The following is a 60,948-nucleotide window of genomic DNA, read 5'->3' as shown; positions in this document are numbered from 1 at the left end:
CTGATTTCTGAGTATTAATTTTATATCCTGCCACTTTGCTGAATTCATTTATCAGGTCCAATAGTTTTCTGACTGAGACTTTAGGGTTTTCTATATACAATATCATATCATCTACAAATAATGGTAGTTTTACTTCTTCTTTTCCAACTTGAATGCCTTTTATTTCTTCTTATTGTCTGATTGCTGTGGCTAGGACTTCCAGGACTATGTTGAATAAGAGTGGTGAAAGGGGGCCCCCGTCCCTTGTTCCTTATCTTAAGGGGTTGCTTTTAATTTTTGCCCATTGAGTATGATGTTGGCTGTGGGTTTCTCATAGATGGCTTTTATCATGTTGAGGTATGTTCCCTGTATTCCCACTTTGCTGAGAGTTTTGATCATGAACGGATGCTGGATTTTATCAAATGCTTTTTCTGCATCTATTGAAATTATCATGTGGTTTTTCTCCTTCCTTTTGTTTATGTGATGAATCACATTGATTGATTTGCGGATATTGTACCAACCTTGCCTCCCCAGAATAAATCCCACTTGATCATGGTGTATGATTTTTTCCATATATTGTTGGATCCGGTTTGCTAATACTTTGTTGAGGATTTTAGCATCTATATTCATCAGGGATATTGGCCTATAATTTTCTTTCTTTGTGTTATCTTTGCTTGGTTTTAGAATCAGTATTATGCTCGCCTCATAAAAGGAGCTTGGAAGTCTTCCTTGCTCTTGAATTTTTTGAAATAGCTTGAGAAGGATAGGAGTTAGTTCTTCTTTGAATATTTGGTAGAATTCACTTGTGAAGCCATCAGGCCCAGGAATTTTCTTTGTTGGCAGTTTTTTGATGACTGTTTCGATCTCATTTAGTGTAATTGGTTTGTTAAGTTTTCTGATTCTTCCAGATTGATTTTTGGAAGATTGTATGTTTCAAGGAATTTGTCCATTTCATCTAAGTTGTCTATTTTTTTGGCATACAGTTCTTTATAGTATTTTCTTACAATATTTTGTATTTCTGTTGTGTCAGTTATTTCTCCACTCTCATTTCTAATTTTATTTGAGTTCTCTCTCTTTTTTTCTTGGTAAGTCTAGTTAAAGGTTCATTGATCTTGTTTACCTTTTCAAAGAATCAGCTCCTAGTTTCATTGATCCTCTGTATTGTTTCTTTAGCATCTATGTCATTTATTTCTGCTCTGATCTTTATTATTTCCTTCCTTCTACTACATCTGGGCCTTACTTGCTGTTCTTTTTCTAGTTCTTTTAGATGCAGGGTTAAGTTGTTTATTTGAGCTTTTTCTAGTTTCTTAAAGTGTACTTGTAGTGCTATGAACTTCCCTCTCAGTACTGCTTTTGCTGTGTCCCATAAATTTTGGGTTGTTGTATGCTCATTGTCATTCATTTCTAGGAATTTTTTTATTTCTTCTTTGATCTCATTCTTAATCCATTCGTTATTTAACAACCTGCTATTTAGTTTCCATGTGTTTAAGAATTTTAGAGCTTTTCTGTTGTGGTTCATTTCTAGTTTCATGCCATTGTGATCAGAGAAAGTGCTTGATATGATTTCAATCTTCTTAAATTTGTTGAGACCACTTTTGTGCCCTAACATGTGGTCTATCCTAGAGAATGTACCATAAGCACTTGAAAAGAATGTAAATTCTGCTGCTTTAGGGTGAAAGGTTCTGAAGATATCTATTAAATCGAGTTGACCTAGTGTGTCCTTTAAGTCTGCTGTTTCTTTGTTAATTTTCTTTCTTGAGGATCTATCTAGTAATGTTAGTTGGGTATTGAAATCCCCTACTATTATAGTATTGCTGTTGATCTCACTCTTTATATCCATCAAAGTCTGTTTAATATATTTAGGTGCTCCCATATTAGGTGTGTAGATATTTATAATAGTTATATTTTCCTGTTGGATTGCTCCCTTTGTCATTATTCAGTGGCCTTCTTTATCTCTTACTATATTCTTTGTTTTAAAGTCAATTTTGTCTGATATAAGTATTGCTACTCCAGCTTTTTTTCATTTCCGTTTGCATGAAATATTTTTTCCATCCTTTTACCTTCAGTCTATGTGCATCTTTTTTTTTAAGGTGTGTCTCTTGTAGACAGCATATGTACAGGTCCTGTTTTCTTATCCATGCAGCTACCCTATGTCTTTTGATTGGATCATTTAATCCATTTACATTTAAGGTTATTATTGATATGTAGTTGTTTATTACCATTTTATTCTTTAAAGCTGTATTCCTCTTTTGCTATGTTCTTTTCCACTTTGATCTGTTTATACCATGCCCCTTAACATTTCCTGCAGCATTGGTTTGGTTGTAATAAATTCCTTGAGTTTTTTATGTCTGGGAAGCTTTTTATTTCTCCTTTGATTTTAAATGATAGCCTTGCTGGATAAAGTAGTCTTGGTTGTAGGTTCTTGTTCTGCATTACTTTGAATATTTCTTGCCATTCCCTTCTGGCCTCAAGTGTTTCTGTTGAGAAGTCTGATGTCATCCTTATGGGGGCTGCTTTGTATGTGATAGTCTTTTTTTCTCTAGCCGCTTTTAATATTTTCTCTTTATCACTTAGCTTTGGTATTTTAATTATGACGTGTCTTGGTGTAGGTTTCTTTGGGTTTCTCTTTAATGGAGTTCTCTGTGCTTCTTGAACTTGTGAGAGTTTCTCCTGCATTAATTTAGGGAAGTTTTTAGCTAAGATATGATTGAACAAAGTCTCTATCCCTTTTTCTTTTTCTTCTTCTTCAGGAACCCCTATGATGCGGATGTTATTTCTCTTCATGTTATCACAGAGCTCTCTAAGAGTTTCCTCAGACTTTTTGAGTCTCTTTTCTTTTTTCTTCTCTGCTTTCTTGCCTTCATTCAAGTTATCCTCAAACTCACTGATTCGATCCTCAGCTCTATCCATTCTGTTTTTAATTCCTTCCATTGTGGTCTTCATTTCTGATATTATGTTTGTCATCTCCGACTGATTCTTTTTTAATATTTCAATATCCTTTTTTATACTTGCTATTTCTTTATTTAGGTGTTCGTAATGACCATCCATTGTTGTTCTAAGGTCCCTAAGCATCCTTACAATCATTATTTTGAACTCCGCATCCGGAAGTTTGGTTATTTCCATATCACTCAGTTCAACTCCTGAAGGTTTCTCTTGTGGTTTCATTTGGATTGCACTTCTTTGTCTTTTCATATCTGTGTTTGGGTGTTTTGCTTGTAGAGCTGGTTGAGTCTAGGCTTGGTGTTGTCTGCCCCCAATTTTCAATTGTGTTATTTCTAGGTCTTCTTGGGTTGGCATCAGCTATTATTTGTAATCCACTTTCAGTTTTGGGCTGCTATGAATTGTTGATTTGTTTGTTTTCTTAACAGGTGATAGTCTTGTTTACTGATCTCAGCAGGGGGCTTCCTTGAAACTGTATCTAGGAATGCGATGGTGTAACCTGAGACTCTGAAGGCCTGGTCCACCAACTAACCTCTCTGGGGGCAGGGTGTTTTCTCAGCTTCAGTAGGGGGAGGTGTATCTCAGATCTCCATGAAGACCTGAGTTACTGCCCCTCCTCCCCACTTCTGTACTCAGCTGTGTCTTGTTGCGCTGATTGGAGCTGGAGAGATGTCTAGAGATCTGTGATCTGGAAGCAGTTCAGTTCTGTTTTGTCAAAGGATCAGTCCCTCCCCCAGCTATGGCTGCCTCCACTACTGGAAGAGTCAGCTTTTTTAGGTCATCCCCTGCATTCCTCTGCTCCTTACCATCTGTCCTTCTCTCTTCCCTTTCCACTTGGAATATAAGCCAGTCCTTTCAACACACCTCACTCCCTGGTCGCCAGGCAAGTGGCTGTGAGCAGTATTTTCTGCTCTTTTTTCCTGGAGTGAGAGCCCCTCTGGTCTCTCAGCCTCACCCTCCCCTCCGTTCCTGTAAGCAGGGGAGATTCAGGCACTCCCTACCAGGTTTGTTGTGGCTTCTTCTTTGCTCCTTGGTTTTTGAGAGCTGTTCTTGAAGTCCAGAGTTGGTTTTTCATGCTGATTGTTCCTAAGTTGATTTGTATTCCAGTTTGGTGGTGAGAGTTGGGAGTCTGTGCATCTGCCTACTCCGCTGCCATCTTCAGGTCTCGATATTTCCTGGTTTTAAGAAGTTATCTTCTTCCTTTTTCTTTCTTTTCTCTCTTTTTGGCCGGTGGCACTGTACCCCAGGTTCTGCCCCTGTAACACTCATAGGCAGAGATTTGCTGTTGTGTTGCTATGGTGATGATATAAACTAGGCCTCAGTACTGTTGGTAGGTGGGGCTTGTTAGCGTTTGCAGGCTCCGACAATGGGAGAGTCCGTTTTCCTGGAGCCTGTCCCCAAATCTCTCCTTCCTGAACCAGCAGCCTGTGGACTAGCTGTGAAGTTGCCCTAGCCACTGCCTGGAGAGCAAGAGGCTCTAAGAGCTGCCAAATTGCCCCTCTATCCCCACTCAATGCAGGGGATTCTGGGTAAGGCTTTGCCAGCCAGAGCCACCAACGTAATCAGGTAGGGCTGGGAGCCCATTGCCTTTCAGGTGTCTTTCTATGAGCCTGTGGGCATGTCTAATATGCCTCAGCACTCCGCAGGTCTGCTCTCCAGAGGCTGTCTGCAAGCTGCCTGCACACCCTTCCCCCCACCACTTCCGCAGTTCTCTTCCCCAGGAGTGTGCTTTGTTAGTCTGTATGGCTGGCGGAGGTGCCGTGCCCAGAAAGGTCCGGGTGTAGGGAAGCCGGCTTTCGTGCACTTCCCACGTGCTGTTGTTTCGGGAAACGGGATTATTCAGAAACTCTGGTCACAGCCCAAACAGAGGGTCGCTACTGACAGTCTCTGACCCAGCCCCTCCATCCAGCAACGCGGGCACCCACGCCCGAAGCCCAGGTGGATCCACTCGCACACTGCCCACACTCGCTGACTGGGATACCAGGAGTAAACAAGGTAACTGCTTACCCACCTCTGCCGGGGTCTGCCACTGGTGTTAGCTCTGCGAGGGCTGAGCTGCGGACACACTCTCTCCTCAGCTTGAACGTCTCTGCCCTAGCCCAGCTTTTTCCACGCCCCCAGCCCTCTCTTCCTCTCAGTTCCAAGTGAAAGCAGCCCTTGCTCAGGTCAGTGAGGAAAGTGGAGTACTCTGTTCTTTATTTCCTTCAGAGTGGATATATTCAGCCACCTTTCCACCCAATCGTACCTTTGTTTGATGTATGTGTATTTCAGATGCTCCTGAGATTGTTTTTCTGTCTCTACTTGTTGAATTTGTTGAAGTTTCAGGGAGAGGTATCAGGAGCACTCCTCATGGCACCATTTCTCTGATGTCAATTCCTCAAATATATTTTCAAAGCAGCCCAAATTAATTCCAACTTTACCATAACCTAAGAACTCTTAATTATGACTTATAAATTAAATCCAAGAGTAAAACTCAACAGCAGAGCTCCTTTTCAGACAATCTTTGTAGGGAGAACTTCTAGTTGCTTATAAGGTGAATTATTGAGGTTCGAGAATAAGCTAGAATCTTTAGTTCTTTGTCAGAAATGAAACTGGGGGTGATAGAAAGAAGCTGAAACAAACAGAAGAAAAGTGGGAGAGTAGGGGAGACCCAACTATTGATGGAATAGTTAAGACTGACAAATACTAACTGGTCATCATGATGATTCACACTTGTGTATGTGAGATGGATTGACAGATGTATATCATTTGATGAACCAAGTTTTCAGCATGGTTAGCCAAGACAAACTTTTGCCATTATTTACTTAAAACTGAAAATAAAATTGACAAGTCATTTCATTCAAGAATTGAAGAGTTAACAAGTGCCAATATGAAAATGTTAGTTTTTTTCCCCTAAAGCAGGCAAGAGTTTTTAACTTGCCTGTGGTACATCTTACATGTCCCTGTTTTCTTCAAACTATATTTGATTGCCTCCCCCCCCTTTTTTTTTATGTTTCTGAAGTTAGAAGCAGGGAGGCAGAGACAAGATCCCGCATGTGCCAGACCAGGATCCACCCTCATGCCCATCAGGGGGTGAGGCTCCATTGTGCTGGGAACCATTCTAGTGCCTGAGGCAGAGGCCATAGAGCCATCCTCAGCGCCCAGGCCAACTTTGCTCCAATGGACCCTTGGCTGTGGGAAGGGAAGAGAGAGATAGGAAGGAGAGGGGGAAGGGTGGAGAAGCAGATGGGTGCTTGTCCTGTGTGCCCTGATGGAAATCGAAACTGGGACTTTCATATGCCAGGTCGATGGTCTACCACTGAGCCAACCAGCCAGGGCCTGCCTCCCTTTCTTAAACAAGACTCAATTTTTTGCATGTCTTCACATCCAAATCTCAGTGTCCCATTCTATTTTGGAGTGAACACTAGAGGCTTACTGAGATCATCTTGACAGAAATGTCTCCAGGCAAGATAATCTCTACAATATTTACTAAAATAAGAAATCCAACCCACTCTGAAAGTACACTTCCCCTATAATAAATATTTAAGGGACAGTCTGTTTCCTAAAAATCTCTACGTTGTGAACTCATAACTTGTGGACATTATTTAATAAAAGGTGTATTATTTTAATTAAACCTGTCATCAGCGTTATGAATATTTGTAGTAAGCTCTAGAAGGGAAAGCATTATTTTGTTCCTTGCAGCATCTCCAATGTCCAGAATAGTATTTGGCACACAGTAGATGTCAATAAATATCTACTGAATGATGTTATGCATATTGTTTCCACAGGTAATATGTTTCCATTAGCACATTAAAAAGAACATTTCTCATCAAACTAGTTTTCTGCAAATTTGAATAAGAACACATTAATAGCAATTTAAATATTTCAATATTTTGTTTCAGTATTTTTAACCAGTTATGATTTAAAAACTATACCCAACTAGTTAAATCACATACATGCCAAAACCTTACAAATATTGTGCCCTAGAATATGATACTAGCAAGGGAACCAGACCAAACACATCATCCCCAAAACTAAGGTGACACAATAAAACTAAGCTAACTCTTCTGCAGAAAAGAGGGTAAGTGCCACCAAAAACAAAACACTTGTAAAGATTTTTTTATTTGGGTCATTTTCAATTGCTAACCTTAACGTTACTAATCTTAAAGTATTTTTCACTTTTACTTTTTATATAATCTTTTGAGGTACTGTTAGGAAATTTTTTAAATAAGAAATGATGACATCGGATCATTTACAACAGTGGTCCCCAACCTTTTTTGGGCCATGGACCGGTTTAATGTCAGAAAATATTTTCATGGACCGGCCTTTAGGGTGGGATGGATAAATGTATCACGTGACTGAGACAAGCATCAAGAGTGAGTCTTAGATGGATGTAACAGAGGGAATCTGGTCATTTAAAAAAAATAAAACATTGTTCAGACTTAAATATAAATAAAACAGAAATAATGTAAGTTATTTATTCTTTCTCTGCGGACTGGTACCAAATGGCCCATGGACCAGTACTGTTCTGCGACCCGGGGGTTGGGACCACTGATTTACAACAACATGAATAGACCTTGATAACATTCTACTGAGTGAAATAAGTGAATCAGAAAAAAACTAAGAACTCTATGATTCCATACATAGGTGGGACATAAAAGTGAGACTCAGAGACATGGACAAGAGAGTGGTGGTTACCAGGGGTAGGGGGTGGGGGAGGAGAGGAGGTGCACAAAGAAAACCAGATAGAAGGTGATGGAAGACAATTTGACTTTGGGTGATGGGTATGCAACATAATCAAATGTCAAAATAACCTGGAGATGTTGTCACTGATGTCACCCCATTAAAATTAATAATAAAAAAAGAAAAAATCTTTCTTCCCTACAACCTAGTACACAGATCTATAACTAATTAATGACTAGAAATGTCTGGAATGCAGTTTATTAAGCAGAGGGGTTTCACAGGAAGGGTTGTAGAGTAGAATTTGTGTATGAGATCATAGGCCATACTGTGCCATAGCAGTCCCCCTAACCCGGGCATGTGTACACACCAGTGTGTGCATGTGCGCACACACACACACACACACACACACACACACACACAATCTTTCAGTTATGGCTTCTTTTTAAGTAAATAACAGCTACATGGTCTGGTGAAAAGTAAGTCTTTCTCCCATACCTAAACCCACTCACCCAGTTCCCTCTCCACAGAGGACCTGTATCTTTGCTGCAAATTTCACGGATATGTAAGAAAATGAATATAGATACATTTTTTTTTCCACAGGTGAAAACTATAAAGTGGAAATACACCTTTTTCCACTTTATACATTATTCTGTTCCTTGCTTTTTTCCCTTAAATATTTGACAATCCTTCCTTATCAGTTTGTGAACTGCTGCCCCACTCTTTTAAGGGCTGCATAGTATTTCATTGTATGAACCATAATTTACCCATTCCCTACTGATGAACTTTGAGTTTCTCATCTTTTGCTGTTATGATGATGTACATTCCAAACTGAATGTCAGCTCCTTGAATACCTACCATATGCCAGGAAATGTGTTGTATGTATATCTTCTTTAATCCTCACATATCCTAGAAGATATGTATTTATTATCCCCATTTGATAGATGAAATTGAGGCAAATGTAGGTTAAATGACTTGCTCAAGTCATATAGATAGTAAATGATTAAGCTGACATTAGAAATCAATCTGTATTATTACAGAGCTCATTCTTGAAAGCTGTGGAAGTGTTCATGAAAAAGAGAAATTGAATGAAGCACTAAAAGGTAGAAGGAATATGTGCCAAAGCACCAAATATAGTGTTGTTCAGAAAGCAGCAGGCAGGTAGAGCAGCTTAAGCATTGCTGAGGTACGACTGCCCACAGAAGGCATGGCAGGAGACAAGGCCAAAATGTTAGGCTGAGTACATATATGACAAATATGGATGCCCTAGATATGGACTATCCATACAAGAAAATGGCAATTTCCCTTACTCTAAAAGAGAAAAAAAACTTGCATTTCTTTTTCTGAGATTGTTCTGGCATGAATGTAGCCTCTGGTTTCACTTTTGCTCATGGCGAAAGCTGCAGGCTTTATTATCCTCTCAAAGCTGTAGCATTGGGTTTTGTCTTCGGAGGATATTGTTCTAGTGCTGACAGATAAGCCTACCATTAATAAGGTGTCAATCAGTAAGCCAAGGACATTAGTTCCATTGGCCAACTTTCGGTTATCAGGTTTTATAGAAACATACCTAGGACACACACAAAAAAATGTTCCATTATAAAGCGTCCCTTTATAACTAGCAAAACTAAACACGTAAGTTTGACTTATAACCTCACTTAACGGCATCATACTATTTTAATCAGATATTTTTTGAGACTTCATTTATAATTCATATCAGTAATTTCAGGGTAGTGAAAATAGATACCTTGCTGTGATTTCCCAAGTCATTTTAATTCTACATTTAGAAATATAACCAACCTGACCTGTGGTGGCCCAGTGGATAAAGTGTTGACCTAGAATGCTAAGGTCGCTGGTTCAAAACCCTGGGCTTGCCTGGTCAAGGCACATATGGAAGTTGATGCTTCCTGCTCCTCCCCCCTTTCTCTCTCTCTCCTTCCTAAAATAATAAATAAATAAGTAGGAATATAACCAACACTGATGAATTTTCATTGAGAAACAATTTTCTGGAGCAAACAATTTGGTCAAATAAATTTACTAAATAGTTTTAATTTTTTAATTAATTGAGTTAACCATTTTAGTAAACATTTTATACATTTACAGTTTCCCCCTACATCTAATTTACCCATTATCAGCCCTAACATTATGCATTTTTTTGTGACTTATTTCTATCAAATGCATTTTTCTTCAGGTACATTTTGTAGATATAAAATATGAAGATGACTTTATTGTTAATATTTCCTCCATAATTGTCTAATGTTGAAAAGCCAATCATGGGGTCTAGATTTGAAATGACAAAACTTTCTATTTCCTAGGAAACTTGACAGAATTTCAAGAAAAGTGTATCTGAGCTTTTCAGATTGGTTATATGTTGGCTTTAATAAAGTCATCATAGGTCTAACCTGTGGTGGCACAGTGGATAAAGTATCAACCTGGAACACTGAGGTCGCTGGTTCAAAACCCTGGGCTTGCCCAGTCAAGGCACATATGAGAGTTGATGCTTCCTGCTCCTCCCCTATTCTTTCTCTCTCTCTCTCTCTAGAAATGAATAAATTTTAAAAACTAAACAAAATAAAATCAACATAACATATTCACACAGATATAGCTGTATTACTCCTTTATTTTTCATAAAGGATATTTTTATGTCTTCGTGTCATAAAAATTTATCTATGAGATTTATCTCCATTTGTCAATGAGATGTGAAGAGGCTAACTTAAATTTGTTCCAGGCAGCAACCTAAACTATTGGTTGTTTTATGAGATATAAAGAGCCTTGGGGCCTGACCTGTGGTGGCGCAGTGGATCAAGTGTCAACCTGGAAATGCTGAGGTTGCTGGTTCAAAACCCTGGGCTTGCCTGGTCAAGGCACATGTGGGAGTTGATGCTTTCTGCTCCTCACCCCTTCTCTCTCTCCCCTCCCTAAAAGAAAATAAAGGCTTTAAAAAGTTAAAAAAAAAAAAAAAAGAGCCTTGGGGACATGCCTACCCCTTTTAATTTTAGTTGAAATAGAGTGGTTTATTGTAGCTCACATTTAGAAATTCATTCTAGACAGCAAAAGCATTCCATAATAAAATGTAAGAATTATAAAACTACAAAGTATATATCAAAAAAAATGTTTATTATGTCTGATATAGTAAATTTTTAACCTTAGCAAATCATTCCATCTACCCCCAAACCCCAGATCGTGATTGTCTATCCTAGAAACATTTTTTCCAAGAGAAAAGGAATTACAGAATGTATCACAAAATTAGGATAGAAATAGTATATAGTAAGTTGTAACAAAGTGGAATGTTCTTTCAAGAAATCAGAGCCAGAGTATTTAATTCCCTATGAAGCCAAATTGAGAAATGACAGGTTTCAAGGCACCAGAAAAGGATAAATGAAACCAATGAGAAATAGAAAATCAAAACATTTTAAAACTTAAAAGGCAACTACACTTTTCCATTTGATTCAGTTTAAAAAGGCAAAGTGAGATAGAATAAAGGCTATTAGGATTCTATTGTCTAGAATCCTGTGGCCATAACTGAGCTTGTCAATGTTAACACACCTGCAATATGCAAGCCAAGTATTTCTAGTACTGTGAACTTGATAGATAGTACCTGAGCAATATGGTAGGTTAACAAGACCTTACAGTAGTAAATCTCATTTGTGGAACACACTGAACAGCTGGATGACACACCAAACTCCTGGGAGCCATTTCAGGCTTATTCCTCTACTTTGCACCTTCAGAAAAACACCTGAATGGACAGACTCAGCCCAGGGAGTGAGCAAAAATAGAAATGATTGCTAGGCAGTCACTTAAGATTTCATCTGGCCATCTGAAATCCCAATAATGTCACTTTAAGTTATCTGTCTCAACTTCGAACTTTATACTAGATAAAAAATCAAACACTTCTGGGATGGAAAAAAATTCTGAAGTTCAACTGGAAAGAATACTATTTGAGGCTAAAAAATTTTTTAATTTAAAAAATAGTTTCTGGTTTTGGAATGATCTATTTTTAAAGTTTAAATAATACCACTCATATTAAAATGAAAAAAGTTTTAGAGTATTTCTAAAACACACTTTTCCACATGGTTGTATGTACATGCAAGAATAGCCCAACCTGAATTACTAATCTTGTTTTACAAAACTGCAATTATTTTCTCCAAGTGCACAGTTTTTAAAGAGCATTTTGTATTTCCAGGATATTTTTTTACCTTGCATATTTCTTAAAATCAATTAACACCATGCACCTGAAACCTGTATAATTTTGTTAACCAGTGTCACCCCAATAAATTCAATTAAAAAGTAAAAAAATCAATACTATTTTTTCTTAGGATTTTTTAGGATCCCTTTTTCAAAAAAGATCCACAAAGATCTTAAAAAGTCAGTTTAAAAATCAAAACACTGGTAACTTCCCCTCTACTCATATTAATGTCCCACCAATGAAAAAAATGTTGGCATAGAGGTAGCTTAAAACCATTTGAGATGAGAGGATCTTACTTTTCTTCACAATTATCCTATTAATTTAACTCACTCTCCTTTCCCAAAATAACATTTCAACCTTTCTTAGGGCAGTAAATTATAAGTATAAAAAGTTAAGGATTATACTGCCCTGTGTTCTCCAGTTGCAAGAGCAAGGGTGTGTTGTGGGAGCGGCAAATATTGGCCGTTCCTGATGGCTACTGCTAAAGCTAAGAAAATATCCCAAAATATGTCTACCTTTACCACCCAAAAGTAATTTTATTTTAAATACTATTAGAAGAACACATGCAGACATTTTTTTTCCTTCTGACAACTGAAGCCAACTACCATAGTAAAATGATGGTGGGACAGCATTAAGACATTTTTATGGGGGAAAATAAGATTCCTGACAGCAGAGTAGAAATTAGCCAAAGGGTCCAGCCAAGAACAATAGGGGGAGAAAGTAAATAATTGACTCATAAGTAACTATCCTTAACTTACTGATAGCCTATTTCAATATTTTGAGTTGCCAAAGAATGCCAAAGATGTAAAAGGATACTAAATTTGCCATGGGATATATCTGCCTTAATGGTATTTAAAAATAAAGTGGAATGGAGAAAAATCAGTAGTCAAATCATAAGGCCTCAAAAAACAAATATACAGAATGTGAGGAGATAAGGACAAACTCTTGAGCCTTTACTATATGCCAGCCACTAAAAGAATCTTTTAGTTTAAAAAAATAAAAGTATTTCATTCCTAAGCCAAATTCATTAGCAATGGAACATCATCTATAAAATTTTTCCTCTTATAACTTTAGTGACCACAGGTTTTTCTGGGACTGTCTTGGTTTATTCCTATTGTCCCACATCATAATGCCCTCTTTCACTCTGAAAAGTATCCCAGTTTGACAGTAATTATATGATCATTCTACCCAACTCTTCTGGTTACCCCAAAACATTATTTTGAGTCATCATTTATTCCAAGAAAAGTTTCAGGCATGAGAAGCTTTCAGTTTTGAGGGGAAACATCAGGAGGAACTAGTACAGAAGAGAAATGCTTCAAAGTATACAAAATACCTGACTCTAGTTTTGTTGTCAGTAATGCTGTCCGAGCCACACTGGAAAACCAGATCATGGTAAGAAGGGCTTTGTGGAGGCAGTGGAAGTAAGGTCATCTGAGGGCAGGACTTACTAAACTCCAGGTAGGTGCTGAAGGTTGCTCTATAAACACTGTAATCCTCCCCGTTAGCATCTCAATTGTTTTGCTGCAAGAGCCAAACACCCTGAAAAAAAGCTTGAGTGTTCTGGCTTAGGAGATGAACCTCCACAAGAGCGGGTTTTGGCTGCAACAGGTGTTCTTGATTTAAGAGATCAACCAGAGGATCAAGTTCATAGAAAAAAGCCTCTCTCTGAAGCCTAAGATAGTCTGAAAATCAGTGGGTAATATAAGCTGTTCTCAAAAAATCTAACATAAAACTAAATAAAACACCATCTCTGTTCACAAATATTTGGCCACCACCATCATGAATTAATTCTTGGGCTCTGCCACCTAACATTTGTGTCAACTGAGAAGCAGGAAACTGCTTTAGGACAGAAAACCTTGTTGTGAATATCTTCCCTCCCACATTCAAAGTGACCAGTTCCTGATTCTTCCTTCTTCTTTTGCTCCAGACTATAGGATACAAATCATCAGCCATGGACTTAGGAACTTGTAAATGGAAGTATAACCATAAATGTTGCCAGTTATGTGTGATGAAAAGGTGGCGGGGAGGGGAAAATACAAAAAAGAGACCTAAATTCCCAGATAACTAATGTAAAACAAATAGTGTATCCATAACTGTGTTTGCCAATCTGAGTTGCTTGGGAACTTACAGTATACAAAATAAAAAGCAACAGATGAGAAATGGGATAGTTTAAGGAAAACTGCCAATATATCCAAGGATCGATGTCAAATAGAACCCTTTCCTGTATTCCATAAAAATAATTTCCATGAAAAGCTATTGTAAATCTTTATTAAAAAAAATTACTGGGAACAGAAAAGCACTCCCTCCCCATGAGGACCTCTATCTACTGAGTCCTAATGGCCGAGGTTAAGATTTACAGAGAAACACTGACATTTTTTATGATGCCTTTAGTAATTTCAATCACAAATTGTCAGGGATGAGACAACCACTACCTCAACTAGCACCTTACTTTGACTCTTGTCATAACTAGAATAATTCTTCTGTACTTTATTTGTTGCCGTCTTTTTTCCTGTCCCCCTTGTATGAGCTCCTCTCAACCAAGTTAAAGGGCTGGAGTAGATACTCTGAGTTTTCAAAGAACTGTCTTGTTCCATGACAGATATAAGGTACACTAGATAGCAATTCTAAGATAAGGTCATTTTTTCCCATCATAATTCTAAGCAAGGAAATTGAAATATTTTTACTCTTTGGGAGATAGGCCATCTTTATCTCATGTGAAGAGACAGGACAGCATTAATGTTTAATGATTACCTTGTACTTTATAGTAGTCGACAGATTGTCTCATCTATTCTTACTCAAATTCTTTAAGCAAGTGGGTTGGTTGGTTATACAGCTACCATGATGCTTTGGGACACATACTTAGCTGTCAGTAAAAAGGAGACTTTTCCATGTCCTGCAAAAGCCATGTGTTAAGACTTTCGTTCTTAAACCTATCTATGCCTTTGTTTATACAGCCACATAACACTTCTGTAGTTTATTACCAAACTCCTTTGGTGATAAATTTATAGTACCTAAGGAGAAAAAGGCAAACTGAAATCTCCACACTCCTAAAAATGTACACTTTTCACAAGAAAATACCAATTTTTATTTACATGAGACTTACACTTGAGCAAAAAAGAAAACCAGCACTCAGCAGAAAATCCAGAAATCCAATCCATCTTTCTTTTCTGGCTTAGGAAACGCACCAAGACAGTCCCCCCACCCCAACACATTGCTTGGCTAGAGTAGTCTTTATTTAGTACATGCTTAAGTGAATGATCACTATGACATTACCTCACCAATACAATATTAGATCATGTACTCTCACCCCTTACCTTTTTATACAGTACAAATGCAATCAGTATTGGGTGGTAAAATACTTATTTCAAAAGCACTCTTTAAAAAATAGTTCAGGACTGTACCAATAAATTTCACTTTTATCTTTTATGTTGCCTAATTTGAACATTATTTTTGAAAAGAATGCTTTTGAAGGAAAATATCTGACTGGAATCTTTGACCAAATCTGAACTACCACTGTTCTCTAACAAATGTCTCACAGAAGACAGAGAACTATGCACCTGAAACAGATTTTATAACAGTTTATACTTGCACATAAATTCTGCCATATTATTTAGCACCACCAAAGTAAAATTCTTGAATCTTTCACTGAAAATGAAAAACTCATCTGTCACCTGTTCCCAGTAAAAAACTGATTGTTCTACAAAATCAGGTGATTTAGTCAGATAGGAACTGAAGCATGAAAGATGGTCTTTCCAGGTTGAGAATTCATCAAATAAAGACCATTCTAGAAATATAGTAGGACCAAAGAAAATGAGAAGGGCAAGCAGAATGACTACCACAAACAGCTTTAAAAATAAGCTCCACGGAATCTTGCTAATGAATGTGCCAGTGTCTTGAGGCAAAGAAAGTTTATCCACATCTGCTAGTTTTATGTCTTCCCACGGACTGGTATCAAAGTTCTTCATTAAAGGGCTTGTGGGCAAATTAGAGGGAGGTAAAGGAGTTTCCTTGATTACTTTTATTTTCTCCCTGAACTCCTGCATCTGTTGCAGAAATATAATTGGTTCTGACACGTCTTTGAAGGCCTCAGCAATGTTAAAGGCCATTCGTTGTTCTTGCAAGATGGTGTTGAGTTTGTTAATCTCCGGGTCATAGGCTTGCATAACTGCAAGTTTCATGGTCTCAAAGTCTGACAGGATTTCATTTTTCTTTTGATCTAATGTGTGTTGTAACTTTTCAAAAAACTCCTTCACTTTATCTGAATCTTTAGTCAGCAACTGTAGAGATTTCCTTTTGTTAGTTTCCAAGGTATCCAAGCGAGAAAGAGCATCTCCCCGATGCCAAGTCTCAAAGCTCTGAAAGAGAGACTCAAAAGCATCCCTTTCCTGAACATAGGCATCTTCGATAGAACAGAAGATGTGTTTGGTATGGTCACCGCGTGTGGCACAGATTCCACAAATCAGTTGCATGTCAGTCAGGCAGAAAATGTTGAGAGGCTGCCCCAAGTGTCCTTTGCATGCTGGCATTTTGGGAGAAATCTTGATCTTGTTATACTTCTCCACAATACCCTTCAGGGAGTAATTAACCTGCAGGCTATTGACTCCAGAAGCTGAGGTTTCCTTACGGCATGTGGGGCACTTGAATGGGGACGACCTCCACAGTGAATTCCGCACATTCCCCTCTAAGATTCCTTCTAAGCATTTTTTGCAAAAGTTGTGTGAGCAAGGCAAAACTCGAGGATCATCAAACAGACTGCAACAAATTGGACATGTAAGATCTTCTTCAAGCAGCTCCATCACATCCTACCACAGAGAAATAAACATTTTATTTTACTCCAGTAATCCGCTCCACTTACACTATATAAAAATTAGAAGAAACTATCTTCATGGACATTAAAAATGATCTTTCACTTAAATAACAAAGCAAACAAAGGAAATAAATGAGAAATCTGGGAAGGGAATGCACACCAAAGCAGATTTAATCTGCTGGGTCTAGAACATGCTCCTTATTAGTAGGGCCCCTTATACACAAGGCCTTTGTGTGGGCTTTCCAACAACAGTCTTTGGCTGAGACAGGGTTAGGACTAGGACAACTGCAAGTTGAGCCAGCAGCACCCAATTGATTGTTTAGAACAGAGAGCTGACTACTAACCGTCAGAAACAAAGCTACTCAGTGTCTGAATAGAAAGAGCTCTTTAGTCTGGGCCCACAATTATAAAATGTGGTATTTAAAAGAGCAGCACAGAAATATAAATCCGAGCCATGTACTCTCATGCGGACTTTTATTTTAAAATGGCATTTTTTCTATTTCAAAGGCAAAATTACAATTATTAGAATCATAAAAACATAAAAATGAGAGAGTTGCAATTCATTCTTCCCTAGAGAATTCTGTCTTTTTATACCACCAGAACAGTAATCAAAGCCACCTTGTACTCTCGAGAGCATCAGTTTTCAAAATGTGGTGGGCAGAAACCTAGGTGACCTTAAGATTCTTTTAGGGCATTTGTGAGGTCAATACTATTTTCATGATAATACTGAGATATTACTTGCTTTTGGCACCGTGTTGACCATTGTGCTGTAAAGAGCAATGATGAGCAGACACTGCTGGAGCCTCAGCAGGAATCAAACAAGGCAATAAATATGTGGTACCAAACTATTAGTCTATGTTCTTCACCACCACATCAAATGGGGTAGCCAGTTTAAGAATATTCCTGATAAAGCAGTAAAATTATTCATTTTATTTTTTTTTCATTTTAGAGGAGAGAGAGAGAGAGAGAGAGAGAGCGAGCGAAAAGGGGGAGGAACAGGAGCTTCAACTCCCATATGTTCCTTAGACCAGTTAAGTGCAGGGTTTTGAACCAGCGACCTCAGCGTTCCAGGTCAATGCTTTATCCATTGCACCACCACAGGTCAGGTCCTCATTTTATTTTATTTTTTATGACAGAGAGAGGGACAGATAGGGACAGACAGGAAGGGAGACGAGAAGCATCAATTCTTCGTTGCAGCACCTTAGTTGTTCACTGATTACTTTCTCATATAAGCCTTGACTTGAGGGAGTTCAACAGACCCTGTGACCCCCTGCTCAAGCCAGCGAACTTGGGCTTCAAGCCAGTGACCACGGGGTCATGTCTATGATCCCACACTCCAGCCAACAACCCTGCGCTCAAGCCGACGAGCCCCCACTCAAGCCAGCAACCTCAGGGTTTTGAGCCTGGGTCCTCTGCACCCCAGTCCGATGCTCTATCCACTGCGCCACTGCCTGGTCTGGCTTATTTTACTAAATCTTAATTCTTGTGTGACAGAATAGGAATGTAAATACACAGCATTTCTGATACTCACAGACACACAGATCAGATAATTGCCTGGAGGAAAAGTGCTTATGTGATTGAGTTGCAAGCTGAAATTAACCAACTGCTGTTGTCATGAAACACCATTTTTACCTGACAGAATGAATAACAAAACTATGGCCATTCAGATTTAGGTATCTGGCAGACATTTTCTTGAAAACAAAATGAGCCCATCATTTTAAGGGAAAAAATGACTATTTCTTGTCACAGATAAAATTTGAGTTTTTGAATGAAACTAGACTTTTGGAAAACAATTTGCCACTTAAGAGCTTGACAGCTTCCCATTAATTAAAAACTTTTTTCTAATGAGTAAGTGAAGATAATTGGGTTATTTTGGGGGGGGATTACTTGTATAATGAAAAATGTCAAGATCTGGAGATTTACAGACACAGTGAACAAACTGGTTCAAATCACCATTGACTGTTATAAATCAAGCATTGGTAAAAGATCAAAAGACCACAATGTTCAAAAATATGATTTCAGATTCCATACTGCAACTTATCTTTAAGAAACTACTGTTTATTGAGTTTTGGTATAGTATCAAAGAAGATCCACAATTAGCAGAAAAGGCTATTAAAATATTCCTTCCCTTGCCATCTATATATCTGTGCAAAACCAGATTTGATTTTCTTTGTATATTTCAGCCAAAATAACAATGCAAACAGGTGTAATGCAGAGGCAGATGAAAGATTCCAGATGTCTTATACAGTAATTCATTAGAGATCTATATGTAAAGCAGTGCCACTCTTCTCAGATATGTGTCTAGAAAGTTATTTTTCACAAATTATTTATGTTAACATGTAACAGGTTTATCACTGTTATTTTAATATCCTAAAATTTTTCTATTCTTATTTACAATATAGTAAATATATACTGTACTGTACACACATAAAACATCTTAGGAGCCTCAGTTTTTAAGACTGTAATGAGTCTGAAACCAAAATATTTGAAATTCTTGATGTAGAGAATACCAATTCTCAATGCAAGCTTATGAATACATTTTAAAAGTTCTATCCTTAAAGTTTTGTGTTTTGTTTTTGTTTAGTGAGAGTGAGAGGCTGCAAGGCAGAGACAGACTCCCACATGCACCCCTATTGGGATCCACCTGGCAAGCCCCCAACAGGGGTATGCTCTGTCCATCTGTGGCCACTGCTCAGCAACCGACCTATTTTAGCAACTGAGGCAAGGCCATGGAGTCATCCTCAGTGCCCAGGGCCAACTTGCTCAAACCATTCTAGCCATGGCTGCAGGAGGAGAAGAGAAAGAAGAAAAAGAGAGAAGGGGAGGGGTGGAGAACATACGGTCACTTCTATGTGCCCTAACTGGGAATTGAACCCAGGACTTCCACACGCCGGGCTGATGCTCTACCACTGAGCCAACCAGCCAGGGCCTCCCCAAAGTTTTAAAACCAATAATAGTGCTAAATTTCTCCTCATTCAGTTTTACTTAGGAATACATATATATATGTATATATATACAATATACATACACACACATATATATTACCACCATACACATACACACATATTGAATATATATCATGTTACCAACAGAGTAATAAAAAATAGGACCTAATGATCTGTAGGCCATTTTATAATAAAAAATAAGTAAATATTTTTTTTTTCATCTTTTGAAGCTGGAAACAGGGAGAGATAGTCAGACAGACTCCCGCATGCGCCCGACCGGGATCCACCCGGCACGCCCACCAGGGGCTACGCTCTGCCGCGACCAGAGCCACTCTAGCGCCTGGGGCAGAGGCCAAGGAGCCATCCCCAGGGCCCGGGCCATCTTTGCTCCAATGGAGCCTTGGCTGCGGGAGGGGAAGAGAGAGACAGAGAGGAAGGAGGGTGGGGGGGTGGAGAAGCAAATGGGCGCTTCTCCTATGTGCCCTGGCCGGGAATTGAACCTGGGTCCCCTGCGCGCCAGGCCGACGCTCTACCGCTGAGCAAACCGGCCAGGGCCTAATTTTTTTTTTTAATTCTTATTTTTTGTATTTTTCTGAAGCTGGAAACGGGGAGGCAGTCAGACAGACTCCCGCATGCGCCCGACCAGGATTCACCCGGCATGCCCACCAGGGGGCGGTGCTCTGTTGTGGCCAGAGCCATTCTAGCGCCTGAGGCAGAAGCCATGGAGCCATCCTCAGCGCTCGGGCCAACTTTGCTCCAATGGAGCCTTGGCTGCGGGAGGGGAAGAGAGAGACAGAGAGGAAGGAAAGGGGGAGGGGTGGAGAAGCAGATGGGCGCTTCTCCTGTGTGCCCTGGCCGGGAATCGAACCCGGGACTCCTTCACGCCAGGCCGACGCTCTACCACTGAGCCAACCGGCCAGGGTTAGTAAATAATTTTTAACAGTAATTTTAAGTCACAATTAGAGCTACAATCTAGAAGATAAATAGTATTTAAAAGATAAGTTGAGTTTGCAGGGCTAGTTTCTAGTTTATATTAAATTATGAGCATATATGATGTACAGTGTGGGCCAAAAGTAAGTTTACATTTATGAGTATGTGAAACATAAGAGTTTATTCTTGTATTATTGCTTATTAATTATTGCATTATTTTCCATATGAACACTGTAAGCCCACTTTGGCCCCACCCTATATATGTGGGATTAAAGCAAAGATTGTTCTGTCAAATTTAGTGCCATATGGAAAATGTATGATGAACTTTTTCTGAAAAATCTTTTGTGATATAAATCATACAACCTTTGAAGAGCTGAAAAGAGAATGGCTATGAAAACTGTATGCTAGGAAAATGCTACCAAGTAGCTATAAAACAACTCTCTACAACAGAGAAGGAAAACTTTGGACTATCCTCCAATCCTAAATCCTAGTCTTGTTCTACACATTATCACTTTCACTGCTATCTTTCACCAAAGAATTCTATCCTCAGGGTAGATTTTGGAGTAGGCAGTAGAAACAGTAAAGTAATGGGGGCAGCATTCAAGAAAGTAAACCCAATTTACTTACCTTGCAAGGTTAATATTTCCAGAGAATGCTATCCAAGCATATTAAATAAGAAAATAAAAGGATATGCAGTTGGGATAAGAAAAAGGGCACCCAAGGCAAAAAGAAACTTTGAAGAAAACTGAGGGATACTGTAATAGGAGCCAAGAAGAATTTTAAGGCAATCAAGTATGATCAAAAGGCAAAGGGAAAACGTTACACACAGGAAAATATAGAAATAATAAACAGTCATCTGAAAGCCATAATGAACTTATAGCTCTTAAAATAAAACAGAGGAAAAAACACTATTTAGAAAGTCCCTTTTGTACAAATTGCATTAAAATTATGATAGCTCTTGTTTCATTTTTAATAGCTTATAATTTAAATTTAAAAATTCTTTATAAAGATTCTTATTTTCATTCACTTTAAAAACTAAGCACTTTCATTTTCTCTTCTTCACTTAGCTTTATACCCAAAACTCTCTCTAGAACAAAACTATGTAACCACTTCCAGGGCTGACTTTTAGATAAAAGTGAGACATAATATTCTAATCCAAGAAACCATGGTAAGTTTGTTACCTCAGAAGTTTTAAATGAAAATACACAGTAAGATTTTTTAGTCTCATGCATGAAGAGTATGCTTCAAAGTAAAGGAATTTATAGATCCTTTTCTTAGTGTGGCTAACCACCACAACAACAAAAAAACTGAATCTAATAAAGCTTACTTCTTCAAAGAAACTAAAGTACACAGCTACTTGGGGGAGGGGGGGCTAATTTCTTCCCAATATAGAAATCAAGCTCTACTGACGTCAAGAAACTATTATGTAAACAAAATTACTGTTCACTCATAAAATTTCACCTTAACCAATGTAAAATTAAGTGTATAAAGACAAACAAGTTTTCCAACATTTGTTTCTTCCTTTGTGTTTCTGAAAACCAAAAAGGTCTCAATTTTGAAAGACTAACATCTATTTTCCCACCAATTAAAAATTTCCCAATTTTTATACAAGCAAAGAAAGTAAACAAATATATACCTTGTTGTCTACCACCTCTATAGTTTTTGACTGTGCGTTCCTAATATATTTATAGTTTTAATATACTTTTTAATTTACATAAGTAAAATTCACTCTTTGGTGTACAGTTATGTGAATTTTTTTTTTTTCAGGGACAGAGAGTGAGTCAGAGAGAGGGATAGATAGGGATAGACAGACAGGAAGGGAGAGAGATGAGAAGCATCAATCATCAGTTTTTCATTGCAACACCTTAGTTGTTCACTGATTGCTTTCTCATATGTGCCTTGACCACGGGCCTTCAGCTGACCGAGTGACCCCTTGCTTGAGCCAGTGACCTTGGGTCCAAACTGGTGAGCTTTTTTTGCTCAAGTCAGATGAGCCCGCGCTCAAGCTAGCGACCTCGGTCGGGGTCTCGAACCTGGGTCCTCCGCATCCCAGTCTGACACTCTATCCACTGCGCCACCTCCTGGTCAGGCCAGTTCTGTGAATTCTGACAAATGTACAGGTGTATAACATCGCCATAAATTTAAGTTTTAAGCAAATTTGCAATGTAGCTGCACTCAAGGAAAACTGCCTTATCAATCCGACCTGGAATGGGTACTTAGCACGAACAGTCTCTACACATGTAAACCAAAACACGACAACCAAAATATTAAAAATGGAAAGAAAAGCCAATACTTATAAAGGTATAAGGAAAGGACTCACAAAACAGAAGTGAAAGCTAACCTGTGTATTAGACTTTTCCCTCCTACAAATCCTTTCTCTTTAAATGATCAGAGCAAAATGATTACAATGCCAAAGGTGCTCATTTATTCATTCATTCTTAAACAAAAGTTAATTTTAATAAAAATCTATTAAAATAAGCTTTCCTACAAAACTTAATTTCTTTGGTACAAAGTTATTCAAAATATCACCTATGATTTCCGCCCAAATCCCATTAGAGAACAAAAAAGACACAGAAAAGGCAATAATTTACACTATTAGCAAAAAAATTGTAATTCTACTTTTCCTTAGAAATATATCTACACCTCTTACGGAAATTAATTAAAAAGAGGTCACATTATGGGAATTGCTTTATAGAAGGCTTAACTGCAATATAACTCTCTTGTATATCAAAGGACACTTGTAAACTATTAAGAGGTAAGAATAGCACTCTGCTAGTACCATTCTAATATCTAGAGTCCCAAGTCAAGAGAATGACAATGGCAGTGTCTTTCAATAACAAAAAGGGATAATCCAATGTTTTATTGATATTTATAAAGATTAAATATAGGCCAAAAGTCAGTTCCTGCCCTAAATTCAGAAATAGAGCACATTTACAAAGATATTATTACTGTAAAAGGAATGATAAATGCCTTATAAAAAGGACAGAGAGTTGAGATCGTACGTAAGTTGGAGAGGCTATCCATGCAATTAAGTTTTTATGGTCTTCTTAAATTATAAATTTGTGATACAAAATTCAGAAAATATAGGGGAAAAAAATCACTCATAATACATCAGCAAGAAATAACCACGATTATCATTTTGGCATATTTCTTCCAATCTTTTGTTTGTGCACACATATATTTAACAAAACCAGCAGCGTAACACAATTTTGTATCTACTTTTTTCACTTATCACATGCATCTCTTCTATCATTATTTATTCTTCTAAAACATGCTAGTGTACCTTATAAATATGCTCTTTTTTTATGGTTATTTTTAAGTATTATAACACTTAATTTAAGCACATCTTGTAGAAAAATCTTGGTCCACAGCTGATTATTTCCTTAGACAATACCTTTAAATGTATTGTTATGTGGATCAAAGAGAGAAACATTTTTAAGGCTCTTAAAAAGACCGCCAAGTTTCCCTCCAGAAAGGGTATACAACACTTTATGAACTCAAACCAATAATGTATGCGAGTGCCCCACCTCTCCATGCAGTTCCTGACCTTACAAAAGAACCATACTTTTATAAAGCTTAATAAAAACCCAAGAGCAAGGCATATTTTACCATACCTATCCAAGTTTAAAATACAGAACAGTTTAAGGCAGTTAATACTAGTATATGTCGGTGTATTACCAATATATACAAATATTGATCGACTTAGGACCTATGCAACTTACGACCATTCAACTTTAAGACTATAATCACTAGCCAGGACTGCTCGCGTCTGGCAGAGCAAGCGTTGCCCAGCTGGGTGTACGACAGTGTGGACCAGCTTCCGGCAGCACTACCATCTCCGCCTGCACCATTTCAACTGTTATCCCAGACTCGGTACAGCAATTTGTGTTTTGTGTCTTGGATAGTTTTCATCAAACCCCTCCCAAGATGTCTACCAAGAGGAAACTGTCTTTGCAAATATTAAACCAGTTGTACTGGTAATGCAGTGTTTTACTTAAACCTGATGAATGTAAAAATAAGAAACAAAATGGTGTAGAAATGATACAAATGGCATAAAATGAACAAAGAAAATTATGATATATAACAATGATGAAAGAAAATTATGATAAAATATGACTTAAAGATTTTTATAACATCATTTCACAGTACTGTACATATAGCCTACTCAACTTACGACCAAATCATGTTAGGACCAGTCTGTCAGAACCAATCGTGGTCATAGGTAGAGCACTAGCTGTATAGGAAATATATGGTAATAAAGTCAAGGGGAAAAAATAAAATAGAAGTACTGAGCTTTAAAAACATCTTAGAGATCATCTAGCTAAGCACCTAACTTTACAAGTGAAAAAACTAACCCCTTTCCCACCATGGAGATTTCTGTCATACACAGCAAGCTAGGCACAGGGTCTGAGTTTCCCAAATCTTAGATCTTAGCACTATCCAGGAAGTGGGTCAAGAATTTGGTACCTTCATTAAAAAAATGGAGCAGCTTAATCATGGGTCTCTCTAAATCCCCTCTAAAATTCTGATTTTTACAATTTAGGTTGTAACAGGCTCTCCACTGCAGAGGAAAGAACAATGAACCTACTTCTGAACGTAGGTTCAAGCACTAGTTTTACCCTTTATTGAGTAAGAATTTTTATCGTACCTTCATAATGTTCTTGTAAAGATTAATTTGTGACAATCTTGTAAACTGCTAAACGGTATAAGGTGGTTTAATTAAATATGTGTACAAACACTGAAAATTGTAAATACATTTAAAATGTTATGTTAGAGCATGAGTGTATTAACCAAGAAAGGTCCTAAAAGATACCTGGTCTCTTGAACTGTAATTTCAAGGGAAAACAAAGTACGTTATTACATAGGATAACAGCTACAAAGCAATTTCATGGAAATGGGAGTGTCTGAATAAATGCTGTAGCAGAAGGCCAGGTAGCCAACCTATCATAAATGTAGAAAAAAATGAAGAGAATCACCTGATGTTATGGAAGGACTTAGCAGGGTGGTTTAGTACATCAGCTGGTGAAAAAAAATGTGGTATATTTATGGAAAGATAGGATAGCCTGAAGGAATGTATCTTATTGTATAATACAGAAGTATAACCCATTTATCAACAGTTCCATTAAAATAACACTCAGTAGAGGGACTGATGGAAAATGATTTGACTTTGGGTCAAATGATTTGACGGGCACACATTGCAAGCAACAGTTCAAATGCTACAGAAATGTTCATCTGAAACATATGTATTCTTATTGACCAATGTCACATTAAATTTAATTTCTAAATAAAAATAAATTTTAAAAATTGAAGAAAAAATAAGAGAACACTCAAGCTGTTGTACTAGCTTTAGCAGCATGCAGAGGGGAAGGGGAAATATGCTGCTGATCGTCCCTTTCCTTTGCAATATAAATTTTTGGATTATAATACATTTCAGGTAATTGCCACATAAAGAATTTCCAAGTTTGGAATCTACTGTTTTTTACTTTCGACAAAAATATGAAAAGAACAAAGGTCACCCACAAGGGTATATTCTACACATAGTTCTAGGCCCAAAGAAACTGGGTGTTATTTTTTTTAATGTAGAAAAATGTGTTGTAGTTTACCTCTGTCCCTGAAAGCAGGTGTATTCGTCAGAATTACTACTTCCCAGAGCAAAGGAATCTGGTTGGGATTATTTTTTTTCCACGTTGGAACTGACAAAGGCTACTGCAAAGAAAGAACAAAGAGGGTGTTAAGCATTAATTTGTACAGGATTCTTAAGTCTTAATCCTCAATTTTTTTCAACTGTCCCCACAAGCCAGCCTGCTAGGACCTGGTGAAAATGTCCGAGTATGAGGGAGGCTGGAGATTTCTGCACTAAGGAGCTTCTCAGTTCTGGTTCACGGTCGCCTTCTCTTTTCCAGGCGATCCCGAGGCGCTGGCAGCGGAGCCGAGCGCGCTCGCTGGCGGGGCAGGTTTTCCGGCGTGGACCCCGCTGCCCCGGGACGCCCACAGCAGGCCGCTGCTCCCCACTCCCCGTCCCCAGCCCCGCAGGTATGCGCCGTGCTGCCGGAACTCGAGCTCGGGCCGAGCTCTCCGCCAGCCCCCGAACACGCAGGTCCGTCCCTGCAGGACAAGTCCCCAACCTCCACGACAGGCGCCCGGGGCTGTACTTAGCTCGCACTCTCCAGGCCGCGTCTGGAGCCGCGCGGCCGCCGGTCTAGCTACGCAGACCTCGCGTTACGCGCCCAGCGCGGCTGCAAAATGGACTCGCGGGACCGACTCAGCCCCACCCCGCCGCCTTCCTTCCCGGCACCTCGGTCCGCCTTCCCGGCTGGGATTCGCCTTTGTGCCGCCTCCCGGGTCTTGCCTTTACCCAGAGAGTGGGGTTCAGAGGGGAGGCGGGAGTCTTTCCGGTGTCTCCAACCGCCGCCTGCGCGGTGCTCCTAGAGAGGGGAGGGTCCCGCGGCCGCTTCTTCTGCTAGAGGCTGCGCGCGCCGCCGAGCGCCGTGCCCGAGGCGGGCGGAGCGCGCGGGACCCGGCGGAGGGCGTCGGCGACGCGAGCGGCAGGGCTTGGCCGCGAGCGCGGGCGCGGGCGCGGACGCGGGAGGCGGGGCCGCCCTGGGGGAGCCACCCAGGAAGGAGGTCGGCGCACAACGAGACGGTTGGGTTTGGATTGTTGTACTTTTTTTTTTGTTCGTTGCATTTTTAGGAACAAAAAAAAAGGCCCAACCCTTCACACCACTTCATCTGCATCTCTCAAGACCAGAAGCCTGGGCACAGCGGCTTAGGGGGACGAAACACAACAGACTGCCCCGCACCCGCTATAGGGGTGGGTGGGACGGGCGCTCCTGTTGAAACCAAAGCCCTACGACTCCGGCCAGCGCACAACCAAAATGAGGTTAACTGATGTCCCCTGCCCAACTTTGCACCTGTATCTTTTCGGGCTTTGGGCTGAACACCAGCGGCCCAGTTCGATTTGAGATTTTTATTTCAGGAAAAACAACATTGCTCTTTCCTTTGGAGAGAAGGAAGCACTTGAAATTGGCTTTAACTTAACTGCCACTGTTACTCGCAACCTGACTCACTGTGCTGATATCCAGGACCCGTATAAAGACCTTGTCTAGTATCAAATACATTAAGCACTTACCAATGAGCAGTTTTAAGAGGGATAACAAAGATGAAGGAATGGCGTCTCTGTTACAGTAATATAATGTTATAATAATTAAATATATAGAAAAATATGGAAGATATATAGAAATAAATTAGGATATAATATTAAAAGCAATTAAGGAAAGTAAAGAATGCTATGCCGTCTGGATAGGAATTAATCTAGTGTGTACAGATATGATAGGGAGACTCTGCCTTTCGCATAGGGCCCAGTTTGTGTGTGTGTGAAGTTATATATAGATAAAAAGTGTCTAGATGGCATAACTCTGTAGGATAACATAAAACAAGAAGCTTCCTAGGAACACCTTAAAAGTGGCTTTGAGCCTGACCAGGTGGTGGCGCAGTGGATAGAGCTTTGGACTGGAAGGTAGAGGACCCAAGGTCACCAGCTTGAGCAAGGGTTTACTCCATCTGCTATAGCCCCCCAGTCAAGGCACATATGAGAAAGCAATCAATGAACAACTAAGGCACAGCAACAAAGAATTAATGCTTCTCATCTCTCTCCCTTCCTGTCTGTCTGTCCCTATCTGTCCCTCTCTCTGTCTCTCTCAAAAAATAAAGTGGCTTGATGTGACATTTCTTTAGATTAACATAAAAAGGGTTCCCTTTGAGGAATTCCCAAAACCGTGATTTGAGGTGGTAATCCTGTAGATTGACACCTGGTAGAAGGCATAGGCCAGAAAAGGTACTAAAGCTAAGGGGCCCCCTTGTTGTAGTAGTCACCCAGACTCCAGCGTTGTGGACTGACTCCACACAGCTCCAAGGACAGCCAAGAGGAGCACGCCAATGGGGCCCCTTTAAGCTGTACCCAAGCACGCCAAAAGGATTTGTGAGTAATAAACTGCCTGCGTGATTCTTGCAACTAACTTGTGTGTCAGTTGTGTCTTTCCTCTGGTGGCAGTTGGTCTCGGCAGTGATGAGTAGCATCCTCATAGCCACCTCAAGAGTAGTCTCGAAGAGGCTGCCAGCCTGCTGTTAAGCAGGAGTGTCCCACTGTGTGGGGAAGTCGAATCCAATCAGGACACCTGATGATGCAGAGCTCAGGCTCTACTGGGACATTCTCCAAATTTTACAGTCTGGGGGAAGTGAAACAAGAACAGAAAACAGACTATGCCCTGGGGTTGAGTTCACCCAGGTGGGGAAGCCTGGACTTTGGAAACAGAATTGGGAGAAAAGTATTCAAGACCTACCGTACATAATACTTGGGCCACATGACTAATAAATGCTTGGCTCAAACTCCACAAAAAGCACCTCCCCACTCTCTTCTGAGAGAGTTCCTCACCATGCCCAAGGCCCCTTAAACCCAATTTTGTCTTTGTAGAAAAGTTGTTATATTTCTGCCATTAATCTTCATAAAAACACTGTGGTATGGAAATTATCCTCATTCTATAGATGAGTAAAGAGAGGAAGTGATCTCTCCAAGGTAAAAAAACAAGAGGCAGAGCTGAGAGTCTAAAATCAGATTCCAGATTTAAGTTCTTTCTATAGCAGAGGAACTGTCAGGGCCAGTGGAAACTGCACCCAAGTCTCCCACTAAATTAATATTATTCTTTTTTAAAATCCTGATTTTTAAAAAAAATCCTGATTTATAGGAACATTTTAAATATCCCAATATTAAATGATATGAGAGAAACTTAATTTATTAACACATAAATCACAATTTATCCTCAATGTGATTGTATAATACATATTTACATCGTAAGATCTGGTTGGTGGTAGATACTAATTAATAAACTGCCCAGCTAAGGACAAACACCAGTTAAATATGCATAGAAACTTCTAGATTGTTAAAAAGAATTACTAAGAGAATATTGTATATTTAAACTCTTTTTTTTTTAATTTTATTTTTATTTTATTTATTCATTTTAGAGAGGAGAGAGAGAGGGAGAGAGAGACAGGGGGGAGGAGCTGGAAGCATCAACACCCATATGTGCCTTGACCAGGTAAGCCCAGGGTTTCGAACCGGCGACCTCAGCATTTCCAGGTCGACGCTTTATCCACTGTGCCACCACAGGTCAGGCCTTAAACTCTCTCAAGTGAGGAAAAATAGAGAAGGAAAACTAACCTCTCTCTCCTTTCATGGTCCTCAAAACATGTCAGTCAGGGAATCTCCACATACACCCAGAAAAGAGAGTGACTGCTGGATTAAAACCTACAAACACAGCTACACCCTTCCTGGAAGAGCATAACATAACTAGCTCCTGCTGGAGATAATGCTGAGGGATTGTCAAAACTCTGTCACACTGGAATTTCCTTCTATTAACTGGTGTTTAGATAAGTACTAAAGATTGGAATTCATACATCAGCACAGCAATGAAACTATGGACAGAGTCTTTTGTGATAAATATATTTTATATGTAAAATTTCATATATACATATTATTTATTATTTCATGCTGTGGTTTTTGTGCTGAGCCTTGACAAAGATAAAAATTACCAGCTTTCCTTCCACCTACCAAGATATGTGAGCAGATACTCCATAACAAAAGGGACAGTGCCAATTTGGTGTACACTGAAATCTCAACATTCAGAGTGGGAACATCCAATAAGTCAACCCAGAGCAATTGTATGCAGGAGACAGATGTTGTCAAGTCTCCTCAGATACACTTGAACATTTTATTATTCTGTCCTTTCTTTCCCTTCCCGACACCTGCCAAAGTCATGAGTGCAAGCCCCCACGTTCCCCAAGGAGAATGCCTAGCAATGAAAGGCACTGGCATTGTAAGGTATGGTGAAAAGAGCAGAGGTCTTAGAACCAGTTCCACAACCATACTCTAGCTCTACCATTTACTAGTTGTTCAAGTTACTGAGCAGCTCAAAGCTTCAGTTTTCTGTAAAATGGAGATTGTGATTCATTTGATTATGGGGGTAAGATAATATATAAAGCCACCCAACATTGTATCTGACAAACAGGAGGTGCTTAATAAATGATTCCTACTGTTCTATGAAAGAAACCATTCTGGGTTTGATTGCAGTTTCCTTTGATTTATAAATCTGAGACTCCCACAATAGCCTTAAGCAGAGCTAAATTGCTTATGCAGGAGAGGAAGCAAGCACCATAATTTTTGCTTTGCCACACCCATCCCAGGGTGGCCTTTTTTTATTTTTTAATGTTTTGAAAGATTTAATTGGCCTGACCTGTGGTAGCGCAGTGGATGGAGTGTCAGAGGCTTTTTTTTTTTTTTTGTGACAAAGACAGAGAGAGTCAGAGAGAGGGACAGATAGGGACAGCCAGGAGAGGCGAGAGATGAGAAGCATCAATTCTTTGTTGCTGCACCTTAGTTGTTCATTGATTGCTTTCTCATATGTGCCTTGACCAGGGGGCTACAGCAGACTGAGGGACCCCTTGCTCAAGCTAGTGAGCCTTGCTCAAACCACACGAGCCTGCACTCAAGCTGGTAACCTCGGGGTGTTGAACCTGGGTCCTCTACGTCCCAGTCCGATGCTCGATATATCCACTGTGCCACTGCCTGGTCAGGCTCAGAGGCAGATTTAATGGCGGTACACTGGGCACGCGCCCTGGGCCCCAGCTTTTGAAGGGCCCCACAAAACCCCAACACTACATTTTTTTCTAATGACACCAAGTTTGGTTTCATATGTGCAATTGTAACAGTAGTAATAATATTTTTTATTTATTTAAAAATATAGTTGACATATATTTTTATTTTCCCGGTCTCTCTCTTTTTTTTAAGGGGTCCAGTATTTTCTTCTGTGCCCAGGGCCTCAACCGACCTTAATCCGCCTCTGTGGTGTGTCGACTTGGAATGCTGACATTATGGGTTCGAAACCCTGGGCTTGCCTGGTGAAGGCACATATGAGAAGCAACTACTATGAGTTGATGCTTCCTGCTTCTGCCCTCCTTCTCTCTCTCTCCCTCTCCTTTCTCTAAAAATCAATAAAAATAAATAAAACTTGATTTTTTTACACTAAAAATAAATAAATAAAATAAAGACTTTATTGATTTTTTACAGAAATGAGAGGGAGAGAGAGAGAAGGAGGGCAGAAGCAGGAAGTATCAACTCATAGTAGTTGCTTCTCATATGTGCCTTCACCAGGCAAGCCCAGGGTTTCAAACCGGTAACCTCAGCATTCCAGGTCAGGCCCAGGGTAGCCTTTTAAAAAGTGTGTATCATTCCACTTTTATCTATACCTCATTTCCTGTGCTTAAGAAAAGGAGAAAAAAAGGGAAAAACATCACACTCACTGAAAGGAAAACTGCAGTGTTTTAAAAAACTCTTGAATTTCAGAGAAGTTGACCATCCAAAATATTCCACTACAAGGAAAATAAAATTCCTCCTGTAAAAATACATTTACCACAAAAGACAGAAATTTACCTAAGACTTTATGAAATTAAAGGAATCAGTTCCTGATTTGAAGAAAACTCCAGGTTCCATATATTTCAGTTGTACAGTGAAGATCATGCATTGAATGGAGCAAATAGCAAGGTCAGTGAGCTCTGGAAGAAAAGAGAGATACTTAAGCAAAGTTTCTATAGATGAAAAGAAAAATCATAAGAATAAAGTAAAATGCCCAAGCTAATTAAGATGGTACTAGCAGCGTATGCTTATAATGATACACTCAGGACTGTGCTAGGCACCAAAGGCACTAATTGAGGAATTTTCCGTTTAGTTGAAGTGACAAATCATTTTTTTAAATAATTTTATTTTTTTAATGAGGCGACATCAATACATCAGGATACATATATTCAAAGATAACATGTCCAGGTTATCTTGTCGTTCAATTATGTTGCATACCCATCACCCAAAGTCAGATTGTCCTCTGTCACCTTCTATCTAGTTTTCTTTGTGCCCCTCCCCCTTTCCCTCTCCCTCTCCCCTCTCCCCCCCCGTAACCACCACACTCTTATCAATGTCTCTTAGTCTGACTTTTATGTCCCACCTACGTATGGAATAATGCAGTTCCTGGTTTTTTCTGATTTACTTATTTCACTTTGTATAATATTATCAAGATCCCACCATTTCGCTGTAAATGATCCGATGTCGTCATTTCTTATGGCTGAGTAGTATTCCATAGTGTATATGTGCCACATCTTCTTTATCCAGTCATCTATTGACGGGCTTTTTGGTTGTTTCCATGTCCTGGCTACTGTGAACAATGCTGCAATAAACATGGGGCTGTATGTGTCTTTACATATCAATGTTTCGGAGTTTTGGGGGTATATACCCAGTAGAGGGCTTGCTGGGTCATAAGGTAGTTCTATTTTCAGTTTTTTGAGGAACCACCATACTTTCTTCCATAATGGTTGTACTACTTTACATTCCCACCAACAGTGTATGAGGGTTCCTTTTTCTCCACAGCCTCTCCAACATTTGCTATTACCTGGAAGTGACAAATCTTAAAAACATAGACTACTACTACAGTAACAGCACTTACTAATAGCTATTTAAGAGTCAAGTGTAAGTGGTGAAGACAAGATCAGAGGAAGGCATAGGATTTGAGGATGAGAAAAAGAAAGAGTATTGGAGATGAGGAACAAAGGCTCAGGGTACGAATGAGCTTTCCTGGAACTGAGTAATGAGAATGACCAGGTCTGGAAATAAAGTTTGAGGCCAAATTATGGAATGTTTTGAATGTCAGAATAAAGAGTTGACCTTCATTCTGTGGGAAATGGGAAGACACTGAATAATTATGTCTGTGACACTAAAAGATGAAAGCAGGTTGCTAAGAAGATTACTCTGATAACAGGATCCATGATTTAAGGAAAAAGAAATTTCCTCTACTTTAATACTTGTAAGACTTATTATTGAAAATTACAGCTTTTTCAAAAATGCAATGATATATATAAAATACAGCATATATGGTCAAGTCCTACTGAACCTTTAACATCAAATATATTGTTTAAGTTCTCAATTTGTAAATAAATTGCAATGTTGAAAGAATTAGTTGTGACAAATATTCTCCTAAAAATTCTCAAAGAGGAAATTATATGTGTGTCAACATACAGGGTGCGGCAAACTTAGGTTCACAGTTGTTTGTATGAAAAATAATACAATAACAAAAATATAAAAATCTTAATCTTTTATTATTAATAAAAATAATACAGGAACAAATTGTTTTGTGTACTTACATATATGTAGAATTTTATTACCTATATGAAAATTAAATGAAGAATAAATTTATGAGGGCCTTAAAAATGATTTATTCAGGTAAGGACTAATAAATACTGTATATTAAATACTGTGTATTTGCAGTTTAAGAGACTTGATTTCTCAAAACTGTTTATTTTGGAATTTTCTGTTGAGTTCACTAATCTTTGTGGGAAGTTTTTTGGGGTTTTTTTGTTTGTTTTTTTAGCAAGAAAGACAGGAAGAGAGAGAGAGAGATGAGAAATATCGATTCATAGTTGCTGCACTTTAGCTGTTTATTGATTGCTTCTTATATGTGCCTTGACTCCAGTGCGGGGGCGGGAAAGGGCTTCCAGCTGAACCAGTGACCCCTTGCTCAAGCCAGTGAGCTTCAAGCCAGCAAACTTTGGACTCAAGCCAGCGACAAAGGGGTCATGCTTATGATCCCACGGTCAAGCCGGTGACCCTGTGCTCAAGCTGGTGAGCCTGTGCTCAAACCAGATGAAGCTGTACACAAGCCGGCAGCCTCGGGGTTTCAAACCTGGGACCTCAGTGTCCTAGGTCGCTGCTCTATCCACTATGCCACTACCGGTCAGGATTTGTGTTCTACTTTTATCTTGAAAAATGTTAGTTATGATAAAGTCATAATTTTGATTTAAAAAACTATTTTAATCCTGTTTTATGGGACATTTTTTAGAATATTTTCTCATACAAATAAGGATACAACAGGGGTTTAGTGTGTGCAGTTTTCCGTAGCTGATAGAGTCCTGTACCTTTAACTTTATCTTAATATAAAGACAATAGCACATCACATAGAATTTTGGTTCTGAATATCTAGATTTATCAGATACCTATAAGAAATTATACAAGTATTGTGCAACAAATATATATTTATTTATTTTTAGAGCAAGAAGGTGAGAAGTATCCACTTGTAGTTGCTTTCACTTTAGTTGTGCATTGATTGCTTCTCCTATGTGCCTTGACCAGGGCTGAGCCAGTGTCCTCTTGCTCAAGCCAGCGACCTAAGGCTTTTCACACCAGTGACCTTTGTTCTCCAACTGGAGAGCTTTGGGATGGTTTAATTCCCCATCTCACGCCAGTGATTCCATGCTGATGAGCCCATACTCAGGACCAGTGACCTCAGGGTTTTGAACTGGGGACTCAATATTCTGGGTTGTCGCTTTGTCCACTGCACCACCACCAGTCAGGCTCCTGCTTTTTTAAACATAAACATAATTGGATCTCTCTGATATCAAAGCATGTGGCATTTTGACAAATGCCTTGTCAAAAATGTATTTCCCTAATAATGCTTTTGTTGTTTATAACAGCATGCTGCCCGCAATCCTCCCAGTCAGGCAAAAGACACAGACAATTCAGAAGATGCATGAGACTGATTATACAACATCAGCAGAGTTTAGGCATTTTGTGAAGGTCCTTGACATCCATGTTGTGAAATTCAATGCATCTTTTTACAGTTCTCATTTACCTTGATCTCTTAGAAGCACTTACTGCCTCTTCCTTAAGGCCCACTTTCCCTGGCCTTGAGCCCTATCATGATCACTCCTGGCTTTTCTTTTTTCAACTCAGGAACACTTGCTGGGGCACTCTCTTTTACATAGCATTTAAATTCTGGAATTCTTTGAAGTCTCAGTTTCAGGACACCCACAAGACTTCAGCTAACATTTAATGATTCACACAGACTGATAGCCTATATTTACACCATTTTTCAACAATGAAAACTGTTTGAATTTGAATACTTTAGCAAAGGCATGCTTCTTCCCTACCTCTCCCACAGTCCTTCCTCTCCGTGGGCATTTGAGTTAGCCTTTGGGTTGCCCAGGGTTTATGCTCCTTCCAGTTTCAGGGTTCCTACCTTTACAGTCCCTTTTCTCTGTAATGCACCCCCTCACCTACCACCAAACGCCCCGCCCCTTCCCCATCCCCTAGTCACAGCACAGCTGACACATCCCAGGTTAGCTTTCCAAGATGGTCTAAGAAGCCAAGGACAGATCCCTTGTAATCATCTCATATTATCCTATACTCTTCCACTGTACACACTGCAGTTTATTATGTATTTATTTATGTAATCATTTGAATGATTGGTCTCCCCACTTAAATGTAAACTCTATGAGAGCAAAGATAGTGTGTGTACATGTGTGTCTGTATTCTCTCATTGTATTCCTAGCACTTAACCCGGTGATTATGAATTTTTTCATGAATGTTTTAGGTCGGGAAGTAAGAGTTCCTACTTTCAAGGGTCTATAATGTATTTCAAACTTCTAAAAATTAGCATTTGAGACCAGCTGAAATGGTGATATATTATGAATTTTATTAATGTAAAATAGGCACTTCAATATATTTTATCAAAACAATATTTTCCTTTGTTCACAGTTTTTCCAGACTCATCCTATAGTTTGCACAGCTGTGTCAGTAGTCTTTGTTCACTCACAACATAGCATGTCTTTTACAAGGAGGATAATTTTTTGAATAGTCCATCAGAGAATTCTTATAAAAAATTGAGAAACTTCTTTCTAAGCATAAAAAATAATATATCATAAAAAACTTACTGATGTGACTAAATAAGAATGTAAAGTGTTTATGTTAAAAATACAATAGTCCTGGCTGGTTGGCTCAGCGGTAGAGCATCAGCCTGGCATGTAGAAGTCCCAGGTTCAATTCCCGGCCAAGGCACACACGAGAAGTGCCCATCTGCTTCTCTACCCTTCCCCCTCTTCTTTCTCTCTATCTCTCTCTTCCCCTCCCGCAGCTAAGGCTTCACTGGAGCAAAGTTGGCCCAGGCACTGAGGATGGCTCCATGGCCTCCACCTCAGGCACTAGAATGGCTTTGGTTGCAACCGAGCAATGCCCAGAAGGGTAGAGCATCGCCCCCTGGTGGGCATGCCAGGTGGATCCCGGTAAGTCACATGCGCCAGTCTGTCTCTCTGCCTCCCGGTTTCTCACTTCAGAAAAAAAAAAAAAGAAACAATAACAATATAAGCCCTGGCCAGGTAGCTCAGTTGGTTAGAGCATCATCTGGACAGGCCAAGGTTGTGGGTTCAATCCCAAGTCAGGGCACAGACAAGGAGCAACCAATGAATACAAAAATGAGTGGAACAACAAATTGATATTTCTCTCTCTCTCTCTTTCCCCTTTCTCTCTATCTAAAATAAATAAATAAAAATTAATAAAATATATAGTTATAATAGTGTAAAACTATTAAAAAAAAGCTATATGTGTTGACAATGAGATATGTCTACATAAGCAAAAAACCAGTTTAAAAACATATGTACACTGTGGTTCCAATTTTTAAAAATGTAATTGGTAGCATATGAATAGCAAGAAAATATTTGGAGAAATATACACCAAATTGCCAATATGAGAGGATAGAATTTGGGAAACTTTCAGTATCTATGTTTTATATTATTATAATTTTTTATATTTTTAATAAATTTTTATATTTTTACAGTGAGCATTTATATTTGTAATGTATTTAAAAAGACAAATTTGTAAAAGAAAAACAAACTGAATTAGAACAAATATATGAAATATATATATAAAACTATGTCAGAAACTCTTCCTAGAGAATAACAAGGCAAACATCGAGATAGAAATAGAAATGATCAGTAAGCATGAACAAAAAATTTATTCTTATTGATAATCAAAGAGATACCAAGCAGCCTGACCTGTGGTGGCGCAGTGGATAAAGCATCGACCTGGAAATACTGAGGTCGCCGGTTCGAAACCCTGGGCTTGCCTGGTCAAGGCACATATGGGAGTTGATGCTTCCAGCTCCTCTCCCCTTCTCTCTCTCTGTCTCTCCTCTCTAAAAAGTGAATAAATAAGAATAAAAAATAAAAAAAAATAAAAAAAAGAGATACCAAGCAAAACAATGATACAGCTTTCTTTAATTCATTAATCTGGCAGAAATTTACAACAATAGAATGACCAGTAAGTCCAGAATTGGGTGGTATAGGCCCATCTTATTTGCTACTGATAATCAATATAGATAAATACAACTCTTGGGGGGATAGTCCGGTAATCTGTATCAAAACATTATAGGCCCTGGCCGGTTGGCTCAGTGGTAGAGCATTGGCCTGGCATGCAGGAGTCCCAGGTTTGAATCCCGGCCAGGGCACACAAGAGAAGCGCCCATCTGCTTCTCCACCCCTCCCCCTCTCCTTCCTCTCTGTCTCTCTCTTCCCCTCCCACAGCCAAGGCTCCACTGGAGCAAAGTTGGCCCGGGCGCTGAGGATGGCTCCATGGCCTCTGCCTCAGGCGCTTGAATGGCTCTGGTCGCAACAGAGAAACGCCCCAGATGGGCAGAGCATCGCCCCCTGGTGGGCATGCCGGGTGGATCCCGGTCGGGCGCATGAGAGAGTCTGTCTGACTGCCTCCCGTTTCCAACTTCAGAAAAGTACAAAAAAAAACCCAAAACAAAACATTATATGTATTTAATTCAATTTCTAGCAATTTATCCCAGAAAAAGAATCATAAGCACCACACTTTATATACCAACTATATTTGTTATAGTGCTATCAGGGGAAAATTAAGGAATATCCTAATTATCCATCAAAGGATATAAATTAAATGAATCCTGGTACGGTCATACTAAATAATAATGTGTAGCCATTTAAAAATGTTTTAAAAGACTGTTTAACAACTTGAAAATTTTACAATCTATTATTAGAAGAAAAGAAAATTCAAAATCAGTACATATAGCATAATACTGTGTGCATGCATATGCACATATTGAAAAGACAGCACAATGTTAACAGTTGTTATGCAAAAGTAGTATAAAGTGAAAATGATTTTTATTTTGTCCTGATTCATTACTGGATTCATGAATCCGTGCTCAGTTTCTATAATGGTTGTAAAATGTATTACTTTTATAATAATTTTAAAAGTTACTTTGAAAGTTACTACTGGCCTATGCTTTGGAAAAAGTTTGGCAATTTCTCTAAGTCTAAGAATTAAACATAGAGTTACTATATGATCCAGCAAATCTACTCCTAGATGTATACCCAGGAGAACTGAAAGCATATGCTCCCGTGATAACCTGTATATGACTGTTCATAGTATTATTCAGAATAGCCAAAAAAGAAAAAGTGGAGACAACCCAAATGTTCATGAACTGATGATAGATAAGCAAAATGTGATATATACATACAATGGAATATTATTCAGCAATTAAAAGGAATGAAATATTGATTCATGCTACAGCCTGGATAAATCTTGGATTCGTCATGCTAAGTCAAAGGAGCCTACAAGAAGGCCACATCTTGTGTGATTCCATTCAGATGAATTGTTCAAAAAGAAGCAAAACTATATAAACCATATAATTTAAAGTATATAAACTACATAGTATTTTCCAGAGACTGGGGAGAAGAAAGAATGATGAGTTCCTACAGGGTTTCTTTTGGGGATGATGAAAAAATTCTGGAATTAAATAGTGATGATGGGCCCTGTCCAGATAGCTTGGTTGGTTACAGCATTGTCCAGAAATGCAGAGGTTGCCAGTTTGATCCCCGCTCAGGGCACATACAGGAACAGATTGATGTTCCTGTCTCTCTTCCTCTCTTGCTAAAATCAATAGATTAAAAAAAATTAGTGATGATGGTTTCACAACCTTCTGAATATACTAAAACCCACTGGATTGTACACTTTAAAAGTGTGAATTTTATGGTATAAAAATTAATCTCAATTTTAAAATACAGAAAAGGTTTATTATAGCTTATCAAAGTTTCCTGGGAAAGAAGAATAGCATTTTTAATGTATATAGCACTTTATAAATATAACCTACAATGTAGTAAGTATTGTGATAGACAGATGAGAACATAACGAGAGAATGTTAACAGTACCTAGGATTAGAATAAGGTTCCATTAAAACAGAGATTCTCAAACTGTTGGAGAATAATAAATTAAAACAACCTTTATTTATGAATCCATTTAAAAATCATAACAATTCATTGCCTTCCTCAATTCTCTCAGTGATGACATCTTATATAACTGTAGGACATTAAAACCAGGAAGTTCACATGGGCACAATACAACTAATTAGACTACAGATATTATTCAGGTTTTACCAGTTTTTGCATGTACTCATTCAAAAAAATTAATTGAAAAGACAATACAATATTAAAAAAATTTTTTTTTTTTGTATTTTTCTGAAGCTGGAAACGGGGAGAGACAGTCAGACAGACTCCCGCATGCGCCCAACCGGGATCCACCCGGCACGCCCACCAGGGGCGACGCTCTGCCCACCAGGGGGCGATGCTCTGCCCCTCCGGGGCGTCGCTCTGCCGCGACCAGAGCCACTCTAGCGCCTGGGGCAGAGGCCAAGGAGCCATCCCCAGCGCCCGGGCCATCTTTGCTCCAATGGAGCCTCGCTGCCGGAGGGGAAGAGAGAGACAGAGAGGAAGGAGGAGGGGGGGGTGGTGGAGAAGCAAATGGGCGCTTCTCCTATGTGCCCTGGCTGGGAATCGAATCCGGGTCCCCCACACTCCAGGCCGACGCTCTACCGCTGAGCCAATTTTCACTATAAAATAGTTTGAATATACATAAAAGCAGTAAATAAAAAATAGACATGTACCCATATTATCTCCATGTATGTTTTTTACCACACATATAAATGTCCATGGAAATACATAGTATTATTTTTCAAGTTTGAAAATTAATTCCATGAATTGAATCACAATACACAGAATGTATGTTTTTAAATATTAATATTTCTAAACTAGTAACACATGCTATGAACTATTAGTTGGAAGAGAAACTTTCCACCCATTTTTCCCTCATTTCTCAGGAAGGGATTATCATGGAGGTCAGAGCTGAGGAGCAGCTTTGCCTAGATTGGAATACAAAATCTATTCACCAGCAGTATAACATTAGATAAATTACTTAATTGTTCTGATCCTTGGTTTCCTCGTATGTAATATAGAGATCATGACAGACCTTATCCCATAAAATAATTTGAGTATAAATTAAGGTTATGCATGGGAAACACCTCGCACAGTGAAGTACAGTACCCAGAAGTGCTTAGTGGGTATTTGTCATCATTGTCATCACCTTTATTACTACAGATATGAGCCCAGACATCCCTCTCCCTTCCTACAATAAAACAAAGTGGGGCTCATTAGCAGGGCCAACACAGTAAGGTTGTTTTCTGCCTTCTAGTGGTGTGCTGATAGTCAACATTGAGCTCTGGGCAAGGGATGGGGATGGGGAGCCATACTTTGTAGTGTTTACCGGTTTCAGTGGTGTAAATACTCCCACTGTGGCTGATTGCAAGCTGCCAACTTGCATTCACTGAATGCAGAGTTGGGAAGAGATGACCAGAATCAGCTCTCTAAAAGCAGTATGAGCCTGCTCCAGCACAACTAAGAGAGGCGCTCTCTTCTGTTTTGCTGCCTCTTCGTTCACTGCTGACCACAGGCATGGGACTGAGCAAACCTATCAGATGTGCTCCTGCAGGGGTCTATTCAGGCCTGGAAGTTAGACGAAGTCTTCAAACCTGAAGCCCAAAGTAGTGCTGAGGACCAGCTTATCAGAGTACTCATAGTAAATGCATTTTAATTCTGATTTGCTAATGTTCACTACACGTCTGTTTCCCTTGAGGGGTCTTGATATGAGTGTGGGTGTTGCTATAGTCTAGGTAAAATTCTATTATCTTTGTACCATGTGACCATAATGCTTTCTTAAGACCAACAGCACTTTACCTATTTTGAACATGTAGCATTTTATATTGCGTTATTTCTACTTAAGATGTTAATCAGCCCTGGCTAGTTAGCTCAGTCAGTTAAGAGCATCATCCCAAAACAACAAGGTTGCAGGTTCCATCCCCAGTCAGGGAACACATGGAAAGCACTTGAAAAAAAATGCATGAGTGAGTGGAACAACAAATGCTTCCCTTCTCCCTCTCCTCTCTCTCTTCCCCTCTCAGTCTCTCTAAAAACCAATAAAAAGTAAGCCCTGGCCAGATAGCTCACTTGGTTGGAGCATCGTCCCAGAGCATGGAGGTTGCCGATTCGGCTCCCCAGTGAGGGCTCCAAACAGGAGCAGCTCGATGTTCCTGTCTCTCTCTCCCTGCCTCTCAAGGAAAAAAAAAAAAAAAAGTTAAAGTAATCGATTCATCATCTTTCCACAATCTTTTATAATAATGGCTGCATAATTCCATTAATGCATCTTGTGTAAAATGTCTGTAAAGGAAAAAAGAAGCAGGGGCAAAAACAGGAGAAAATGGCGTAAAACCAGGGAAAGAATAAGAATTTCAAGAACTGAATATAGCCTTAACAGATGATCTAGGTGATCAGAGAAAACCTCCCTGAAGATATGACATTAGAGCAAAGAGCTGAGTATAGTTAGAGAACTAGCTATGCAAAGATGTGAAGGGAAGGGTAAGTGCAAAGGTCCTGGGGCTGAAACAAACTTCAAGGATTGGAGGAACAGCAAAAAGGCTAGTTAGCTGAAAGAGTGTAGGAGAGAGAATGATGGCATGTGAAGTTTCCCACTCTCCACCATTACCTCCTATTTTTCTGTGGTTTCCCAACTCCAAAATTTCTTCAAAGCCATTGAATCCCATAGTCTCCTATGTTTCTACCTCTCCTCCCTCATGTCCTCACTTTCTTCCTTCACCAGCATAGATCCTTCACCAGCATATAATCATTCCCTTGCACACATTCAACTCCTTTTATCTTCATACCATTTTTCTTTCCTCAAACTTTCAGCACTTCCTCCCTAATCCTCACCTTTCATGGATGAACCACCTACTTCACTAAGAAAATAAAAGAAAGCCAGAGAGAACACCCACATGCTCCCAATACCAGGCCCACAGACTCCATGCCCTCTAGCCTTCTCCAGCAGTTCCTTCTCTTTCATCATCAGCATAAGAAATTACAATAATTTCTTCTACTTCAATCAAGTTTTCTTCTTGACCCCACTTGACCCTCTAGCCACCACCACCCTTCTCTAACATTCTTTCTGGCACAACCACTTTGACTCACTCTCTTCACTTCCTTCAGCCCCTGCCCTACCGCTTCCTCTGAACCCTCTGCACTCAGGCTTTGTGTCACATCCCACTGAAACTGCCTCAGTTGCTAACTCTCTCACCTTGGCAAATGCAATGGTTACCTCCCTGTCCTTGTTCACCAGACCTATGACGACTTCTGAGCACGTCTTCCTCCACACAATCATGTGACTGTCCTGTTCACAGTCTTCCCCTAGCTTCCCACCCACTCTGTCCAAGTCCAAGTCTCTGCAGTGGGGCAGGGAAGGGACCTCCAGGTTCCTGCAGGGTCTTCCCTCTCCCCAGTCCACCTCTGGGACCCCCTGCCCTCTGCTTCCTCTCCTACCTCACTCTCTCTGCTCCAGCCAGGTTCCTCTGCCTCCCTTCAGTTCCTCAAACAGGGCCCTTGCACTTGTTATTCCTTCTGCCTGGAATGTTCGTCCTCCAGAATCCACTTGACTCGTTCCTTCTTCTCCTTCAGGTTTCTACTCCAATGCCACCATCTCAGAAAGGCCTTCCTGCTATCCACTCAGCAGGCTTGGTGGTCTCTCACTGCCACTCTGCACTCCTTGTTCTCCTTTCCCACTTCCCTCTTCTCCACAGCACTCACTTTCATCTGATACCCTCCACATTTCCTTGACTGTGGTTTTCTGCTGTGTAAGCTCTGTACAGCAACAGTATGTTCAGTATGTTCAGGACCTCGAAGCGTGCCCCGTGCACAGTGAGCTCATCGTGAATATTTGCTCAGTGAATGAAGAAGCCACGGGCGGAGTCAGCCACATAGTAGGGTCTTGTAAGTCCTGGGAAAGAGCTTGAATTTTATTTTAAATGGGAAGGGAAGTCATTGGAGAGTCCATGATCCGAATTAGAGTTTGCAAAAGCCACTGTCTGTTGTGTGGAAGGGAGACTGTACTGGGGCTCAGAATGGCATGGGAGGTGGGCAGTTGAAGGCTTGTGCAACATCCAAGCAAAAGAGACGAGGACTTGGGCTAGGGTGGAAACAAGATCAGATTGTAAAATAGATTTCCGAGTTATGGTTCAGACTTGTTAACAAATTGGATGAGGGGTCTGGGAGAAACTGAGGATATAACATCTAGGTTTTTGGCCTCAATACTTAATCTTTCTGAGCCTGTTTCCTCATCTGTAAAATGGATATGTACAATTAGAGCATCTCCCTCGTGGGGCTGCTGTGAGAAAGGGTGCAGAGGACATCAGTGCTCACAGTTGCAGGCACGGAGTAAGCACTCAGTAAATATTACCTCTTGTTATACATCGTCTCAAAGGTAACTTGGATCCCTCGCTCCTTCACTTCCTCAGTAACAGGATTTCAAAAATATCTGCCCCCACAGAGACTGAGGGAATAATAACTTTTTTGTACAGTGTGCCTTTCCCTCCTAAAGGATAGACTTTTACTCTGTTTAACAGAATACGTCACATTAGTGTTGGAAGGGAAGCTCTTACTTGAACAAATACATAAAAGAATTCCTCACATTTCAAAAGAATTATAAGCGTCCCTTAAGTAGTGTTTGTCTATTTACTACTTAGCAGTAGTAACTTAAAGCTAAAATTATAAACCTCTGCTGATTAATAAATCAATCAAAATGTAAAAAAAAATGTGCATCTGAAATAACGAGTTTTTTAAACAGGTATTTCCTGCATTTTCATAGACCAGAACCCAACCTACCACACTGTTGGGTTCAATACTGGACACCTGTCAACCCTATTTGTCAGTGTTCAACTTGGCTTCTGCAAAGCCAACACCCAGCCCTTTTTGGCTGCTTGGCCTGTCCTCATTTCCCCCTGGAAAACTGTTTGAAACTTAGTGCAGATAATATTCTGCCTCTATTACAATTAGCAGCTTCTCTCAATTGAGTCACCTGGTTTGGTGAGTGCTTGTGTAAGGTAACTGGGCGTCTTCTTACAAAACCTCCCATTTGCGGCCCCCCGGGGTGGCATGTGGAAAGCTGTCTGTAGGGACCCACGAGCCACTGGGCTGGACTTCCCTGCTGGCATCTTCTGCTTCACCAGATCTCCCCATTAAGGGTGATCTGGGCGTCACCAAACTGACGACCAGCCATTGTTTCTGGCTCCCTGGGAGCACACTGGGAGGTCAGTGAGGGGGCCCTGACTCTGTGATTCATTTCCTTTCTTTGCTCCATGATTGAACTCCTCCTTAAATGCTTTCACTACCTGGGAACCTGCAAAGGCAGCCTTGAATTTGAACTACAGCTGGAAGAACTTCCTGCCAAAGAAACTGCCCGGTGGATGGATGAATGTCTGCCCCGTGACTCCAGTGCTCAGCTTTCTCTCTTCTGAAGTCTGGAAGAGACCCTGACTTCTGGAAGTGGGGTCTAGGGACCAGCATCCTCACTGGGATGAAATGCAGGATCAGAGGAGTATTCTGCATCTGCCAAATCAGAATAAGTTTTAACAAGATCCCCACGTGATTCCCATGCATCTATCTGCAAGTTTGAGAAGCCAAGGAGAGCTCAGGACCCTCCCTTCTGTTGACTACAGAAAATTCTTATAACATGTCCTGTTCAAGTAAGCCCCAGACTATTTCACTGTCATCACTTTCCAAGGAATCCTGAGTTGCTGCCTTCAGACACCCTCTCTGGCCTGTTCCTTCAGAGCAGCGCCTCTTTTAAGGACCTCTGGACTTCCCCGCCTTTGTTCAGGTGAAGCTTTGGGGGCATTTTCTCTAGGGCTGCTTTTCTCCCAAGTAGGGTGGGTAACATCAATCCAAGTGCTGCCTGGAAGGCATCCTCTTTCACCTCTCTAGTGAAGTTGCTGACAGCTAGGTCCGACTGCCCCACCCCTTACCCAGTCTTCAGCAGGGATCTGAGTGGCCTTTCACAGGAACAAGGACTCCCCTATCCCACACTCACCCTGAAGTGGAAACTTCCCACGCTGCACGGATCCTGTTCCTCTTTCCTGGCAGCCACACTCCCTAGAGCTCCCACAGACAAGCAGAAGACACCCAGGGAGAGGGTTGGGGGAGAGGGGCCTGCTGATTAAGAACCAGCCTCGGGGAGAGGGTCATGGTCCCTTTGAAACCAGAAAGCAAGAAGGACAAGTATGTTTAAAATGCTCCAAGCACTGGATTCTTTGAAGGTTTGGGAACTTGGCTTTGGGGTTGTGTGGGGCAGCTGTGTTAGGCTTGCTCATTGGTTTACCAGCTACAAGCACTTTGCCTGATTGGTGCTTGGGCACCTGGCAGCGCCACTGTGTGTATGTATGGCCTATATAAGGGTATGGGTGCTTGCGCTCAGGGGGATTGCAGGTGGCGGCTTGCCAGCCCACCACTGTGAGGGGCCATTTTGCTGTTTGTGTGCCTGAGAGGCGGTTTCCCCGTCTGTGTGCTTGTTCGCCATTATAAGACTCTATTAAACGGAATGGCCCAATGCTTTCAGCCCTGCAGTTTCTCTACAGTCTGCCTGAATCCATTGTGGACTTGCCTGGCCTCAGCCACGGGCATTACAGGTTGCTGTTTTTAAGCTTTCTAAAATGAGGGGAAAAATATGTCAGATAACTTTTCTGGAAGGTGGAAAGCAGAGCTTCACCTGTAAGGCTTTTGCCTCTCCATCTGGTGGTCGATTCATTACCATACATGTTTTTCCTCACACTTTTATCATATATTACACAACTGATTTTCCCCAAGAGAGATATATTAAAAGCTGACTTTCAACCCTTTAAAAAGTACCCTTGGAATGTTATTCTTTTTCATGATTAAAGCATTATCTTTCCAAATTTTAATGTATTTTCTTTATTATATTATATAATCATTATAGTGCTTATTATTTACCAAGCACTGCCCTAAGTGCTCAACAAATTTTAACTATACAAATTTTAACTCACTGAATTTTAAAAATAATTTAAATGAACCTCATTTACTGATTAGGACATTAAATCATAGAAGTTTAAGTAACTTGCTCAGGGTTATAAAGATCATAAGTGACAGAACTAGAATTCAGACCCGACAGTCCGGGTGGTCCATGTGCTAACAACCATTTGGCAACCCTGCCACTTGAAATGGCCTGGAATAATAAATATATACATATTTATATATAGCATATTTATTATATATAAAATACATATTATATACTAAATACTATATATTTTATATATGTACATAATATACACATGTAAATATTTATGAGAAAGCATGTGAAAGAGAGCTAGAAGGACTAAAGGTGCAATTGTTCCAATTGGCCTCCTTTCCACGTGGTTTCAACACGTGCCTAAAACCCAATTTTGAGAGAACTGTATAATTTTTTTGTAGAGGACTGGTTTCATACACCTCAGCTTCCTCATCTAAGAAATGGAGTAGCTGGATTAGATGAATTAGTTTGTCAAGTGAGCATGAGGAACCTTCCAACTTTAAAATTATAAAAATTTCCTGGAAGAATGACCAGGTAACTTTTCTTCAGCTTTGCCTCAGTCGGAGACGTACTGGCTTGGGATTCTTTAACTCTAGACTGCTTTCGCGCCTTTTGGATTGAATGTAATACAGGGTTCTTCCGTACAACTGGCCATGTCCTAATGCTTTGTACAGGTTTAAGCTTAAATGTCTAGAGTCTCAGGCCTTCGGGTTCACAGAAAAGATAATGCTGAAAGTAAACAAGTGGGGGTGGGGCAAAGGAAACAAGTTCTGTCTGCTGGTGCAAGTCAGCCCTCTGCTGGCCCTGTGAAGGCAATCCACCCTCAGGAAGGGGCCTCTTTCGCTTCTGGGGCACAGCACAAACTTTTGTCCCTCCCCTCCTCCTACAGCATTCCAATCAAGCAATATCTGTTTAACGTGAACCCTGAGCTAAGCACAATGTGCTTATAGCTGGGGACCCATGGTAAAGAAAAGCATCACAGCCTTAAAGGATCTCACTGTCTATTGGGGAACACCCTAATCAGATAATCACAGCACAACTTGAGAGGTGTGCCTCAGATTCCATAGGTTTGCAACCACAAGTGGCACACAAGAGCCCAAATCAAACAATACAGTACAATGCCCTTTTGTTAGGTGAGAAGGACTGTGACTCGCTCGAACATTTGCTCTGTGCAGAGATGAGGCACAGAGGTGCAACACAGACACTCAGTAGCTCCCCTGGAGACTCTGGCTACTGGGAGTAGGATTGACAGCCACTCTCCCGGGTGGGCACAGAGGGGACGGCAAAGGGAGGTCAGGATTTAACAGGGAAAGGGTAGGAGTTAAGAACAGGGTCCAGGAAGATATCTTTTCATTATAATATTAAATTAATAAGTAATAAGTGCATTTAAAATGTACAACCAAGATCTCTGGCACTTTTAGTAACAACCAGCCTATATCCCTTAACTAGATTTTGTTGGATTTTATTTTTTAATAGAATATTATCTGGTCATGTTTTTTCAGACTAGCCCAGGAGGCCTCCTCAATTTCTAAAATATAAAAATCCTTTCTGCTCCTCTTCTCAAATCTAACCAATTCTGGACACACCCAGCAACTAGTGTGCCTTTCAGCTAACGCGCTCTCTCCTCTAGCAATGGTTTCCTTTCACTTTAGAAAAAGTTCTGCTGGTGAAAACCTTCTGTACAAGCCAGGGCGAAAAATAACTTGGAGGAAGAGCGCATGTTTTTCTTGATTTCTTTTCACAATATGTGAGGGAGAAAATACAGGAAGTGGAGAAATACACCACTAGGTGCAGCATTCACTCTAGAGACAAATTTCTTGGAACCATGGCCTAAAGAAACAGCCATCATAGCAACCAAAGGTGGATATAATTACAAATGAGGACCTTTGAAAATTCCATAAAGCAGTTTCTGCAGAGGGTGCAGCTCAGAAAGATCTCTGCAAAGGAAGAAGACAAAACTGAAACTTCATGAAAGTAGAGAAAAGGCGAAAGAAGAAAGAAGGAAAGAGGTTGGAGAAGCAGATAGGAATAAGAATTGAGTATGGTGCCCATGGGGCAGTGGCTGTACCACTGTGAACATCTTATATTTACAATTAAATAAAAGAAATGCATGTCTTTGAAAAGAGCGGAATAAAGAACTTCAGTTTTCTTACCCCCCAAAACATAAATATGTGAAATTTCAGGCAATACAGAAGTGCATAAGGTAAAAAAGTGAAAGCCTTGAGCCCCCACCCTGACCCTCACAAATACACACCCACTAACAGGTGAGAGAAGTGCAGTGGGGGGTGCAGGTGGGAGACTGCACGTGCCTAAGACAAGCACCCACACTCTGGTCTGCTGAAAGCCAGGCCAGAACACTTCTGGTTTAAACCAAATGTTCCAGCCAATGGCTTATCAGAAAGCCCTCAGACCAGCTGTCTGCCCCCAAAATCCTCACCTAATTCTCAACCAGTGTGAAACCTATGGCCAAAAAGAACAACAAAAAGTACCACCTCTCTATTACACTGCTCACAAAATTTAGGGGATATCTGATCGCTTCATATTCATTTTGAAATATCCCCTAATTTTTGTGAGCAGTATATATTTGGCTGGCAAAAACAAAACCTATATATTTTTGTGCATGTCTAAAATGTTATGAATGTACCTGTAGCAATCTGGACATAGCACATGAAGTTTTAGAGGGATACTGAGTGAAAGTGTGTAAAACAAATATATAGATGTCTAATGACCAAGGTCAGCTGACCTGTAGTAGTAAAACTTGACCAGATTAGTCCTGTTATGTCCCACTTACACTTCTCTTACCTTTTTTAAGTCATCGAAGATAGGAAGTGGGAATGACTATGAGGACGGAGAGGAGTAGGTGGTAAACTAGTCTTGTGCCTCAAGATAAGGCATGTTGAATTTCCACAGATATGTTACAATTTCACACATCTCATAGGGAGATCTTGACAGTATTTTTCATACAGCTTTAATGTAAAATAGTTAATCTTGAAGAATGATTAACACTTTACCTACTGTATAAATGATAATAAATACATCTATGTAATAATGAATAATAATAGATTCTTATTTCAATTATAAAAAGAGGTATGTGTATTATTTTATTAATAATCCTTTGTATAATAATTCTTTGTGAATTATTAAGGTATCGGTTTGTCCTTTAACCAGAATGTCTACTAGGTTTTATCAAAGTAAGGGCTTCTTTGTATCTCCTATATTGTACCTTTGTATAGTTTGTTTGTTAACTGGTTGGTTCATACCATACTTATTCAATGCCTTTCACATTGGAAATGCTAAATAGCATTCAACTGATAAACTGTGTACGTGTATATGGAGAATGTGTACCAGTTAGAGCAGTCATAATGTTAGATGAATATAGTTGAGTGACACTAAATACCAAAACTCATGGTAACTGAAACAGGTTTCTCTCACACACCCACATGCACACACAGATACACACACAGAGCCCTTGTTTTTTTCTTTTTCTTTTTTTTTACCCTATAGCTTTTCTGAATAACAATAGAAGAAAAATGCAGAAAATATAAAGCCAAGCTGGGGTAGATCCTACAAAGTGGGTTCTTTGGAGTTCCTATCACAGAAATGGGTTTCAATCTTTTCATAGTTATCTGAACCAATACAACAGAGCAGAGATGGGAAGACTTGACTCAAGAAGATTCAGTCATCTAAATAAACATGGTTGCTCAAAGAGGTGTCATCAGACTCCTACTGATCCTGAAGAGAAAGTTACACATACTTCTTCCGAGGGAGCTAATAGTTAAAATAGTCAAGTCAAATACTTCTTTACATTTAGGCATAATTGCCAAACAATAAGAAATAAAATATTTCATAATGCTGTCATTGTCATTAAATAGTTACCAGGATGTAAAGTAAAGCATAGAGAATGTAGTTAATAATATTGTAATAACTATGTATAGTGTCAGGTGTGTACTAGACTATTTAGGAGGATCACTTCATAACTTATATAAATGTATAACCACTATCTGTATACCTGAAACTACTATAAAATAATATTGAATGTCAACTCTACTTGAAAAGTAAAATTAAAAATTAAATAGACAAGACAAGATGGCGATGGAGTAGGCGGACGTACCAACTTCCACCTCCCAGAACCAAAGTGGATTACAAACTAATTTTAAGAACCATCATCTGGAAAAACCAACTTTGGACTAAACTAAGAAGACTCTTCAACCAAGGAACACTGAAGAAGTCACACTGAGACTGCTAGGAAAAGTGGAAAGGCGGAGAGGGCTGCCCAGCTCCCCGGAGCAAACGGCAGCCTGGAGAGACTCACATGGTGGGAGTGAGTTTAGCAGAGAGGGGAGGGTCCTGAGCCCCAGGAACAAAGCCCCAGCCTGCAGTACCAAAGCCTAGAAGAGGCGTATGGACAGTATTTAGCTGGAAACAAGACAGGATACTGTTTGTGAGAAAGAGACTGATTTCTCAGACCCAAGATTCTTCTAAAAGGGACTGCGCAGAAAACCTCTCTCACAACCACTCACTGGGGTTCCGGGGGACGTGGAGAGAGGAGTGGACCGGAGTAGCAGGAAGAGAGTGTAATCTAGGAGGCACAGGGAGAAACATTTTGAGAGACAGCCACCCTAACCCCTGGGACGAGTCACTTCCCAAATCTGAAGTGAATATTTCCCCTGGAAAAAGCAATACCAGCAAAGGGAAGCAGACACCAGCCAAACAAGCTCTCCCGGGGCACTCAGAGCAGAATCTCTTAGAAGGAGGGAGCTTTTGAGACTACAGTAGTGAGTCTTAGGGTCTGAGCTGCAGCGCCCCCATCCACATGGCTGAGGGCTTGCCCGAGGGCGGGCAGCAGGACGCAGAAGCGTGGTTCTGTTGGCAAGGGCGGAAGCCGGCTGGCCACCACTGAGGCCCAGGTGTGAGCTCAGTCTTGCCCAGTTGGGAAAGAGGGGACATGCAAAAGTGGTCAAGCCCAGCTGCAGGCCGCCTGCAATCCAGCCTTCAGGGAAAGGGCAGTAGCCCCGGAAGGGGTGTAGACCCACCCTTCAGCAAGGGTGCAGGAGCCCAGCCTTGCCCCGCCTGCGGAACCTAGGCTTGTGGCCTGACTTGGGAGCTGGCTCCTCCCACAGGGGTGGAGCCAAAAGCCCAGAACAGACGGAGTCCCGCTACTGAGTGTGGGCACGCAGTCCCACCCAGCCTGTGGAGCCAAGGCTTGCAGCCGTCCAGCAAGCAGGCTCCTTCTGCAGGGGCGTGGCGAAAGCCCAGAATCAGGCAGAGACCCGCAGCAGAGCAAAGGTGCTCGCCACTGCCCTCAGAGCTGAGCATAACGCCAACCATGGGGGCGGGGCGAAGGCCAAGGCCAAGGCCACTGAGACTTGTACACCTGAGCACGAGATCACAGCTACTCCCGTGAAGAGAGGCAGAAACCACAGCAACAGCCCCAGTGGGCAGGCACCTGCAATGCCTATACCCAAACGCCCTAGGCAGCAACAGCAGAGGGGGTGGTGGGCCTGCAGACAGACCACACCTAGGGAACACAGAGGCCACATCCAGTGGACTCCAGTGGCCAAAACCTTCTTTTACACAGACAAAATGAGAAGGCAGACAAATTCCCAGAAAAGGACCTGAATGAGTCAGATATAACCAAATTACCAGATACAGAGTTTAAAATAACGACTGTTAGGATGCTCAAAGATATTAGAAGAACAATAGATGGTCATTATGAACACCTAAATAAAGAGATAGCAAATATAAAAAAGGACATTGATTTAATAAAAAAGAATCAGTCAGAAATGACAAATACAATATCAGAAATGAAAAACACAATGGAAGGAATTAAAAGCATGATGGATAAAGCTGAGAATCGAATCAGCAAGTTAGAGGACAAGATAAATGAAGGCATGGAAGCAGAGCAGAAAAAAGAAAAGAGACTCAAAAAGTCTGAGGAAACTAAGAGAACTCTGTGACAACATAAAGAGAAATAACACCCGCATCATAGGGGTTCCTGAAGAAGAAGAGAAAGAACAAGGGATAGAGACTTTGTTCAAACGTATCATAGCTGAAAACTTCCCTCAATTAAGGCAGGAAAAAGTCTCACAATTTCAAGAAGCACAGAGAACTCCATTAAAGAGAAACCCAAAGAAATCTACACCAAGACACATCATAATTAAAATACCAAAGCTAAGTGATAAAGAAAAAATATTAAAAGCTGCTAGAGAAAAAAGACTATCACCTACAAAGGAGCCCCCATAAGGATGACTTCTGACTTCCCAACAGAAACACTTGAGGCCGGAAGGGAATGGCAAGAAATATTCAAAGTAATGCAGAACAAGAGCCTACAACCAAGACTACTTTATCCAGCAAGGCTATCGTTTAAAATTGAAGGAGAAATAAAAAGCTTTCCAGACAAAAAAAAAACCTCAAGGTATTCATTACAACCAAACCAATGCTGCAAGAAATGCTAAGGGGCCTGTTGTAAACAGATCAAAGGAGAAAAAGAATATAGCAAAAGAGGAATACAGTTTTAAAGAATAAAATGGCAATAAACAACTACATATCAATAATAACCTTAAATGTAAATGGATTAAATGATCTGATCAAAAGACATAAGGCAGCTGCGTGGATAAGAAAACAGGACCCATACATATGCTGTCTACAAGAGACACACCTTAAAACAAATGATGCACATAGACTGAAGATAAAAAAAATGAAAAAAATTATTTCACGCAAATGGAAATGAAAAAAAAGCTGGGATAGCAATACTTTTATATGAGACAAAATGGACTTTAAAACAAAAGCTATAGTAAGAAATAAAGAAGGTCACTAACTAATGATAAAGGAGCAATCCAACAGGAAGATATAACCGGTATAAATATCTATGCACCTAATATAGGAGCACGTAAATATACAATATAAAGCAGACTTTGGTGGATTTAAAGGGCGAGATCAACAGCAGTACTATAATAGTAGGGGATTTCAATACCCAACTAACATCATTAAATAGATCCTCAAGAAAGAAAATTAACAAAGAAACAGCAGACTTAAAGGATACTAGATCAAATCGATTTAATAGATATCTTCAGAACCTTTCACCCAAAGCAGCAGAATATACATTCTTTTATAAAGTGCTCATGTTATATTCTCTAGGATAGACCACATGTTAGGGCACAAAAGCGGTCTCAACAAATTTAAGAAGACTGAAATCATATCAAGCACTTTCTCTGATCACAATGGCATTAAACTAGAAATCAACCACAACAGAAAAACTGAAAAATACTCAAACACTTGGAAACTAAATAGCATGTTATTAAATAACAAATCGGTTAACAATGAGATCAAAGAAGAAATTAAAAAATTCCTAGAAACAAACAATAACAAGCATACAACAACTCAAAATTTATGGGACACAGCAAAAGCAGTCCTGAGAAGGAAGTTCATAGCATTACAGGCAGACCTTAAGAGGGTAGAAAAAGCTCAAATAAACAACTTGACCCTGCATCCTAAAGAACTAGAAAAAGAAGAGCAAGTGAAGCCCAGAGGTAGTAGAAGGAAGGAAATAATAAAGATCAGAGCAGAAATAAATGACATAGAAGCTAAAGAAAAAATACAGAGAATCAATGAAACCAGGAGCTGGTTCTTTGTAAAGGTAAACAAGATCGATGAACCTTTAACCAGACTCACCATGAAAAAAAGAGAGAGGACTCAAATAAATAAAGTTAGAAATGGAGAAATAACAATTCACACAACAGAAATACAAAATAGCCTGACTGTGGTGGCGCAGTGGATAAAGCACTGACCTGGAAATGCTGAGGTTGCCGGTTCGAAACCCTGGGCTTGCCTGGTCAAGGCACATATGGGAGTTGATGCTTCCAGCTCCTCCCCCCCTTCTCTCTCTCTGTCTCTCCTCTCTCTCTCTCCCTTCTTTCTCTCTGTCTCTCCTCTCTCTCTCTGTCTCTGTCTCTCCCTCTCCTCTCTAAAATGAATAAATTTAAAAAAAAATTTAAAAAAAAAAAAAGAAATACAAAATATTGTAAGAAAATACTATGAAGAACTGTACGCCAAAAAACTAGATAACCTAGATGAAATGGACAAATTCCTTGAAACATATAATCTTCCAAAAATTAATCTGGAAGAATCAGAAAACCTAAACAGACCAATTACAACAAATGAGATTGAAACAGTTATCAAAAAACTCCCAACAAAGAAAAGTCCTGGGCCTGATGGCTTCACAAGTGAATTCTACCAAATATTCAAAGAAGAACTAACTCCTATCCTTCTCAAGCTATTTCAAAAAATTCAAGAGAAAGGAAGACTTCCAAGCTCCTTTTATGAGGCGAGTATAATATTCTGATTCCAAAACCAGGCAAAGACAATACAAAGAAAGAAAATTATAGGCCAACATCCCTGATGAATTTAGATGCTAAAATCCTCAACAAGATATTAGCAAACCGGATCCAGCAATATATGAAAAAAATTATACAGCATGATCAAGTGGGATTTATTCTGGGGAGGCAAGGCTGGTACAATATTTGCAAATCTATCAATGTGATTCATCACATAAACAAAAGGAAGGAGAAAAACCACATGATAATTTCAATAGATGCAGAAAAAGCATTTGATAAAATCCAGCATCCATTCATGATCAAAACTCTCAGCAAAGTGGGAATACAGGGAACATACCTCAACATGATAAAGGCCATCTATGACACACCCATAACCAACATCATACTCAATGGGCAAAAATTAAAAGCAATCCCCTTAAGATCAGGAACAAGGCAGGGGTGCACCCTTTTACCACTCTAATTCAACATAGTTCTAGAAGTCCTAGCCACAGTAATCAGACAAGAAGAGGAAATGCAAGAATCCAAATTGGAAAAGAAGAAGTAAAACTATCATTATTTGCAGATGATATGATATCATATATAGAAAACCCTAAAGTCTCAGTCAAAAAACTACTGGATCTGATAAATGAATTCAGCAAGGTGGCAGGTTACACAATTAATACTCAGAAAGCAGAGGCATTTTTATACACTAACAATGAACTGTCAGAAAGAGAAATTAAGGAAGCAATCCCCTTCACCATTGCAACCAAAAAGGAATAAATTTAACCAGGGAGATTAAAGACTTGTACTCAGAAAATTATAAAACATTGATAAAAGAAATCAGGGAAGATACAAACAAGTAAAAACATATACTGTGCTCATGGTTAGGAAGAATAAACATCATTAAAATGTCTATATTACCCAAAGCAATTTATAAATTCAATGCAATACCGATTAAAATACCAAAGACTTACTTCAAAGATATAGAACACATATTCCAAAAATTTATATGGAACCAAAAGAGAACACGAATAGCCTCAGCAATCTTGAAAAGGAAGAATAAAGTGGGAGGTATCACACTTCCAGATATCAAGTTATACTACAAGGCCACTGTACTCAAAACAGCCTGGTACTGGCATAAGAACAGGCATATAGATCAATGGAACAGAACTGAGAACCCAGAAATAAACCCACACTTTTATGGACAACTGATATTTGACAAAGGAGGTAAGAGCATACATTGGAGTCAATTTCTCTTCAACAAATGGTATTGGGAAAATTGGACAGCTACCTGCAAAAAAATGAAACTAGACCACTAACTTACACCATTCACAAAAATAAACTCAAAATGGATAAAAGACTTAGGTGTAAGTGGTGAAACCATAAACATCTTGGAAGAAAACATAGGCAGTAAACTCTCTGACATCTCTTGCAGCAATATATTTGCTGATTTATCTCCACGGGCAAGTGAAATAAAAGACAGGATAAACAAATGAGACTATATCAAACTAAAAAGCTTTTGCACAGCTAAAGACAATAAGAACAAAATAAAAAGACAAACTACACAATGGGAGAACATATTTGACAATACAGCTGATAAGGGGTTAATAACCAAAATTTATAAAGAACTTGTAAAACTCAATAACAGGAAGACAAATAATCCAATCAAAAAATGGGAAAAAGAAATGAATAGACACTTCTCCAAAGAGGACATCCAGATGGCCAATAGGCATATGAAAAAATGCTCAACATCATTAATCATTAGAGAAATGCAAATTAAAACCACAATGAGATATCAACTCACACCACTCAAAATGGCGCTCATCAACAAAACAACACAGAATAAGTGCTGGCGAGGATGTGGAGAAAAGGGAACCCTCCTGCACTGCTGGTGGGAATGCAGACTGGTGCAGCCACTGTGGAAAACAGTATAGAAATTCCTCAAAAAATTAAAAATCGAACTGCCTTTTGACCCAACTATACCACAGTTAGGAATATACCCCAAGAACACCATAGCACTGTTTGAAAAGAAGAAATGCACCCCCATGTTTATGGCAGCACTGTTCACAATAGCGAAGATCTGGAAACAGCCCAAGTGTCCGTCAGAGGACGAGTGGATTAAAAAGCTTTGGTACATATATACTATGGAATACTACTCAGCCATAAGAAATGATGACATTGGATCATTTACAACAACATGGATGGACCTTGATAACATTATACTAAGCGAAATAAGTAAATCAGAAAAAACTAAGAACTATATGATTCCATACATAGGTGGGACATAAAAATGAGACTCAGAAGGCCCTGGCCGATTGGCTTAGTGGTAGAGCGTCGGCCTGGCGTGCGGAAGTCCCCGGTTTGATTCCCGGCCAGGGCACACAGGAGAAGCGCCCATCTGCTTCTCCACCCCTCCCCCTCTCCTTCCTCTCTGTCTCTCTCTTCCCTTTCCGCAGCCGAGGCTCCACTGGAGCAAAGTTGGCCCAGGCACTGGGGATGGCTCCTTGGCCTCTGCCCCAGGCGCTAGAGTGGCTCTGGTCGCGACAGAGCGATGCCCCAGAGGGGCAGAGCATCGCCCCCTGGTGGGCAGAGCATCGTCCCCTGGTGGACGTGCCGGGTGGATCCCAGTCGGGGGCATGCGGGAGTCTGTCTGACTGTCTCTCCCCATTTCCAGCTTCAGAAAAATACAAAAAAAAAAATGAGACTCAGAGACATGGACAAGAGTGTGGGGGTTACGCGGTGGGGGGGAGGAGAGGGAGGGGGTTGGGGGAGGGGAGGGGCACAAAGAAAATCAGAAGGTGATGGAAGACAACTGGACTTTGGGTAATGGGAACGCAGCATAATCAAATGTCAAAATAACCTAGAAATGTTTTCTCTGAACATATGAACCCTGATTTATCAATGTCACCCCATTAAAATTAATTTTAAAGAAATAAATAAATAAAATTTTATACTTAAAAACATTTTTTAGAATAGCTTACAAAAAGAAAACAACATTGATAGACCAATTTTAACCTATTACATGGTCAAAAACCCAAAACTTCAATAATACACTCTTTTGGAGAAGCTATTACTGTCACACATTGCTAATGTAAACACAAAATTATATAATCACCATGAGAGGGAATTTGGTCATATCTAGTATGTAGGCATATCCACTTTAAATCAGAAATCCCACTTGTGGAACTCTAGCCCAAAAACACAGCAGTAAAAATGGAAAAAAAATGTATGTATAAAGCTCTTTCTTGTGGCATTATTTGTAATAGTAAAGGGATGGAAACAACCCACATGTCTATCAATAAGGGAAGATTAAAAAAAACCATGATACAGTCACATAATGAAATACTATGCAGCTGTAAAAAAAGAGAAAGAAACATTCCTATATACAGAAATGAAGTAAACTCCAGGGTATATTGTTATAAGAAAATGATTAAGACACAGGATAATAAAGTATGCTCTTTTTTGTGTAAAAAAAAAATGAGTGATGTGAAAAAGCATATATAAATGTATATCAAATGTAACTATTTTGTAACTGCCAATTGTATTTCTTAATCATCTTTTCCAACCAGCTACCCAATCCCTCTCCTAATTGGCAACCATACTTTGTTCTCTGCATCTATGAATCTGTTTATGTTTTGTTTGGTCATTTATTCTGTTCTCCAGATCAGTGGTCCCCAACCCCCAGGCCACAGACTGGTACCGGTCTGTGGGCCATTTGGTACTGGTTCATAGAGAAAGAATAAATAACTTACATTATTTCTGTTTTATTTATATTTAAGTCTGAACGATGTTTTATTTTTTTTAAAAATGACCAGATTCCCTCTGTTACATCCGTCTAAGACTCACTCTTGACGCTTGTCTCGGTCACATGATACATTTATCCGTCCCACCCTAAAGGCCGGTCCATGAAAATATTTTCTGACATTAAACAGGTCCGTGGCCCAAAAAAGGTTGGAGACCACTGCTCTAGATTACACATATAAATAAAACCATATGGTATTTGTCTTTCTCTGTCAGACTTATTTCACTTAGCAAAATATCCTCTAGGATCCTCCCTGTTGTCACAAATGGTAACATTTCATTCTTTTTTTGTGTGGCCAAGTAAAATTCCAATATATGTACCATTTCTTCTTTATCTAGTTCTCCATTGATAGGCATTCAGCTTGCTTCCCATATCTTGGTTATTGTAATTTAACACTGCAATGAATATAAGGGTGTATATATTTTTTTGAATTAGTGTTTTGGATTTCCTAAGATAAATACCCAGAAGTAGAATTGCTGAGTCATAAGGTAGTTCTATTTTAAATCTTTTGAAGAAACTGTATACTGTTTTCCATAGTGATTGCACTAATTTGCAGTCCCACCAACGAAACACAAGGGTTCCCTTTTCTCCATAACTTTGCCAATACGTTTGTTGAAGTATTGTTTATAGCCATTCCAACAAATATGACAACTGTGAGGTGATATCTCATGTGGTTTTAATTTGCACTTAATTTGCATTTAATTTGTGACTTACATTTAAGCATTTTATACATTTTGCATTTATTCTTGTGTATGGTATAAGTAAGCAATCTAGTTTCATTTTTTTTGCATGTACCTGTCCAATTTTCCAACACCACTTATTTACATATTTATTTGAAAGAAGAGAGAGACAGAGAGAAGTGAGGGAAAAGAGTGGGAAGCATCAACTTGTAGTAGTTGCTTCTTGTATGCACCTTGAATGGGTAAGCCCGGGGTTTCAAACAAGCAACCTCCACATTACAGGTCGATGTTTTATCCACTGCGCCACCACTGGCTGGGCTCTAACACCATTTATTGAAGAGACTTTCTTTACTCTAGTGTATGCTTTTGCCTGTTTTGTCCAATATTAACTGACCATAACAGCATAGATTTATTTCTGGGCTTTCTGTTCTGTTCCATTGATCTATATGCCTGTTCTTATGCCATTAGCAGGCTGTTTTGATTACAGTGGCCTTGTAGTATAGCATGATAGCAGGTATTGTGGTATCTCCAACTTTGTTCTTCTTTCTCAAGATTGCTGAGATTGTTTAGGGTCTTTTTTGGTTCCATACAAATTTTTAAAATATTTGTTCTATCAATATCATTTTATCTGTGAATAATGACAGTTTTACTTCCTCCTTTCCAATTTGGATGCCTTTTATTTCTTCTTGTCTGATTGCTGTGGTTAGGACTTCCAGTACTATGTTGAATAAGAGTGGTGAAAGTGGACATCCTGCCTTGTTCCTAATCTTAAGGGAAACCCTTTATTTTTTTTCCCATTGAGAATGATGTCAGCTGTGGGTTTGTCATATACAGTCTTTATTATGTTGAGGTATGAGCCCTCTATTCCCACTTTGCTGAGAGTTTTTATCATAAATGAGTACTGGATTTTATCAAATGTTTTTTCTGCATCTATTGATTGATCATGTGGTTTTTAGTCTTCACTTTTTGTGATGTATCATATTTATTGATTTGTGAATACTGTTCCAACTTTGCATCCTTAGAATAAATCTCACATGATCATGGTATTTGATCTTTTTAATGTACTGCTGGACCTGGTTTGCTACTATTTTGTTGAGAATTTTAGCATCTGTGTTTATCAGGGATATTGGCCTATAGTTCTCTTTCTTTGTAGTGTCTTTATCTAGTCTTGGAATTAGGATAATACATACCTCATAAAATGAGCTTGCAAGTCTTGCCTCCTCTTGAATTTTTTGAAATAGCGTGAGAAGGACAGGTGCTAGTTCTTTGAATGCTTATTAAAATTTTCCTGTGAAACCATCCAGTACAGGATTCTTGTTTACTGTGAGTTTTTTGATAACTGTTTCAATTTTATATATTTGTTGTAACTGGTCCACTCAGGTTTTCTGATTCTCCCAGATTCAGTTTTGGAAGATTGTCTGTTTCTAGAAATTTATCCATTTGCCCAGATTGTCCAATTTTGGCATATAGTTCTTTATAGTATTTTCTTACAATCTTTGTATTTCTGTGATGTCAGTTGTTACTTCTCTTTTTCATTTCTTATTTTATTTATTTTTAGTTCCTCTCATTTTTTCTTGATGAGTCTGGTTAAAGGT

At 39.6% G+C, this 60,948-nt stretch overlaps 2 protein-coding genes across 5 annotated transcripts; both read right to left on the bottom strand.

The window, feature by feature from the left end:
• Positions 1 to 4,429: 4,429 nt before the first annotated feature.
• Positions 4,430 to 14,682, bottom strand: KCNRG (potassium channel regulator). The gene is given in 6 exon segments (XM_066383614.1): positions 4,430 to 4,733; positions 8,908 to 8,961; positions 8,963 to 9,145; positions 13,095 to 13,212; positions 13,215 to 13,308; positions 13,310 to 14,682. Coding segments are annotated over 6 exon segments (1,158 nt in total). The 5' UTR covers positions 13,715 to 14,682.
• A 629-nt stretch (positions 14,683 to 15,311) lies between these two features.
• On the bottom strand, positions 15,312 to 29,681 carry TRIM13 (tripartite motif containing 13). 4 transcript variants are annotated; one of them, XM_066380926.1, is made up of 3 exons: positions 29,658 to 29,681; positions 26,047 to 26,149; positions 15,312 to 16,563 (listed from the first exon to the last, which is right to left on the bottom strand). In XM_066380926.1, exon 3 carries the CDS (start codon positions 16,555 to 16,557, stop codon positions 15,331 to 15,333), a length of 1,227 nt encoding a protein of 408 aa, XP_066237023.1. In that variant the 5' UTR covers positions 16,558 to 16,563; positions 26,047 to 26,149; positions 29,658 to 29,681; the 3' UTR covers positions 15,312 to 15,330. The 4 variants fall into 4 exon arrangements, with proteins under 4 accessions (XP_066237023.1, XP_066237020.1, XP_066237021.1 ...); XM_066380923.1 differs by lacking the exon at positions 29,658 to 29,681 and adding an exon at positions 26,739 to 27,002; XM_066380924.1 differs by lacking the exon at positions 29,658 to 29,681 and adding an exon at positions 26,799 to 27,002.
• Positions 29,682 to 60,948: the final 31,267 nt, after the last annotated feature.

Source organism: Saccopteryx leptura, chromosome 4 (genome assembly GCF_036850995.1).
Source record: "Saccopteryx leptura isolate mSacLep1 chromosome 4, mSacLep1_pri_phased_curated, whole genome shotgun sequence".
NCBI classification, from domain to species: domain Eukaryota; kingdom Metazoa; phylum Chordata; class Mammalia; order Chiroptera; family Emballonuridae; genus Saccopteryx; species Saccopteryx leptura.
Note: the sequence above shows the minus strand (reverse complement) of the source record. Positions and strands in the feature narration are given on the sequence as shown.

What these genes read in the sequence shown, in the direction of transcription:
- TRIM13 (XM_066380926.1), bottom strand. Translation starts at nt 16,557, where the DNA reads ATGGAGCTGCTTGAAGAAGATCTTACATGTCCAATTTGTTGCAGTCTG.